The sequence below is a fragment of the Carassius auratus genome, unplaced genomic scaffold (assembly GCF_003368295.1).
Source record: "Carassius auratus strain Wakin unplaced genomic scaffold, ASM336829v1 scaf_tig00018967, whole genome shotgun sequence".
Lineage (NCBI taxonomy): Eukaryota > Metazoa > Chordata > Actinopteri > Cypriniformes > Cyprinidae > Carassius > Carassius auratus.
Window position 1 is genome coordinate 1 of NW_020524915.1, and position 62,275 is coordinate 62,275.

The window sequence follows — 62,275 nt, forward strand, 5'->3', positions numbered from 1 at the left end:
AACAGAATCCACTGCATGAGATTAAAACAGATAAAAATGTGGTATTTCAGTGCATGTCATAAATATATTACACTGCGAACATTTTATTTGAATCTGGCTTGTTTGGAGCCAAAGCAGTTTTACTTTTATCAGTGCTTTATATAGCACAGAAGAATCTCTGGCTTATTTCAGTCTGTTCACAGCAGTCAAGGACATCAGGCTGTCACACTTTGAGAAGCTCTCTCCCATGAGAGTTAACTCCACAATGTTTTTCTATAGGGATAAATTACATTAATCATTTGAATAGAAATGTTCTTTTAAAAGGGGTTCCCATTTTTAAGATTATATTTATAATTTCTCTTTAATTTATCCATACACACATATAGGATTCACTGGAATGTTGAGTGTAAGCAGAAAAAGACAAGGATTTGAAGCTGTTTTGGATGTATGTGTTAATGTTATTGTCAGGCATGTATCTAAATCCTTCACGGTAATTCAGGGAGATTTTTAGCATCTTAAAATGGAGGGAAGGAGAAAGACAAGCAAAGTACATCATGCTGGAGAGGATGGTTGAGATTTGCAGTGCAGCCGGAGGAAATGATGTTATTCACTGCTTGATTGATGGCTCTTTCATGTGTCACTCAGATGCAGTTTTTATTTGCTGCTGTATCTCGTGGAATAAACTGCTAACCCACTAAACGACTGAAATGCATGCAAATTGGATGATACGCAGTTCATAATGGAACACGGATGTAGCATGTGATCACAGTGTTTGGCCTATAATTTGATCACTTCTATGTGTTTCACAGAATCTGATGTCACAATAGTCCATCCTCTCATTGTCTCGCTTGACTGAAACCTTTTCTGCCTTTTGAACTTCAAGGGTTTTTCCTGTTTGACAGAATTCATTGTTTCCATGCCATAAACCTGCCGGACCGGTTTATTAGCCTCCTCACATGATCCGGGTCATGTAAGAGCTGTGCGTGCTGCACCTGTTCCTCCTCCATCTACCTGCTCCTGCTGCATCTGTAGCTAGAGCTCTCCAGTGACACCTTCAGATTTAATGAAGGAGTTTTGCTTCCATCTAGTGGTGGCCGGTTCACTCTGTCCTAGCCAGGGTGAATAGTGTCATGTCTGCTGGAAATGTTTGTTTACCAGAATTTGTCTGTTTTCAGGAATAACATAATTTGGCATTCTGGTGGCCAAGTAACTTATTAATAATTTTTTACATCCTTCTGATTTTTTCAATCAGATGTGATGACTAATGAAAATGATGCATGGTGCAGCGCTGGGCTCATTTTTTTTGTGGAACAGAATCTCATGCACATTGGGTTGTTTGGTGCAGATCCACCTCTGGGTAACTATTTTTAATAGTTGTAGTAGTTCGTAGTAAAGCACCAGGCAATTTAAAGCTCCACAATGTACCATTTGGCCTCTAGTGGTCAAAAAACTGCATGCATCTTACAGAGGAAAATAGTTTTGTTTGTGCCTCAACCTTGTTTCTCTGCATGGTTGATTATGGTTCGCTCAACAAAGATCAACACACTGAAATATGAAAATGATGCAGGTGCTATATCTTCAGGTTTTAAGTTTTATTTTTAATATATAAATGTCAATTATAAAACAATAGTTAACCCAAAACACAATGATTGCTAGTTAAGGTTAAATGATATAATTTATTATGAACTTTACTGTTAGTGTAAAGTTCTTTAAAATATCTTAGCTGCTTAGAAAAAAGCGACCTGTCTCAGTCCCTTGATCATTAATTATTATTATTATAACTATCACAAATTTTTAGCTTCAGTTTGTTTACAGATATGCAACTTCCAGTGAAATTCATCCCTACCACTGTAATGTAATATATATATATATATATATATATATATTATATATATATATAATATATATATATATATATATATATATATATTATATATAATATATATTAAAATATTTATCAAAAAAAAAAATATATATATATAAATAATAATATTAAAGGTTTATCAAATATATATACAAGAAAAAATATATATATACACACACACTATATTATTATTAAAGGTTTATCAAATTGTATTTTGGTAAAGACAAGACTCAGTTTTAAAGATTATTTTTGCACGTAACATTTTTATTTTGTTTAGTTAAAAAATGTTAGTGTAGCGTTAAAATGTATCCGCATGTGTGCTGATGTGTTACAGATACTTTTGTTTTTGTTCCACGTTTCAGAGAATTTATTCTTAAAAATTCAATTGATTTTATAAAAAATATGCTTTAATAAAGGTTTCTGACATTTTCATGTTTTATGTACACAAATAGGGGTATGCTGATATCAAATTTATTTTTTTTGTAATGGTTTTATGACGCATGTATACGGTATTATCACAGTTGAAATGTATTGGCCATAATACAGTATAACAGATTTAATAACTTTTAACAAAAATAACTGAATATTTAGATTCAATAAGGCAATACAGAAAAATATCTAAAGTTAAACGTTTTACATAGATTAAAGTGCAAAAGAACTATAAAGACCAACAGGTACTTTACAATAAGTTAACATTAGTTAACCTTAGTTAATGTATTAACGTTCACAATGAGCATTAGATAAATTTGTTCCCAAAGTTATAAATCTTTGTTAAAAAATACAAGTGTTAATCTATGTTGGCTCATTAAATAACACAGCTGCAACTTTAGATTTTAACAACATGTTATTAAATATCGAAATACCTAAGATTTATGAACGTTCAGAAGAATTTTTCATTGACAGTTAATGTTAACTAATGAATTAACTAATGTTGAGTGAATTAATTAATGAAGCCCTAATGGAAAGTGTGAACAAAAACTTTCAAACATATCTAAGGGCGTGCTGTAGTTCAGATTATGATGTAAAAAAAAAAAAAAGTTTGAAAATGAATAACCAATCAAGTCTAAATATTTAAGTATTTAGTGTTGTGATGAACACCATAGCAAATCCACAAATCTGAATGGCTTTTTAAATTATTGAAATATGTTGCTGCTTCATTTATGGGGTTTCCAGGGTAGAGGCTGCATTTCCTTCAGTTTAGCACCATCCTCTGTCAGAGAGTGAAAGTGCTTTCATTCAGCGCGTCTCTCAGTGTTCCTCCATGTGCTTCTCATGCATGCTTGCTTGTTTTACATCAGAGAGCACACACGTCTTTCAAGCAGCATAAAGCGTGTTGTGCATTTTGAGCAGCTGATATTCTTAAAATGCATCCCAAATTCGGAATAATTTTATAAATGTATAATTATTCATGGTATTAGAAGTGCCACTGTAAACAATATCATTCATATTCATTACGTGATATATCGTATTCTATATTCAGATACCAACACGATTAAGACAATTGACTACTCTGATTAAGAATCTAGAATGTAAACATTGTTGTTGTTTTTGATTACCTTAATCCGGCTTAAAGTCATACTCGAAGTAAACAACAAATCGCAATTAAGGCAGTTGGAGTATTCCTGTTTTAGTCGCATTATTGAAGTGCAGTTTAGACATGTACACATCTTAAAGTGCCCCTATTATGGATTTTTGAAAATGACCTTTCATGCAGTGTGTAACACAGCTCTAAGTGCAGAAAAAACCTCTTGCAAAGTCTAAAATTGAACTGTGTGTACAGTTATTGTCTTTCAAAAGAAAGTCGACTCCAAGTGATGAAAACGAGTCGTTTTTTTCAAACAAAATTTTGAACTCTTTCAAGTTTGACGTCAACATGAAACATGGCATATTTATGCCCAACCAGACATGGGGGTGAGTAAATTATCAGGACATTTTTATTTTGAAAGTGGAGTAATTCTTTAAAAAACTGTTGCTGTCATGTACTCTGTACTGTAGCATGCAAAATACGTATTTAGTTGTGCGTGTTGTGTCAAAGTCTCTTTAAGACAAGTCATGTAACTCAGCGGTCATCTTTGTATGGGGAAACATCAGATTCTCCAAAACAGTCAACTAAGCTTAAGATTAAACTTCATATTTGAAATCACCAAAGAAATCTGATAACAACTGTGTCATAACTGTTGTTTCTCTTGCTCAAATAGCGTTATAAAAAGCTTATTTTTTCAGGCTAGATCAACCAGTGCACATGCAGCCTCTGCACCTCTGACGGCAGATGCAGTGACGTGCTGACTTAGCTAGCGGCCATATTGAGGGTTGCATTTTTCCCCATTCAGAACTATACGAGTGACATTGTCTTGGGTATTCTATATTCTTTGGTTGTGCTCAGCGCAGCATGTAGGTTTCCGTCTTACTGGCTAACAGCAGTATCTGTTCGCTCGCAATTGTCTAATTGGGTGTTTACCACCTAGCTGTGGACTAAGTAATGGTGATGGACATTCTGGTTACTGACGTGCGCTGCACACACACACAGCAGTGGTCAACCACTTGACAGCTAACAAAACAGACTTCAAGCAAGAAGGCTCATTTTTAACTTGAAAATTTTAGCTTTTATAAAACTAAAAATGAAACACCCAAAACTGTATAGTACCGAAGACAAACTGTATGCTTATACGTGAAATTCTGGTGGGAACGTCGGATGGCATGACATGGGAACGTAATTATGTGTGCCATTAATCTATGTACTGTAAAAAGGGGAACATGAAAGGAATATTCTAAAAGCAACACAATGTAAATACCTTAATCATAATAACTGTCTTATTCAGAATAAGGTAAATAATTTGATTATTATTGCTGATGGTCCATGTAACGTACCGTATACTGTATCTCAGGTCTTTCCTTTTAAGTTTGCATGAGTCGAAAGTTGGAATAGAATATTAAACTCTTTCCCTGCCAGTCGAGGTCAGTGATTTTCTGTTTTATTCTAGCTTAATGCATTCTTTTTTTTTTTTTTTTTAATCAACACTTGAATAAAGGTTAGTTTCATAAAAATGCTTAATTTTGAGCAAAAAAGCTGAGAAAATTGCATTTTTGCCAAAAACTATATCTGGATAATACCCTATTATCAAAGCATAAATCCAGTAAATCGCTTCCATCAACACCTCCAAAGCTTGCACAAACATATACTGCTGCTGATGATTGCATCATTTTTATTATGCATCCGTTTACCTAAGAGATCACTAGTTTTTTTCCACTAGTGTTTTTCAGAAGATGTGTAATAGCGCCCCCAAGTGTATAACAGTGAAATCACAAAAAGCTGTAAAAACTCGTCAGTGGCGGGGAAAGAGATAAACAGAAGGATGGGTTTTTATTTTTAGTGTACTTCCTCTCTCACTCGTAGCAAACTATGGTTCGAGTGGTTAAAAATATTCTGCCCATGCTATCAGACTGCATCACACTGACGTAATCGGAGAAGGAACTTTGTTCCAAAGTGGAAGTACATTTTCAGATTTTGATTAAGGAATACAAAGACAATTTTTATTAAATTAAATTGCACGGATTAGTTTTACCAGAAGACTAGCAATGTGCGCAAACAAAGTGCATAGCATCAATTTTGATTTCATGTGAACATGTGAAGTCACTCTTTGAGATTATTTTTAACCATTTAATCATTCTCCAGACAAATTACGACTAATCCTAAACACAAGCAATAATACTACTGCTTGATCTACGTGCTGCTAACAGACTTGGCTAATGGGGATTTTTTTCTGATGGGAATTACTGACAAAAACTTTAGGACATGATTAGTTCACATTTTTTAATAACATGGCACAATTTACATAACACAAGTTTAACTGAGGAGCATGCTGTCGCCTCACCCTTTTTTGTACATGATCTAGAAAGGACTTAATTTTTTACGTACATGATAAACAGCAAAAAAGTTTCTTACAATCTCTTTGCAATACATATTGACTACCCACTACTGCTTCAGTGGACATTTGAATGATTGATAAAAAAAGAGAGTAAATTAAATGAAAAAAATAAAATAACACTGCACAACAGCTGATTTTCACAGAGTTTAAAAGCGCACAACTATCCCTCCAATGGACTACTAAAATAGATCTCTGCTCAATAAAAACAAACAGTTCATAGCTTACAACTTACGTTATCAGTGTGTAGATACACAATGTGTAGATAACACTTTAGTACACAGTTAGACCAATAGAGAATTGTCCTGCTTTCGTTTCTCGTGACATGATGGGATGTGTTGTAATTTTGCAATCTTTTTAAAATTGCCAGAATTTTCATTTAGAGGTAATTAATTCAGAGAATTTTGTTTTGTTAGCTTCTTGGAACACTGGTGTATTTGTAAGGATTGTCAACACAGATCTTTATAGCTTGAATAACAAAAGCATGTTTCTGGATTAAAAGTTAGGGAACATGTTTGTCAGATGTGCGAGTAAAACTCTTGTGTAATGTTTCTCATTTGTGAGCATGTACTGTTATAGAATGAGAGGGTTCAGTAGAGACTGGTTGTACTATAGAGGAGAGAAAAGTGATACAGAGAGAAAACCCACGCATGAGTTGCATAGTTGAAAGAAGGGATGTGGTCTCTTGGACAATATGATCTTTCCAAACTATTAATATGCAGCATTAAACTAAAACCAGAGACTGTGCACTCGCTCTCATTTTGATCACTGCCCACTATGTACAGAATTTCAAAGTAAAGCTTTCATAATACCCATTTGCATATTTGTACCTTATTTTTTTTTTCCTCAAGGAGAGAAACACACCGACTTTCCACATATCTACAAGTTCTGCCTTTTTGCAATGTATTGAGGTACCTGTACATTCCAAGACCATTTTCCCATGTTGGAGATCTAGCGCTTGTCCAATTGTTTAAGATCAGTGGACTGTACATTTAAGAATAAACAGCAATGAACAGGATAAAAGAGCATGAAAAATCTCAGTCTTTTGTACGAAAGCAAAACGCAAAAAAACTAAAACAATCAATAATGCACAATCTATACACAGATATGATACAGCCTCAAGTGCTTGCTTTTGAGATCCATTTCAGTCCATCAGGGGTCTCACCGTGCCTCGATGTCTTTGTGTGTGTGTGAAGGGGGTCTGTCTCTAATGTCAGTGCCGAGTGGGGTAGTCCGTCTGGGAGACGTGGAACGCGCTCCTAGGGTTGGGATAAGAGGGGGTGGGGCACTGAGTGATGCGGTGGGAGGGGTTTTGTTGAGGATTCCGTTCTGGGCAGCTATGGCAGAGGAGGGGCTAACACGGGGGTAGTGCATGCTGGGAAGTCCAGGGGCCATGAGACCTGGGTGAGGGAGGTGTCCGTCTAAAGCAGGGTGATGCATCGGGTGCAGACGCCCCTGCTCGTAGTCTTCTCGGAGCAAGTGCAGACGTTCCCGCTCCTCTATGTGCGCCCGCTCTTGTTCCCGTCGCTGTTCCAAGGTCAGTCCGTGAGGGAGGTCTCGGTTAAAGTCATGTGGCTCACGGTCCCGATACAAGCGCTCCGCTTCATAAAGGCGCGACGCTGTTAACCGGTGCAGGGGGTCATTCCGCAGTAGCAAATCTCGAGCTAACGGATCCCTCCGGTGGATATCCAGTCCCCGGTAAGGGTCCCTCATGGGATCCCAATGAAAGGCAGGATAGGGGAACCTCTCTACCCCTGGGATGGGACTGATACCCATGAAGGGGGCCACCATACGAGTCCTCTCCAGACTACTGATACTGTTTATGGGATGCATACTGGGCATGCCCATGGGTACAGGCATTGAAGATGGAGGGTGGAGAGCAGCAGGAGGTGGTGCTTGTGGTGTGGATCTCTGCTCCGGGGATCTCCTTATGGGACCATCCTGCTCCTCTTTCCTCTCTTCTTTCACCTTCACTTCACTGTTTTTCTTTTCATAGGTGATATCTGACTTTTTCTCCAGAACATCTCGAGTCAGCCCACCGTTCACCCGATCTATGGTGCCTGACCGCATGTAGGGTGACGCTGTAACCCGATTTGCCAGCTTGTCTTCAGAAACCCGTCCGTCGTGGATGATGGGAGTGTCTTTGTCACTGTGGTGATTCTCCTTCATCTTGTGCTCATCTGTGTTGGAGTCTTTCCAGTCCGAGTGCTCTCGCTCTCTCTCACGATCTTTGGGCTTTTCTTTATCCCGAGATTCACTAGTGGGGATGTGGTTCCGGGAGGGCTCAGATGATCGGGTGTGACTCATCAGAGTGAGGGGGTTGACAGGAATCGGGGATGGGTGATTCTGGTGTCTCTTTTCTGCAGTTTCCCTAGAGATGAAACAGATCATTACTATGAGGCAAATTATTTTGCAATGATCAGCCAACAGTTCAGTAATAATACATGCTACCAATACTTATATATATCACTGACAAATGATATCATGTGACTGGTTAGTATCATCCATACAGCTCTACGCACCGCTCCTTATCATCTTTGTTGACTGATGAATCCCTTTTGTCCAGGTCACGTTCTCTCTCTCGGTCCCTTTCTCGTTCCCGTTCTCGTTCTCTCTCATGGGAGCTGACCGACACGCTGCGTTCAGTGTCTCCAGGTTTGAGCCAGGGAGGTGGGGTGGGGAAGGATGGCGGAGTGCGGTGGAGTCTGTTCCATGGCTCGTGGGGTCCGCTGAAGTGCTGTTGTGCGCTGGGTACATCTTTGTGGCCAAATACAGAGTTGGATGCTGGGAGACGTAAAAAAAAAAAACTACATGGTGAGATTTTATTTATCTCTATCTTTTCTATTTCATGCATGAGTAGGCTTACTCGTTGATGTCAGAATATTAAAGAGCCACACAGATGGGAAATCAAAAATTACCTGTATTACAGTGTATGATGTAGCTGTCCATCAGTGTAAACAATGTGAAAAGTAATTAAACCAAAAAGTACACAATAGAAAGTAATTAAAGATAAAGTTATTGGCTTCTAAAGGAGTCGACTCTGAATCGCTGAAACGCGTCGTTATAGATTTCAAATCTTTTGCCCATCTCTTTGTACGTAACGAGAACACTTTGCATAATAATCTCCGCCTACTACTTAGCAGTTGGTGTGATAGCATCATGTCGAGGAGACAGTGTGTTTTTAATTGTAAAGGCAAGTTTGTTTTATTTTCACTGCCAAAGAATGAAAATCAGAAGAACCAATGGCTAAAATTCATTTTGACCACAATACCAGAGCAGTACAACAAATCCCTTTTGTTGTGTTCACAACATTTCACTGATGACTGCTTTTCTAATCTCGGTGAGTACAAGGCTGGATTTTCAAAACGTTTGGCCATAAAAAAGGGTTACCAACTTTATTTGGACCAACAAGCATCTCCGAATCACAACCTGTAAGTATGATTATGAAGTTATGTGTTTGTTTTCTCCCAAGCGTCTTATAGTGCTAGCGTGACATACTGATATGTTAATGCTAACGCATTGTTTACAGTGAAGTTGTAAAAAAAAAGTGCCTCTGCATCCTAACTCAAGCTATTATCAAATGAGCATTTCTAAGAGAAAAAAAGTAATAATATTGTTAATATAATCAGGCAACCCAATCCTGTTTCTTGATTTGAAACAATTTTACTTATTAGAAAATGCAGAAACTAAAATAATTTTTTCTATTTATATATTTATTTTGTTAGGAAAATGAATGGTCTGATTTCTACAACTTTCACTTCGGGGTCAAAAATCTGGCTTTAAAAAAATAAGATTTTACATTTATTCTGATAACTATCGATATCGATGGATATAAAAAAATTATCGTGATTTTTTTTTTTTTTTTTTGCCCATATTGTCCAGCCCTAACATAACAATTGACTAACTGGCACTCACCGAGTGCTGGGTTTCCCAGTCCACCAAAGGCTGCAGTGCTTAATGAGGCCAGACCTCCAAATGAAGACGGTCTGTTGAAGGGCTCTGTCAGTCAAAACGGGAACAAAGTATCAGTCAATGAAATTATTGTGTGAATCACCAATGAATTACAGCTTTCTTCATCGCAGAATGTTATGATTTAAAATGCCCCCCCCCCCCCCCACTGAATCCTTAGTTAAAAAATTTACTGATATATTAACATTTTAGCAATATATATATATATACTAACTAGGGATGCCACAATTTTAAATATAATATTGAACCGTTAATTTCCATGCATTTTATTTATTTTTAGTTTTGACTTGGCAAGTCTCTGACATTGTGATCATTTCCCAAAATTGTATTTGTTTGGACATATTAAGAGGTCTGTAAATGACTGTTAAAAGAGGGCAGAGACGCTGAGGATAGATGCAATGATGAGAAGACTGTAACAGGCAGAGCAAGCTCACTGTTCAATATGTGTAAAATATTGGAAGAAAATACTAAATTTTGAATTGGAGGTTCACATAAATGTATTTCTGAGGTGAACTGACTGTCTTCAGAAAAGTTAGGAGGTATTTTCTTTTCATCTTACCTCCATAAAATGCATTTTAAAGTAGTGTTTATAAGTGCCTCAGCTGCTTTGTAGGAGTAACCAAGGAAACGATGTTGCTGCTGTTGCATAAGTGCCACCTGCTGTCGGAGAGTAAATTTGCATGCTCATTCAGTCTGCTGTTTTTGTTTCGTTCAGTTGTTATTTAGCATAGTTTCACAAAGCTGAAATCAGACCATTCTGTTTTTTTGCTTAAAATTTTGAAACTATTTAATCTAATTTAAATAAAAAAATTAATAAAAAAAAACTGCTTATGCTACGTGTGTAGCATCTTTGTTTGGATTAAATGGAATGGTTGCCTATTTTTACAGATAGCTTGTAACAGATCAAATAAGAATCTTGTTCATGTACGCCTATTTTCATTCTTTCTTGTCTCTTGCTTCAAAAAATGAAATCAATTAAAAAAGAGAGAAAAAAATAAAAATTGACATTTGGAATTGGTAGTGCAATTCTACAAGTCTATTTATATTATACACGATTGTCTGAAAGTAGACTTTTATAAAAGTATACAGGATTGTCTGAAAGTAGAATTTTATAAAAGAATGAATATTGCAATAAAAAAGTTTTTCTCAACCTCTTACTACTCCTGTCTCCTAAGCCTAGAAAGAAAGAAAAAACCCTGATGTGCCATGCCATCGAAACTGAACCGAACCAAAAACCTTGGTTAAAGAAACTGAGACGTGTATTGAACTGTGGGCTAATTGTATCGTTGCATCCCTAATATCCACTGACTTTCAAAGAAGTGTTCAGTAACCCTTAATCCAGGGATGTCCAATCCTTCTCCTGGAGGGCCGATATCCAGTAGAGTTTAGCTCCATTCCTAATTAATAGGTGTGCTCCGATTGATCTGCAGTCTCTATAAAGGCTGATCTCAAAAAACCGATCTCAAGCTGATGACGTGCATGCCGTCAGAGGTTTGGCATGACATGCAGCGGCACCGTCTCAGTCTTTGTCCGGCACAGGTGAAAAACTGTAATGCTGAAGGTGAGGTACAGTTCATATTTATTCATTAAATAACGTTTAAAGTACCTAATTTGAAAAACTTTCTATGAGACATAATTTCACAAACAGCATGAGTGAATCACTGTGTGTGCTCTCTTTCTCTCAAAATGCGCAATTGGCTTCAACTCAAATCGCATCTGCACTATAAGTGAGCTGCATGCACGATGAACTATTAACACAGGAACGGTCACTTACACAACCGAGGCAGTGTTGCATCGTCACTAAAGTTTATAAATTGCATTTATTTCAAATTCTTGCCAGTGTTTAAGCCATTCAGTGCTCACCCACTCTCCATGAGACTGTGAAAAAGCATTTTAAGTAACAATGTTTGGATTTGAAATCAAAATAATGAATAAATGTTGTGTTTGTAGTAAACCGCAATGGATGAGTTGCAGACTCCTGTGAAAAGTACAGTGAGCACCTGCTGCTTCTGCACCACTTACATACCACACATGGACTGCATGCGCACTGCAAACGCTAACCCTAACCCATACAGCTCAAAAAATCAGGCTTGCACTGTGTGCAAGCTATTGTGCAACAATTATTGTAAAAGAAAATGCAGTGCATTATCAAAATTTAAGTGAAAAATATATATTTTTGGAAAATGTCAAAAAAAAAAAAAATTCTCCACCTCTCAAATAAAAAAATCCCCTCTCACAAGAGTCACCTTAGAGGGAAATTAATTTTCAAAGATGATTTTCAGGGCCTTACTAAATAATTCCACATAATAAAAATAAATCTTTCAAAATATTGGAATCAGTGACTATCGGCAGTTACTGCTTTCTGTGATCGGCTTCAAAAATCCTGATCGGAACACCCCTACTAATTAAACACACTTAAACCAGCTAATCAAGGTCTGCAGGATTACTACAGACTTCCAGGCAAGTACATTGGGGCAAATTGGAGCTAAATTCTACAGGACATTGGCCTTCCCCCTGCCTTAGAATACACACACTTCAGTCAAGAATTAGCAGTTGTTGGTTGCACAGTGACACCTAATGGAGGAGTGTGAATGTGCATCTGTAAGTGTCTTGTCAACTTACCAAAGTGGGGTGCTGGGGTAAGAAAGTTGCTAGGATGATGTGAAGGGTGTCCAAAAGGTGCAGCTGAGGGATGTGTGGACCCTGAAACCAAGACAGATAATGATTACATTTCTTCCAATCTTATTAAAGCAAGTCTAAGGGTCTAGCTCAAAGGTTCCCAATTCCAGTCCTGGCGCCTCCCCACTCTGCGCACTTTGTATGCCTCTCTTATCTACATGCTCAGTTGAGGAGTGGGCTCCATTTGACTATATGGGAGTGGACTTCAAAGGGTTTTCTCCCTTCTTTAGGGATATTCCAATCCAAAGCAGGTGTGTTTGGTACAGTGGTGTTGGTGGTGGTGGTGGGGGGTGGGGGTGGAGGGGGGGGTTGTTGGGGTTGGCGTGTTATTGTTTTGGGAACTCCTGGTCTAACTGCAAAAACTGCCTGGACAGTACATAATACAGTACAAACAACATGATTACACTAAAATGTTTTTATCAACAAAGCAGCTTACTTACAGCATAGATTGCTAACTATAATGGAAGCATTTAAGTTTGTTACTTCACTCGCTTGCAGTATAGGTGGTGTGTAATGAGTATCAAGAAATGGGGACTAAAATTATTTAAGTAATACAATCTATTAAGAAACAAAAAATCACTAATATTAGTGCTGACTAACCCAAAGACATTGGAAGAACTGCTTTTGATCTGAGTAGTGACGGCGATCTCTCTCAACTCTGCTAAGATCTGGGACATCTACTCACCTGCTGCTGAGAAAAGCGATGCAGGTCGTGCCAAGTCATGAGGGTGATGGATAGCTCCAAAAAAGGTGGGACCTGGGGGTCGACTTAGGAACTCAGGTTTGAGGCCAAAGTCCAACTTGTGTGGGTCAACCTGCATCTGCTGCTGGAGAAGGCCAGGCACAAGAAATAATAAATGTGATACCCCTCTAAAATTACCTCAGAAATTAAAAAAGGCAGTATTCTATTCTGAAGATCAGAGTTAACAAAGAGGAGAAAAAAGAAAGCCACGAAGAGTATTTCTTTCCATATGTAATGCTGATCCTGATCTGAGGGTGCAGTAAAATTAAAATCTGATAATGTACGCAAATCTCACCTTTACTTTCTGTTGGTGGTGGTAAATTTGCCAGGCTATATGGACATGCATAGCACACCACTTTCCTGGTTTCTGTAGAGACAGAAAAGATATGAAAATATTATTTATAATTTAATGTAATATCATTGAACATTTTAATTAAAATTTAACTTGGAAAGTTAATATGAAGTTTCTTTGCATTTCCCCATGTTTTAGGCACAGTTGCAAATTAATTCAGGAAAATGTCATTACAAAGTGTCTTCATTGATAAGGGAGTCATATAGAGTCTTGTATAGACTCTGAGATGAGACCGTCGAGTCCCAGTGCACAGCTAATTAAAAAGACCGTGGAGCGGAAGGCAGGTGCTCGGTGGAAGGTGGGATTAAACTGTAATGAGCTTTTACTCTATTTCCTGCTGAGTCCTGTGGGGAAACAAACTGAATAACTGATAAAGCAGTCTTACCCTGAGAACCGGCCGGAACGGATCTGTCAGCTAGAGAGGAGAGGGGAAAAGAGAGCAAGAGTGAGAGAGATTAGGGACACAAAGCTGTCACTCAGGACTTTTAATTAGCATCCGAGCATCACTTCATCACTGACCAAATTAAAATGTTAAAATTTCCCTTTCTAATGAAGCATTTTGTGGAATAATTGGGCCAGAATTCAGAGTATTCCCCTTCCTATTACTGCCTGCATACCAATGTGGACACCAGTATAACGTGACTGACAAATCTAACACTTAGTTTGCCCATAGTGTCATTCAGTACTAGTTTAAAAATACCACAGGTTTGTTCAAGCATGTTTGTGGTCCGTACCCGAGGGTCTTTCTGAAGGAGTGTGTGTGGGACGGCTCCAGGCCTGGCTGCCACATCTAGAGGGTTTGAGGTCTGTAGTACAAAAAGACAGAACATAAGTATTTATTCAGCCAATCACATGGTAGCTAAACCATTCAGTATCATCTCTCACTTACTCTAGAATTACCGTTAGCTAACTGGGGTACATCACCAGACTACATCCCGAGAAAACATCTGAAATGTATTCTATAGTGCACAATTGGTAGGATATTGCACTATCAAGTGCAAGGTTGGGGGTTCGATTCCCCGGGAACACACAATAGACCCCTTTTGCGCGGACGTCACAGGTACGTCACGGCGCTAGCTGGAGGCAAAACAAACGGAAAACTGGAAGCGGCTAATACAAACCAAAACAGGGTCGGCTACTCAAGGAGCTTAAAATGTCGTCTTGTTGTGTTGTTGGTTGCCAGAATTGACGGAGAACATTTTATATACATTGTTGTGATTAATTGTGACTGGAATTTAAGAACATGGTAAGAAAGAATAAATACAGAAAGTTTATAATTATTTTCCAGTCTTCAGAATTTTAATTTCTAGAAAATATTTAACTTACATCTTAATAATAATTTTACTGTAATGTCACTCTTTATTTAATCTAAGTATTTATACACCCTCAGTTTCTCTTTACTATACACGCTCGGTTTCTCTATCAAGTAAGTGTAGATGTCAGGCCACTCAATCGGAGGTAATCCTGTCAGATCGTCCATCCAATGAGTGATTGTGTACGGGTCGACCAATCTGGTTCCGTCCGTTAAAGTTAACTTTTTCAAATAATTATCGCGGTCCGGGTTACCTTAAATATTCAGATAAAGCAGATATATTCAGATTTTCTCCAGCCATTGTTAAAAAAACAAGCTAAGAAAACTCGCTAGCTACCGTTTGTTCAAGTGTTGAGGGGAATCTTTCTGCCTCCAGCTAAGCCCCGCCCACGCAAATACGTCACCTTGTTTACCAACTGTAAAAGGGTCTATAGGTAAAAATTGATAGCCTGAATGCACTGTAAATCGCTTTGGATAAAAGCGTCTGCTAAATGCATAAATGTAGGCTAATTTTAATTTAATTTTTTTCTCTATTTATACTGTACCTTAACATAAAATTAAAGAAGAAAAAGACTCTGAGATCTGTTTATATTTAGCTAGATCTGTTCCATGTGTGCAGGAGCACATTTGGAACAGCACAGGAGGTTAGTTTTGGGCGTAGTCTTGACATTCCAACATAAAGCATTTGGTATTGTGATACCTTGGGCTGGAACGCTCCCTGCAGAGATCCGAAGGGCCCCGTTGGCGGGATGACGGGCGGAATGCCAGACACCGCTGGGGGGTAAGAGTGGAACAGCTGAGAAAAGAAAAAGGATACAAGACAGTGTCACTCGGCGAGGTTCTTATTTGATCGTGTCAGCTGTTTACAGTTCTACAGTGAGACCGGAGCCTGCAGGACCCTGTACAAACTACAAAACATCAGCTGCTGACATTTAAATGACCTTCTTCATTACATGCTGCATAATATGAAAATACACACCATGTGAAAATAATTCACAACAGTTTAAGCTCAGTTTTTCTCTGAAAGAATGAAAGAAAGAATGAGAGTACAAATCATCTATTCTGCTGCATATAATGATACAAACTTCATCTGTCCTGCAGTTGTTGTGACATTCAACAAAGATAAACGGTGAGATTAATTTACAATATGGGTCACCCTCTAAACCAACTCTGATAGCAATGACTGTTATCACAACGCACTGCATAATAAATGTAATTACTGCAGTGTGTGTTCATGGGTGGGTGTCACAAATGAATCATTTGCTAAATGGACTTCATAATTGAACTGCAGAGATCAAATAAATTAAAGTTGCATTAACCTGGTGGACAGGCAGATGAAATGAAATATTTTATCTCTTAACAAGATCCCCACAGTCAGCAGCGAGGCATTTCAATTAAAAAACTATCTTGCAGCCAATTTACTTAATAAAATAACGTTTTAATAAAAAAATTGCATACTTTATGTAGTAATGGTTTTTATAAAAATAATAAGGCACTTAAGGCCAATTGTAGATATAATTACAGCTGGATCCTAAAAAAGCTGTGACCTGCATGGCCCCTATTGCTTAAAACACCCATAATGCCAAACATGATGAAATTATATAATGGGAGCAAAAATAAAAAATGACAACAATCACTACACTAAGGAAGAAGAAAAAAGCCACAACAGCAAATGCTAAAAACAAGACAGGACTCACGCTGTGTCTGTAGAAGGGGTCAACTTTAGTGGGGTATTTGTCGAACTGTGGAGGAAAGGAGAAACAGTGCTTAGTACACAAAGGAGCCCTTCAGGCCTACAAACAACTTACTCAGGACAATTATGTTGTGGAGTCTCCACATGTGCTCTACATTAAAGTGTTTGGTTGACATTAAAATGGTCCCTGTACTGATTAATGAATGTTAACACAGAAAATAACCCTGCAGTATTTCTGCTGGCCCCATCCAGGCTGTCTTTTTGCGATTTACAGTGAATTATGACAAGGTCTTTCTCTTGTTACTGTGTATTACTCAGCAATTCTGTGAGTGGCCAAATAGAAGCCATTCGGCTGTCTAAAAATAGTATTTAACAGCTCATTTAACAGGGTTTGAGTGGTCTAATCTGGATCCAGACAGAATGTTTCCCACTCGCGAGTAAACAATGCGGCTTTCAAACTGTGCTGCACATTAGCTAACAGAGCGCCATTCTCAGAGGTCTTTGAATTTGGAATGGTTTAAAAGCATCTTTTAAGCCTCTGGTGGGCAGCGTGGTTACTCTTGAGCTGTGTGTGGGAGCGTCTGTATGAAGCCTCAACTCTCTAATCCGCTCTGCTGCCTGACAACCAAAAGCCCTCAGTCAAAACTCCATCAGACCAAAATGATGTCATTAAACTGGGAATGAATAAACTAGTATTAAGTTCTCAATGCTTGGCTGGAACAAAAACTTATCCCCAGTTGCTCTGACTGCCAATTGTAAAATCAGGCCAGATAAAAGAGAGTGGAGAAGCATGCCAGCAGTTTTTCAACAAAGAAAAGCCACACTGTGGCAAGAAAGAAACACATGGTAACAATTGAGAGAGCGAGCCACTGCCCTGACTTTCAGTGCTTACTGAATCAGCATACTGTACTGCACACGTTGATAATTCAGCAGTCATTGCAATACACACACGCACATATTTAGTAGTTACCTACAGTGTTCCCACAGTTTTTGACCATGGATTTTTTCCAGTTATCTCTGATGACTCACTAGGGCCTTTTACAAACCATGTTGATGGACTCCCTAATAAATCATCATTTATGGCCTGTATAATTCATTAAATAGACACATTATAGAAATGTCAATGACAATGGGAACCCTGTATCTTATATGCATGCATTTGATTTTAATGTGTATACATCTAATATATACATATAGTCATCTATCTAACCACTCAAGCATCTCCACCTTATTTTGCAATGCAGAAATAAGCTATGTGCGAGACTTCCGATCCATTAGCTTCTATAGGTAAATAACTTGAAGAATAATAAAAGCAGTAAACGTTAAAACTCTTTGCACTATAAACCAGTGTATTTATTATAATAAGGAATTAAAACAATATTATCACAAAAAACAGTTTGCAATATCAAGCAGCATAACAGACTGTTTCTTGTAAAGGTAAATACAGTAGCTAGAAGCAAATGACACCAGAAGCCTCCATCAACACAATGATTATTATTATTTATTTTTTAAAGAGTTGTGTTCCACTTATCCTCACATTTCTGCCTGGGGTACGCACCATGGGTGGTGCAGGCGTGGGCATGATGGCGTGGGGGAAAGGGGTGAAGGTGTGCTGGTGTGTGTGTTGGTGTGTGTGCTGGTGCTGATGCTGGTGCTGGTGCTGGTGGAATTCAGTCCGCAGGTATGGAGGTGGACCCAGTGATGCCCCGCGATCAGCACTCTGAGATGCCAAGAAACGAGTGTTTAATTCCTGCCGGAGAAGGTCTTGTTCTGGGAGAAGGAAAAGGGAGTGAGAGGAAAATAAACAAGAAATTAAAATATTTGAATAGGTACCCCTTTTCAGTAGTGTTTGTCTAAATGCATAGAGAACCATTTTGGTATTTGTGATAATTGCCTTTGTTTCAACAGCTTGCAATAATATCTGATCTTATTTATGTTATGCATTAAAGCATGCTGGATGAGAGATTGGTACCTGAGTAGGCACTCCCAGCTTGGTGTCCAGGGACCGGCAGAGTGTTTGAGGTGAGAGGAGGAGGTGGAGGTAGAGCAGCAGGCGATGCAAACATATTGGTGTGATGAGGATGAGTGGAGGGCGGCAGGGAGGGGGGAAGGTGTGTGGAGCCGTGGGGTTTGCCGGCAGGGGCAGGGGGAAGGAGGCTTCTGCCCCAGTGGGGGCAGGTTGGTGATGGTGCAGATGAGGGGCTGGAGCGGGGCCCGGGAGCTTCCCTGGAGTGCTGCTTCGACTGCTGCTTTGAAGAAAGATAGAAAAAATGATTGTAAAAACCTGCCTGTTTAAAAGGAAACGTATTTTCCAACCTATAATCATAAAACTCCTTTGTTAACTAAATTGCTTTAAGAGTGAAAGTGACTTCTATGAATTTAACAAAAGGATCCAGTTTCAGAAACCTGGAAAGTGTGGATACAGTGCTGAAGAAAGTGTTATTCCTGGAGGGATTTCCCAGCTACACACTCAAGTGTCTATCAGAGTTGTACACAATATAACAAAGAGCTGATTTACAGGCTAAGTAATCATTTAAATGATAATTATATTTATATTAAAAGCTGCACACATACAGAATAACACAAAGCATGATTATCATCAGCAGCCCAATGGCAAGATACTGCGCAGGGTGGACTACACAACAAATATAAAGGACGGTGGAGAAGCATGAAAGGAGGGAGGGGAAGATCTGCTTCTCTGTGGGATACTGGGGTATTTGTGTTGAACAGAGGAAATGTTATCTACAAGCCGCCGCCAGCCACAAGGCAGCAGCAGCATCGACGTGGGAGGGGAACGAATCAAACCGTCTAATCTCTCAGCTGGGGTTCTCTCTGCGGTGCTGTCAGGCGCACACACACTCACACACAAGTGTTTACTGGAGGATTGATACATATTAATACAGAAATCACACTATTATGCTAGAGTATTTAAGAGCTGGGGTTTAGAATAGCTGTTCAGTCAGTGTGTATAACACATCTGGAGGTTTTATATTTAAATCCATTACACCCATTTGCTACCCACTCACCTCAGGCCGTTGAGGGAAAGGCTGCTGCTGTAGGCCGAGATTTGGCGCGGATGGCAACGAGAGGGCGGTCTGTGCTGCACAGGTTGGGTGGGGTTCTGCTGGGCCGGTAGCGCTGAAGATGGGGGGTGATGATAGATTCCTGGAGTTCGAGATGGCCTTGGATGAGGTGGAGGCTCAGGTGGGTGATGAGGCTGGGCTGGGGGTGCCTGAGAGGGCTCTTGGCCCTGGGTTTGAGGCAGGGTGGTAGGGGGCGACAGCGGTCTAAGAGGATGGTCTGGACAAGGGTGCTGGGTTTGGACTGGGCTTGGGGTTAAGGGTATCCCCCGGTTAGAGGGGGGTGGCTGGATGTGAAGAGGGGTGGGGAGGGGAGGTTTGGGATGGGAAGTGGACACCAGTGAGGGGGTTGCCGAGGAGAGTTCACGGGACGACTCCTGGCTCTTCTCTTGACTGCGCTCTAGGCCTGACACCTTGGGAATGCCCAGGCATTGCAGCTCCTTGCAGGCATTGGTGGAGAGCTTGTCAATGCTAAAATCTGGAACTAAAGAGATGGAAAAATGTTCTTTTTTAATTAATGTTTCAGAAAGCAGACATACATATTATGGAGATACTTTCAATTGACTTAACAAACTCTGGCAACAAATTTAAACTCAGGAAACAGCAAGACAGAAAATAAAGCCTTGTGCCACGGAAAACAGATTACTTCATTTCTCAAAGGCAGGTCTTTATTGCTGCTTCAGTGTTTTTAAAATCGCAAAATTAATTCGCAATTCAGTTCTGCCAGGTCAAACGTGTCTTACTGATAACCAGATTCTGAGACCTAACATACAATCATAATGAAATTTGAGCCTAATAAGCCAACATTAAGTTCTTGTGAATGCCTTAACGTTTTTTTGTTTTTATTAGGGAAAGGTCATAAACTGTCCAAAGGAAAACCTGACCGGCACACCCAAAAGTGGATGTTACTGTTTCTTATTGTACAAATAAATTCACTCCATGATTGAGAAAGAAAGAGACTATTGACCAAGATTCACTGTATTCTCTGAGACCAAGGGCTCACAAGGGATCACAATGCATGCATAACTCCTTTCACTGTCTGCCTCAGCTGGAACCACACCCATCTGTCTTTTCCATCTCTTCACACCCAGCCAGGCCTCCCTATCGCCTGCAGCAAGGCATGCTGATTGAGCCTGAATCCCATGGGCTTTGGGGACCCTGCTGGAATAGAACCAACATAGATTGTTGATCTTTCTCTCACGGGCCTGGGGACCTACCAATGCAGTAGGCCATGGGGCCTAGTTTAGAGCATAAGGTCCTGGGGTCAAATGCACCAGCTGGACGTACTCCCGGTTGTAAGACTAGGCTGGACATAAAATGTGCTTTAAGTAGTGTGTAGAATTAAAACCTGTTGCACCATCTAGGCGTGCTACATCTGAGACTAAATCTTATGCCTAGACATAATTCGTTTTTAGGATTTATGTCTGTGAATTAATTATTACTGCAGATGTAAACTGTAATGTCTTTGTAAATATCACACATGATTTGGGATCATTAAAAGAAACTGTACCATTTGTCATCTTGCTTAAAGGGACAGTATAAATGCTTGGAAATATTTCATGTCTTTAAGTCCATTCATTATTTGCAGCATACCTGCCATTCAATAATCACAGTAAGTTTTATGCTTTGTTACTTTTAATCAGAAATAAAGCTTTCAAATTCTATAAATTTTATCACAAAATAAATAGGAAATAAATAAATAAAATAGTGGCTTTGACACTAATAATCACAAGTTCGCTGTTGCACCTCAGTTCAAGGGGCACATAAACTGATTTGTTCCTCTTTGCTACTAGCTATAGGAAAAATAAACATGAATTAACATCAGAAAAGTGTTGAAAGAAGGGGTGGGCAAAAATATTATATCAGGATTTTTTCCCATGAAAATCACAATTCACGACTTTATCATGATTCTTTGTCATGTGAGGTTTACTATTTTGCAAGTTGTTGGAGCAGTGCTGCCAAACTAATTTCCCTATTTTAAAGGTGTCATGAATTGAGAAATCAACTATTACTTGAGCTTTTGATATATAAAAGGCCATTGTTCTAAAAGAATATCCTGTAAGTTTCAGAGCTTACAGGAGCTTTAAGAGCTTCCACAGTAGAATATCAATGCATAATTCTGAAGCCCCACCCACTGCTTCACGCATGGCATAGTAGGGAAATTATATAAGTGGTACTAAACCAGATTGAGCAACCAAACAAACATGCCATTGAAGATCGCAAAATATTGTGCAGTGCCTGGTTGTGGAAGAATACAGTCGCTGCTAACCTTCCTTCGGATTCGGATATTAGGAATCTGTTTTCAGCTCATGTGAGTAAAACATTGAGCGTTTGTAAACAAGACATGTCGATGCTGGATTTGCAGAGAGACTGAGATTAAAAAGCAATGCTCGACCATTTAAATTGGATCCGAAAGGAATGGCACACTTATGTGAGTAAAAAAATAGTTGTACTATGTGTTACTATAGATTTGTTAGAGTTCGCTTGATATGTCCTGATTATGTTTGTGTGTCTAACCAAAAACACAGAACTATGAAGTTAGTTTGGAGGTAGTTTTCTATACAAAACTACTATCCTATCATAGCAGTGGGTGTTTACTTCCAAGTCTTCAATGTGGCACGCCCACGTCTACGTCTTTTTATGTCTACCTGGTGCAACCGAACCCTGGTGTGCAGTTGAGAGGTAATGTGTGTGATGCAGTCATTAAGGGTCAGTCTGACCTGTAGCACTCTACCAGATGAAGATCAATAATCTGGGAGTACAAGACACCCTTGGGGAATGTTTTTGTGTCAAACATCTGCCATGTGGCATGAGGGGAAGGCAAGACACACATATGCACAAACACTCATATGTATGCATATACATGCACGCAAAAGAACAATCTAAATGCGCACACACAAGACCGATGATGTATATGCGTATGCTGTAGGCTGAAACAATATACCCATTGAAGTGAGAGACATAGGCTACCTCATTTGACCCATGAAAGATCACAATTTTTACAAACAAGGGCAGTTCAGCCTCCCAGCTCAGAAACAAGCCATCCAGAGGGTGCAATAAGTCACCCTTTATCCTCTCTGAATAACTGGATTTAAGGCAGAGAGAGCTAACAACACTCAAAAAAGCCTTTCACACTTGTTTGTGTCAAAATGAGGGCTTTTATAAGTGAGTTCCCTTCAGATTATATAGCTCCAGTAGGCTGTCAACAACTGACATGACATGTAAGGACAGATGTGGTCTCTTTACTAGACACACAAACGCGTTGGTGCTCATCTCCCGTGCTCTCTATACTCTATACTGTGCTCTGTGGCCTTCCTGTAGAGACTCTTTATAAAAAATATCCAATGCTCTTCTAAAAGCCTGAACCACAGAGAGCTCTGCTGCTCCTCCCTGGAGCAACTCTCTCAATGTACTAACATGCCTAAAAAAACAAGACGGAGAGTGAAAACACTGCTTATTCTTCCTGTAATGAAGACTCCAGGGCCGGCCAGGGAGTGGAGGAGAAGTGTGTTTCTCCTCCCTGGGGAGTTAATTTGTCAAGTCTCCTTGATCCCTGGAAACAAATAAATGCAGCTTTCTCTCGCCTCGTCAAAAAAGAGTGAAGAGAGGTGATTTTTATTCCAAATGACAGCTGTGGAGGAGGATGTTTATTAAGATTGTTGAACAGACCGGGAGGTGGACTTTGCAAAGTTCTCATCTGATCACACAATGTTTATGTATGTGTGTTTGTTTTTGAGCAGGATTAAGGTCTACAGGGCTCCTGGAGCAGTCTGCTTGGGTGAAGTCTCGACGGACAGCAAAACACAGCTCATTATCCTGAGGTGAGTCCACTCTGAAAGAACACACCATATTCAGCTGCTAAAAACCACAGCAGAGTCCAGAGCTCTCATAAACAGAATAGAACAGATATTATGCACAATTTTCCAGATAAAATCTTATTTAGACACCAAGTCTGCATATTATCACTGCTATGGCTTCTAAGGCTTCTGATTTCATTATTCTAAAGCTAGGTGAAAGTGACAGCGATAAATAAAATAAAGGGAACAAATATATATTAGACAAATTAAGATGTATCAAGTCAAATCCTGTCTAGAAAGGAGCTAAACATGTCGTTCTGAGGTGAGGCCACAATGTTGACTTAAATCAAACATATTAATCCTGTTTAATAACATGGCAATTAAGTAAACGCACAAATCCAAGTCTTTTTTATTTTTATGTCAATTAAAGAAAAAGTGGACAAAAGGTGTCCAAACCAGTTTAAATTTCTCTCCTCCCTCTGCTTTTACACTGTATTACACTTAATCGATAGCAGATTTTGTTCACAGTATCTAAAATGTACCATGGTTCCCCTTTCAGATGGATTTGTGCTGAGTAGAGATGCACTGATCGATTGGCCAGGGATCAGAATAGGCCGATTTTCCTCATGAACGAGACTGATCAGTGACCAGCCAATCAGTCTCACTTCTTTTTCCGATTTGAGCCGTTCGTAGTCATTCATGTAGGTTTCACACTTAGACCTAAAGCGCGTGAACCACTACTGATCTATATTAGTGGAGCGCACAAGCCGTTCTCAGTCTCAAACAGCTTGTGAGCCACAAATACCAAAATGAGTGGCTAACTGCGCTAATACGTTCAAATACATTCAGAATTATGCCAAAATGCCCATCTTAGCGAGTATCCAGTTAAACACAGTCAGTTTTGGAACGTTAAATAGTTGAGAAAGAGAAAGTTTGTTGTGTAACAGTATATTGGGTCCGTGGATAAACTCTTAAAGGGACCGCAGTCCAGTATTCCTGCTGCTGTCTGTCATGTTAACCAAAGAACAAAAGAAAAAGAAAACCTCTTTCTGCTCTCAATTAATACATTTTATAACTTTAATGGTAAGCATTTATTTGTATATAATTTTTTACAATGAAGACTACATAAATGACCTTTGATAAAAACGTACATTTAATTACTTTAATTTCTGTAGTATTTCTTACCTGAATAAAAACTTACTAAACCTGAAAAACTCTCTTTATGCTATTGCATTTATTTGTGCTTTTGTTTGGAATTTTTTTATTTGTTCTTATTGTATTATTGACTTTTTACTTGGTTTTAATCTTTTTTTTTTTTATGAAAGTTGAAAAAAAGTAGATTTTTTTTTTTGGTATGCTGTCAATGAAATTTCTTAGGAAAACAATTCGGAATCGGAATCTGCAAAATCGGTATTCGCAGATCAACAAAAAATCGGAAATTGGAATAGGCTAAGAAGATTGCAATCTGTGCATATCTAGTCCTAAGTTCTAAAGTCATCTTTCAACTATCCAAACTATCCAAACTTTGTGGTCAACTGAACCCAGGTCTGCACCAAAATACAACCATGAAAGTTCTCCAAGTTAAAGCAGTTTTTTCACTATTGGCTATCCATACAGTTTATCTCTAACAAATTTACCCAGGCACAGTTTAAATTCAAAAAGCCTTATTAGTGAACTTATGTACATGACAACCCAATCACTATTCACACTATTTGATATTTGTCTGACTACTTGATGCAGTTCTGCGCAAATAACACCAACAACACTGAAGTGACTGAAGTGTGAAAGATGTGTGCTTTGAGTTCTGCCTCTCTAAATAAGTTTGTGCACCATCATTTGTAAGTGTACTTATACAAGGATAATTACTGGGCCTCCCTGGGTGGTATGTGCCGATAACCAATCGTTCTGGCAAATGCCAGTAATGCGGTTACACTGGGCTTCAGGCATCCTGACACTTCAACAGCCCTTCTGCCCTGAAATAGCCCACATACTCCTGTCATGCTAGAGATGAGCTCTGGGGTCATGGGGCCTTCCTTCAGTGCCCCCAGGCTGGTGTTAAACTCTTCCCTTCATTGTAACTGACAGCCCTGCATGTCTTCTCCGCCTGGCTGCCGTTTTACTGTCAAATCAGTTGAGCTGAGACTTCAGCTTGCAGGTAACAGTTTAGACATGGCTATTTGTGATCACTCAGAAAGATGATGTAAGGACAATAGAGGGCAGCTCAAAGCCATGGCTGAAACAATGCAGCAGCAACAAGCATTCAGCTTCACATCCCCATTTTTTAAATACAACCACAACACAGATTAACAACTTTAACCAGCTCAGACCTGATGATGACAGCAGCAGTGGGCTATTCTTAACTACACGGAACGTGTGCGATAAAAGGTATCTTTTCCATGTTAAAGTTTTTGTCCTAACTAGACACGAAGGCAACACTTGAAATTTCATATATAGAAACAGTTTCTATTCCCGTGACAAAGCAGCTGTAACAACAACATTCAAACTATATGACAGTAGATAATCTCAGGTGATTATGTGATTTATTCAAAGTTAAATGTCTCCAATATCTAAAAACTAATGCTAGACACCCCTAAAATCCCCCCCTTAAAATCACTGCAGTAAGAAGCTGCTGAACTCAACAGCTGAATAACTTATACTACAGCAACGGTGCACCTGTGCTAGGTGTTCAGAACAGGTGTTTGGAAAAAAGCAAACTTGCTAATAAGACCATTTAAAAGAACATCACTTGTTGTAATCAATGATAAAATGTGATTTGAGTGATGTAATGTGATGTAATAAAAAGAAATCGCCAACTCACACAGAAACACACATATTTTCAGCAGAAGGAAATCTGATATACTATGGCTTTAAATATGAACTGAGAGTAGGGAGAGAGAATGATTGAGGTATTGACAGACTAATCCCAGCTGACAGTGGACACATCTGTGGTGTACACATGCAAGATCACAACACAAACAAAGGCAAGCTGTCACAATATCCCTATACCAATTAGACACACAATTCAGAGAACCGCTGATATTTGCACAACTAGGCCTGGGTAAGAGAAAGAGAAAAAATAATGTCAAATACAAAACAAAAATACAGAAAAATTTGTTAATTTGTCAAAGTTAGATGTTGGCCCTTGTTGGCCCTGTCTTACATTCTTATGATTGTGGTTAACAGTATAACAGCAACTACATCTCCCAAATATTGCAGAGGCAATATTTATTTACACTTTAGTGGAAGGAGATCACTCCTGGTCCCTAATCGAGCCAAGCTCACAGCCATAATCAATCAGTGTAATGACAGACAGGCCAATCCACCTCTTAACCTTTGGGCTGAAATAAAACACTCAGACAGGCGGCTGACCCAGGAGTCTTCATTACGCATTCAATATCAGAGTGAGCTAATGCTACAAATGCCATCCTAACAGCATTAAATGGGGTTGTCATTGGTTATTTTTTCCAAAAAACCTTTTTAAATCAGCAACCGGCATAGCCAGAGAATGGTCGTATAATGACAGGTACATGCCCGAGTAATGGACCAATTAGAGTACGTTAATAAATTAAAGAGTCTCATATTTATCATGTGAGATTATGAATATTTCATCATGTCAGCGATAATTTAAAAGAGGAAATCAACTGACAAGAGACAAACAAACTAAACCCATCATGCCATTCTGAGCATACATTTTTGAGAAAACTGTTCAAACACGGCAGCAGATGTCTGGGTGTTTATATTGGCCGCCCATTTAGTGTCACATTTCACTCTTTTCTCAACACCTTGTGCTGTTTGTTGCTTTTATGGATGTGTGTAAATCTGTGTGATTGTTCAGTTCAGTGAATGTGTGAGGGTTCATATCCCACAGGCTACGGTGGTAAATGCTGCTGCCGCTGTTTAGAGCTGGTCAATCTGCTGTAATTACTGTAATTAACACAGAGATGTTTTTCTAAGCACTTGTGACAGACACACTGCTCCCCGGGGCCCTGAGAACACACACACACACACACACACACACTACTAACCATCCCACCCTCACAAACACATTACTGTCAGCTCATTCTCACACATACCTCATTCATTCTGTCACATGTCGCTTTTCACTCTCTCTGCTCCAAGCTGTCAAGCCTATGCTGTTGTTCCTACATTTGCTTTCTGTCTCTTTTGAACACTTGCTTTTTAGCATCCCTGTGAATGACTGTGAGATATCACATCTCAATGTATCAGATTTAAGTCTAGTCAGTCTGAGCATGCCTACTGATGCCCAAAAATCTAGGAAATCAAGTCAACAGGATTTGAAACACATCCTCTGTGTCTTTTCTCTCTGATCATGAGGCAAATGGCAGATCTACATTTCAAAATGTTAAGGAGTCTATGTGTGTGTAGACTGGGTAATCTCTGGCAGAATGATAGATTTCTTCCGTGGTGAGGACAGGGTTGATCCCTCTGAGAACAAATCTTTATATATCCCTGAGAACTGAGATCATGTGCACACCAGAGAATGCTCTGACAGCAACTGGGAATGTGTTACACACAAGCACGCACACACACACTCACTAGGGATGTTCATTTTAACCAGTTAACCGACCATTGCTGCATTTTTAAAATAGGCTATGCTACACATATCATTTTTTTGTGTTTTTATAGAGAGAAAGCCTAAGTCGCATTTTATTATTTCATTCGGAAATAGGCCTAATGCCGACGCAAAATGTCAACAAACATTATATTAAACGTTGCAAACATAGCTATGCTATTTTAGTTCCCCGCACTCCACAACAAATCTTTTCAATTAACAGTAGCCTATTTAAAATAAGAACAAGAATAAAAATGTCCTATAAGAAGTTATAGCAACATCAAATGTTTCCATATTCACAGTTTATTTAATTGCCAAATTATTATTTATTATAGCCTACATCACTTGCATTCCAATATCCACATAAAACAAAATGTTTTGCATAAAATCATGGTGGTTTGTTGATAGCACTTTACAGCACACATTTTATTAAAAATTTTAACTGAGCAGTGTGTTTTTTTTTTCATATTTATGACTGAGGAATCTGACTGGGAATTGTTAGATTTTTTATGATCCAATCTATTCCTGATGGATATTTTGTTGTTGAATAGGCTATCCTGTGTCACTTAGATATACATCACATTATGGAAGTAAAATGGGTTGCAAATGGCAGTTCACATTCACTTCAAAGTAATATGTAATTTCCACAATGTTTTCCAGTACTTTTTTCCCCCATTTTAAAATTTGTAGAAAGACTCATTTTCAGTGTTGAACAAATGATACACAGGTACATATGAGAATGATTTATTGAGTGGACTTTACGTCTGTCCATTATAAAATCTTTCATTTAAATCAACCATTTACTCTGACAAGTCTAGCACAACAAGTATAGTCTATAAATGAGAGTTTACAAAATTATAGCCGTAATTTTTGATTGAAGGGAAATTGTTACATCTGACTTGGAAATGGAGATGATTCAGCTGTTCAAAAAGCAGCTGCAGTGATAGTGAATACTGATGTAAACATGCCTGAACATAGACAAAACAGCAGCAGCAGTGAGCCTCTGAGAAGACTTATACACACAGAGGACAAAAAGAGACAAAGAGGTGATGATGGAGTCAAAGTGCTGTCTATCAACACTACACCTTCCTGTTTTGGCTGCACGTTTTCTGTCAGTGAGCACAACATTTATATTTTAATATCTAGACCAAGGATAGGAAATGCCCGGTTTTGCCAGACACAAAATAATTTCCATTTCAAATATTTGTCAAACTATTCATCCTTTAAAATAATTAGGAAGTTCACACTATCTTTGACCTTGAAGGTGTATCTAAAGGCGGTCACACATCGGATGAGAAGCGCTACGTTGCATCATGCCATGTCTTTAAAATTTGAATACATTATTTTATATGAACGTACACCCACCGAGGTGCGATTCGGCGTCTGTCCGCACCACCCAGCAATGGTGTGTTGTATTTCTTGTACAAATTTTTCTAGACGCAACGCTTCTCGTCCAGTGTTCACAGGCAAAAAACAACAACAACAAAAAAACCTTATTCATCTGCTAGTGGATGTTAATTTCACCCTTTCTATAACTTTTTACAGGTATTCTCTGTTTAACCCTCTGGAGTCTGAGGGTATTTTTGGGGCCTAGAAAAGTTTTGTCATGCCCTGACATTTGTACTTTTTTCAGTTGCTTATAAACATCTAAATGGCTAAAGTCTAATCTCACTGTAATCAGCACAAACTGGGCTATAATAATATGTGAGCAGTATGTATGTACACAATTGTGTTTTTGAGAAAAAAAAATTATGCGTGATCAGTGAAAAACTAAAAATGTTAAATCACTTGAATAAGGCAATAAAGCACATACAGAACATTGGTACCTGGGACTTTTGAGAACTAGAGCTTGTAGCCTAGAGTTTTTCTTTCTAATTATGTGAAAATCATCTTGTTTACTCACCTACAGAAAACAATATATTGATTTAAATTTTCTAAGACACTTTTTGTTGGTAAAAGTCATATGTGAGTTGGAGTCAACTATCATGAATATCATTGTGATTTACACCTGAGAAGACAAAGGCCTGCATAATGAGCTGCATAATGAGCCTTTAAGTCAGCTTGTGTCACTGAGTGGGAAGAGTTACAAGAAAGAATGTGAGGACAAAATAAATGTATAGATTTTATGTTTGTAATTTATTTAGAATATATTTAACTATCCCACAACATAATTTAATATTCACTTGCGAGTGGCTTACTTTGAATGAAGGACATAAGTCACCTCAAGTAAAGGGACTTAAGTCATTCTTAGCATGGAGCTTTTTTTCTTTTCTGTTTTTTTTACCTTGGTCTGTAAGCAACTACCACCAAAAACTGCATATTGACTGCATAGTATTGTACTTGTGACTGTGAGTTCTGCACAGAAAAATTTAAGAAAAAAACCCCATATATTTTCATATTTAAATTATGTGTTTTGCTGTGTGTAATAACAGATAAAATGGAATATTGGTTTGCCTATTTTTTATAAACAAATATTTATTATTTTCTGCTTCCATTATAAATGTAATCCAAATTTCAATTACTTATTTGTAATAAAAAAGTATGTATTATAAATATATTATATTTAAAAAAATATAAATGTTTTGTTTATATATATATATATATATATATATATATATATATATATATATATATATATATATATATATATATATATATATGTTAATAATGACCTCTTTGAGTATGGTTGCTAATGTTTTGGCATACCTACTGCTAATTGGTTTAAAGTGTGTATTTGTGTGTATTCATAAGTGAGTGGCTGCAGTCTCTACAATATTAATCCTTGACACCAGCTGAATTCGGCATCTTTAGATCACCATTAGTGGTGTGTCCCTCAGGGAACTTCAATTAGTCCTGCAGTTTTTTCCTCTCTCACTCAGATTTCACAGCTGAATGTTTTTAATCCATTCAAACAGGGCAGAAATTGCACTCCATGCCTCTCTATCTCTCTGAATGTGTGACACGGGGGACATAATGCTGCCCTTCACCGAGATTTCTGGAAACATAAGCCCTCCAACAGCCCACCAGAACTGGCACTTACCAGCTCATACAGCCTGTGTGTGTATAAAGCTCTCTCATTACCCAAGGCTCATGTTTCAGTAAGTTGAGGATTATAGACACACATGATGTTTGTGTGTGTATGTAAAGGGGTGTTAGGACTGAGCCACCTGGAAATTCAGTCTTCCTAGGGCACGGCTGTAAACCAATCCTTTGGCTCAACTTGTTGCCAAAGAAAGAGGCTCTTCCTTTTCCTTCATTCCCATGTCTCCCTCCCATCCTGCTATACTTTAACAAGTACATTATTTAAAAATCAAACTAAATTGGTGATTTTTGTGTTGATCAAAGGAAACCGGGGCTGAAATGTGTGACGCAAGACTGGTGAAGCATTCTGCCTGTGTGTCCTTCATTCGTTTATCAGAAGTGCTAAGGAAAGCCGAAACAGCCAGCTGCCCCGAGAGTCTCTCAACACACTCTTCAGTACGACAGAGGTTGGGGGAGTCATTGGGAAACACAGGACCCCCCTCAGACCCTGCAAAAACTTAGGTTGGGTTACTATCAGAACAAAGACGGCTCTATGCAGGGCGGCACTCTCAGAGGAGGCCGTGGTTCAGACAACACACATTGATACACACATACTTGTTAAGGGATGTAAGAATCATATATCATGTCTGAGGTGGAGGGAAAGTAGAGTCTCCCGTGTGTGTGAGAGTCTCTCGAGTGCATGTTGGTAGGTACTAGTGGTCAGAGTTCAATGCATTTGCGTGTGTGTTTTTGTTGTACCTAATCTAAACAGCAGCCCTCAGCAGGCCGGGATGTTTGCTTTTCTAGTGTCCCTTAAGCCCAAGCACTGAGACTGAAATGCCTGGTTTAGGATGTCACTGTTTGAATAAAACTTGACACACGGGATAAAGAGCATCTTCTCAGAGCAATGTAATCTGGAACAGATGGTGAAAATCATGCAATGGGACAGCTCTTCATAGAGCTTATGAAACCGTGGTCCGAATGTGCAATCTTTATGGAACCAATGGTGATAAAATGGGACGTTTCACACTTCATTAGTGCTTATTTATATGAAAGCACACACTGGATTTTCCCTTCAGCAAAGAATTTTCTGGAGCAACCACAAGTTGGCCTGAATTGAGCAAGGCCTCCAGGCAACCAGATTTTGCTCTGTTCTGTAGGCCTACTGCATATTGCCATACATTTTGGAAATGGTGAAAAATACTAAAGCTTGACCTTCAACCTAAGTGACCTCTGACACTGAGGCCAGAGGTGTCGACGTATCAAAGTTTAAAATGGTCAGGAGAGTGTGTTGCAGTATTTGTGCTTTCTTGATCCCATGATTATGCACCTCTCTGTCTCTCTTCAGCTGAGTACTGGCCATCCAGAGGCCTAAATTACTGCTTCTCTGAGGTTCTGGGTTGAAATATACAGGTGCTTCTCAATAAATTTGAATGTTGTGAAAAAGTTAATTTATTTCAGTTTTCCAACTAAAATTGTGAAACTCTGGCATTAAAAAAATTCACACACATACTGAAGTAGTTTAAGTCTTTGGTTCTTTTAATTGTGATGATTTGGCTCACATTTAACCAAAACCCACTAATTCACTATCTCAACAAATTAGAATATGGTGACATGCCAATCAACTAATCAATTCAAAACACCTGCAAAGGTTTCCTGGGCCTTCAAAATGGTCTCTCAGTTTGGTTCACTACACAATCATGGGGAAGACTGCTGATCTGACAGTTGTCCAGAAGACAATCATTGACACCCTTCACAAGGAGCCACAAACATTCATTGCCAAAGAAGCTTGCTGTTCACAGAGTGCTGTATCTGAGCATGTTAACGGAAAGTTGAGTGGAAGGAAAAAGTGTGAAAAAAAAGATGCACAACCAACCGAGAGAACCATAGCCTTGAGGTTTGACAAGCAAAGTTGATTCAAGAATTTGAGTGAACTTCACAAGGAATGAACTGAGGCTGGAGTTAAGGCATCAAGAGCCACAACTCACAAACATGTCAAGCAATTTGGATACAATTGTCGTATTCCCCTTGTTAAGCCACTCCTGTGGCGTCTTACATGGGCTAAGGAGAAGAAGAACTGGACTGTTGCACAGTGGTCCAAAGTCCTCTTTTCAGATGAGGGCAAGTTTTGTATTTCACTTGGAAACCAAAGTCATAGAGTCTGGAGAAGCTCATAGTCTAATTTGCTTGAAGTCCAGTGTTAAGTTTCCACAGTCTATGATAATTTGGGGTGCAATGTCATCTGCTGGTGTTTTTTGGAAACCAAAGTCACTGCACCCATTTACCAAGAAATTTTGGAGCACTTCATACTTCTTTCTGCTGACCAGCTTTTTGTAGATGCTGATTTCATTTTCCAGTAGGATTTGGCACCTCCCCACAGTGCCAAAAGCACCAAAAGTTGGTTGAATGACCATGGTGTTGATGTGATTGACTGGCCAGCAAACCCACCAGACCTGAACCCCAGAGAGAATCTATAGGCTATTGACAAGAGGAAAATGAGAAACAAGAGACCAAACAATGCAGATGAGCTGAAGACCACTGTCAAAGAAACCTGGGCTTCAATACCACCTCAGCAGTGCCACAAACTGATCACCTCCATACCACGCCGAATTGAGGCAGTAATTAAAGCAAAAGGAGCACCCAACCAAATATTGAGTACATGTACAGTAAATAAACATACTTACCAGAAGAAATGAAGTATTATGAAGTTTTCTAATTTCTTGCGATAGTGAATTGGTGGGTTTTTGTTAAATGTGAGGCAAAATCATCACAATGAAAAGAACCAAACACTTAGTTTACTTCAGTCTGTGTGCTTTGAAATTATTGAATACATGAGTTTCACAATTTGAGTTGTATTAACTTTTTCACAACATTCATTCATTCATTGAGAAGCACTTGTACTTAAGCACAGACACAGTTGGTTGAGATCTCTACACACTAATCCCTCTGTTACCACAGCGACCTCAAACTGCCATAAATGCATAATTGGACAAAAACAGACCTGGGAATTGACAGACCTGGGAAAAAATGAAAAAGGGGAGCTGAATGGAAAGAAAGATGGGAGAAGAAATCAAATAAATGCGTATCTTTTCTAAACAGAGGAAACAGGAGCTATAGGTGATGTCATCACATCTGTAAGGCAGGGTTTCAACCACAGGGAACCTTTTCACTTCTGCTTTCAGTTTCTGTCACTCATTCATGTCAGTCAACCATGGTAAGACTATCAGATATTTTACAGACACATACTTTTCAGATTAAGAACAGACAAAGGAAACATACAGGTCCAGTTCAAATTCCCAATGCATTGTGAAATTTGTTCTGAACAGCTTGTAAATACACACAAACACACTAACGTTCAAAATTTTGACGTCAGATCACCAGTACTGCATTTATTTGATCAAAGATACAGTAATAACAACAATACTGCAAAATGTTAATTTATAACAAGTTTTCCAAATATATTTTGAAAGGCATTTTATTCCTAATTACTTTTATTCCAGTGATCGCAAAACTGAGTCAATAAATATTTCTTATTATTGTTAACGTTGAAAACACTTGCTTAATGTTTGTGTTAATTTCTATAAAATAAACTTTTATCTTTCTGACCTTAAACTTTTAAATGGTAGTATATACTAAAAAAAGATCTCAGAGTGGCTTTTATGTTAACATACTCTATCATTAAACAGCATTACAACACTTTGAGGTCTTTTTGAGACTGTCTCTTACACTGTATGCTCTTCAACATGGCTAAACTCACCATGCCATCAGAGCCATTTCAACAAGGTCTCTTGTCTCCCTGGCCTCTCTTTCTTCCACTCTCTCGGCACCCTCCACTAGTCACCAAGATGGATAAATTTACTTTAGTCCTTCAACCTCTGGGGTTTGGGAACAACCTTGTAATAACCTCTTTGAGAGAGAGGGACAGATGGAAAGAGTGTTTGAGTGCAGTTTGGGGCTGTGTTATGACTACAGACAGGAAAGACCGAGATAATGTATAGCGTTAAACGAATGTCTGACTTCCAATTCCTCAACAGTTCCATGGCATCTCAACCTCTTATCCCAGTACCGTTAGTGTGTGGCTCTAGTTAAAGCTGTGTTTTAAAACACAATCTTGTTCCCCGTGCCAGGAAAACCACTTATAGAAAGCCTACTGGAAAAGCAATAATCATATGGTTATACAAAAAAGCTTAATCATATGTGAGGACACCAACATACACACACATGAACATGCATGCATCACTGGGCAGACTGTGAGAGTGGGTGGCGCTACTGTTTGCTGGTCTTGGGGAGTAAATCAGGATGTTGCCCATGGTGTGTTAACCGCTGTGGGTTTGTGTGTCAGGGGATGAGACATCACTGCAGACTGTGAACTGCAGCCAAACTCTCACCACACACACTCACACAGAGCCAGAAATTACAGCTTGTCACTACAAACTATAAAGACATGACCACAGATATACGCCAGGTAAAGATGCTTATAGTTCAGTATGAGGAATGCTAGCTAAGCTGACTGAGAACAAATAATCAGTTACCTCACCTGCCCAAAAACAGACAGACTTTGTTCATTGATCTTCAAAGAAAAAAGAAAGAAAACAGGAAGCTTTGACCTCATCAATCAATCATTCCAATCGGTTACTCAACATAAAACAAGAACACATAAATAAACAACCTGAGAGATTGCATATATTATTGACTAAGGGGAAGTCATGGCCTAGTGGTTAGGGAGTTTGACTCCTTACCCTAAGGTTGTGGGTTCGAGTCTCAGGCCGGCAATACCATGACCCTTGAGCAAGGCACCGAATCCCCAACTGCTCCCCAGGCACCGCAGCATAAATGGCTGCCCACTGCTCCGTGTGTGTGTGTTCACTTATGTGTGTGTGCACTTTGGATGGGTTAAATGCAGAGCGCGAATTCTGAGTATGGGTCACCATACTTGGCTGTATGTCACGTCACGTCACTGACCAAAGATGAAATGTTAAAGTAATAAGCAATGATAATGGCTTTTACTAGACTAGCAGTGCAAACAGATCTGTCGATTATCATACTTTTGTTTGTTACACTGTGAAAAGACGCACATTTGTTAGCGTAATTTCATGCTGTTGCCAAGCAACGAAATGACCCAAGATCATTAAATCACTTTCCAAATTAATAAAAAATGTATCATACCCTGTTTATTGCCCTGTTTACAAATGGCTTTAAATGTGCCTCATCCAATTAGATTTTAGAGCTACAAACATCTGTTTTATCCACCTTATTTTCACTGTAAGAGAAGACAAGACATTTTTAACTTCAATATGCAAGGCTTCCTGTGTCGCTACCAATTATTTTCAATGACTAAAACAATCCATTATGATGCTTGATGTGGCAAACTGGTGTTTGCAATCAAGTTATTTTTATTTATTATCATAAACAAACACTGGTTTGTAGTGCAAATAGTTTTACAGTGTACTGCACGTTGTCATTCTTTTAGTTATTTACATAGTTATTTGCAAAATAAGGTGTATCCTATAGCATGCATGAAATGCAAAAATAAAAAAAATAAGAAGCCTTTCAAGCCAGTGTCAAGCACACAGAATCTTGTATGCAAGCATTCATGCGAACACACACATACACTCCTGAAGCTTCAGACATTTGTGAGACTACAGCACTCCGCGAGTGCTCCGCTATCTCAAGAGCTCTTAAAATCCATCCATCCAGCTCTTAACAACTCTCATCTGCCTCAAACTTCATCTTTCTGCCTCTCCTATCCTTCTCTTCATCCTCTCTCCTCTTCTTTTTCAATCTCTAGACAATGTCATCGTCAGTGAAATTATACCTTCCACACAGGGCCTCACCCGAGTCCTGCTCTTCAGACGAGCGCTCTGCTGCTAACATGTTTGCGTGTGCTGTCAACTGAGTCTGAGCTGTACATAGTATTTATTCATTCAATATCATGCAAGACAGTTCATCAGCTTCTGTGATTTTTATATATAAGCAACCAAGCTATGTACTAAACATACATAAATATTTCATTAGGCATTAGACGTTCACCACAGCAGACACTGTGTGACTGGCGGCAGTAACTAGATTTTATTCAATGCATGCCCAGACATAAATAAAACACAGCACTCACAAAACGGCTACCTTCTGTTTTATGAATGATGCTAGAAACTAAAACAAATTCTATTACTGGGAATTACTGCCAAACAAATAAAAACCAATCTGTTAAGTGGTCCGGGTGCTCCTAAGTGGGACACTGACAGCATACTGAGAGAGAGACAGAGAGAGAGAATGAGGTATCTGGAGTCAAGTCTGTAGTAACAGCTTTGTCTTATTGTCCAAGTCCAAAAGTGGCCAACACAATGTCAGACTCAATTTATACTCTGCAACAAACAAGATATCAGACATTTAAAGTGTAAAAGCATTTAATTCATGAAGAACATTTTGTTCAAAACCATATTGGACTGGACAGCCCTTCAAGCATATCTCAAAGAAAATTTCTGAAGATATTTTTGTCAAGATAAATTAGCACATATATCTCAAGTTCATAACAACACCAAACTGGAAGCCCATTGAAGCCAAATATTTGTCTTTTTTTTGTCATTTTCTCAAGATCCTGAGATAACGACAGAAAAATAACTGAATGCTGTGTGTTTGCAAACAGTTTGGTCTCACCTTGAACATGTTGGGAGGGACAACATAATTACAAAACACATCTTATTAACAAACAAATACAAAGATTGAGTCAAATGCTACAGAGTCTCAGAATCACAGATAAAACAGTTAGATATCTCACTAGTTGAGTCGTCACAGTTCCTGTTGTTCTCACACTTGCTTGCTCTGAAATCGAGCAAAAGGCTTCCTAGATGCACAAGATGCAGGAGATGAATACACTAATTGAAGCAGGCTGGTTGGCAGCCACCTGCAGGCTGTGTGAGAGACAGTAATTAAGTCAAACATTTAATGATTCTGCTTAATAGGAGTGAGAGACAGCACAACGAGGAGAGAAAAAAGAAAACAAGCAACAATTACACAAAACATCAGGAGGGAGACAAAGAGAGAAGAAAATAGAAGAGGCGAGGAGAGGGTCTTAAGGCCTTTCCACACTGAGCGGGAAAAAGCTAAAAGAATATCGGACGCAATGACATGCTGGGATAAAACAACAGATTTCTATGGATGGTTCCACATAGACCATGAACATTCAGGCACAGAAAATGCAAATGTTTTTTTTCGAACCAGTCCGACAAATCTTTTCAGTTTTGCAAAGCGAAAACACAGGCCATCCAAAAACATTTTAGCTAGAATCACATGATCAGAGCAGCTGCTGTTGCACGAAAAGGCAAGAGTGATGGCACTGATTCAAAAACCAGTGTAGACAAACATCGAAGAAGAGTATCCCGGATAAGAGAGAGTAAAGACACACATTTAAATGGAGATGGAAAGCTCTACCTGTTTGACCATAATCAAGTTTAGATTTTACCATCCATAGAACAAGATTAAATATCTAAAAGGCCTGTGACCTAGAGGTTAGCACTCTTCTGAGTCTTGAATAGACTGACAATGACTAATTTCTTGATCTTTTTTCCTACTAAAACAAAAAATTTAATAAAAGTTTAGTATTTAAATTAGGCCAGGTCACTTTTATTTATATAGTGCTTTATACAATAGAATTCGAATCAAAGCAGCTTTACAGTGTCTAACAGAAAAATAGGTTGTCATAATGCTGGAGGACAATAACAAGCAGTCCATTTTTCAGTTATGGTCAGTTCATTGATGATTCAGTGAGGTCATCATCCAGTACAGATCTCTTCCAATAGTTTCTGTGTAATCAAGTCAACAATACTGCCAGAAATTAAGCATATCAAAGGCAACAATAACAAGGAACCAAAAATCCATCGGTGACAGAAATGGAGAGGGACAGTTATCTTTGTCTTTTTAACAAATTATGAGACAAAATTGACAGTGACATCTTGTTTATCCATTCTTCTCTTCCCTCTCCACCTCTCAAAACAACCTACAGCCCAATAAATGATCTAAGATCTGTTTTCTTCTGCTCTTTTGGAGTTTGATCTATATTTTCCCCTCAGAGGTGCCTCTTCCATCTCATCACGCTGTTGAATGTGAGGCATTTTTTGAGTGTCAACCATTTGAGTGTGGAAAACATGCAAGCCTCTCGTTCTAGGCTCCAGGCAAATATTGACATCTTTTCTGTTGCCCGTCTCTCAGCTCTTCAGTTCTACGTTCTCTTTCTTCTTTTGTTCTTAAGGGTTAAGAATCTGAGCGACTGGTAATCTTCTGTAACAGAGAGCAGTGTCCTGTATACACCCGCTGTCTTTCATCTTCCTAAAATCCTCCAATAAAAATACCACAGCGCCTAAGTTCATTTGCACCTGTGTTTTGGAGGACGATACTCTTTTCTCCATCTCTTCTGCCAGTGGAAAGATTAGCATATGGCAAATCGAGAAGGGGACAAGGGGAATGTGAAGGAGAGAGGGAAAAGACAGAGAGAGAAGACACACATTTAAATGGAAATAGAGTCTGAAGGGAGATGAAGTGGCCTGGCAGTCAGTGAGAAGAGAAAGCATATTTGTGTACTGTTTCCCAAGTGCCAGCTTTTCAGAAGCAGAGGAGGCGGGCATGTGTTAGTTTAAGGCGCACAAAGGGAGTTTTAATCCTTTCTGAGGGGTCGTGATGGCCACGGTGAGATGTCTCCAGGAGGGAAAGCCTTTCCAAAAAAGTCCCTCTGAACCTAACAAATCAAACCTCTAAAGAGCAGAATGTGGGAAATGTGTTTGGGGTCCCGAGGGAGTGAAGCAAGGGGGAAAAGGAGGAACAAGGGGCTTGTCGGCATCAATCAGTCCCTCTCTCTCACCTCCTTCCTGGGGTCAGATGTCTTTCCAGCCTCCTTCACCCCTCCCCACCCCACCCATCATGCTCTCCACCCTGGTAACGCACCATTACAGAAGAATGTGGATTCACAAGGCTGGGCTCCATTATGTTGGCCTGCCCAGGGTTTGTAAAATGGGGGAGCTCAAATTGCAAAGGCTTTAAGAGCAAATTAGCGGTGTGCTGATGGGCTCCTGCTGTCTAAAGACACTGAGGTTTTAAAAGCAACTCAACTGTCTCCCTGGATCCTTTGACTCACGCGTTCTTACTGCAGACTCCACATGAACCAACTTCCTATGTGTATGGTGGGACGTTTACATGCACACAGAGAACAGACGGTGAGGGCATCGCAGCTCCTCACTGTACAAACACAAAGCATGCTTTTAAAATAGACACGGCAAACAATATCACACACGCAGAGTATCAAACCAGCAGGGCAGAATAGCTTCTTCCACTACCGTCTGTGCCGCAGATCCACCACCTTTATTTAGCATTTCACAACTAATCAATTTCCATAACAGAAGCCAGACGCCGCTGCACATGGGACCCAGTGTGTGGCGTTTACACATGCTGCGCGCCTGAAATGGATTTTCTCATTCATCACTCAGCAGCACATTGGGATCTGTTTAACAGAGTGGCTCAGATGGATTTCTCATACGCTGTGAGTAAGCAAGAATACAACACACTGTGCCTGTCAATGGAATCGTAGTCAGCCTTGAGGAAATGCATTATTTCCCATGCCACCCCGGAAAGCAAAACACATTAGACGTAATCTGAATGCAATATTGGTAAATAAGGTTGTCTAGAATAATATGACGGATTCTAGTTTATGACTTGTGGGGCATCGAAGACTGCATGCTTCACTGTTATATATATATGATACCTACAATATATAACAGTATTTATATAGACTAGGATTATCCTCACAAATGGCGATAATGATATTAATTTTTAGATCATAACACTATGATTACAGCTTTAACATTTTATTTTACAGAAAACAAAAACCATAACAATTTAGAGTATGTGCCTCTATATGAACAGAAAATCTGTCAACAACTAGACAACTGTGATTTACACGAGCAATAAGCACATGAGCAGAATGGAATGAAGAAAGTCCACCACATACCTTTAAATGCAGCTGTGCTGAATAATTTCTCTGAGCCGGCATCGGAGCCCTGAGAGAGAGCGAGAAAGACAGAGTCAGTACATCTGCTTCAGATCTAAGCAGGTGGGCTTCATCATCAAAGGTAGCGCAGCATTAATGAGCGCAAAAATAAAGTCACTTTCCAAGGCGGCCACTGGATGGCACTGTGGCTCCATGAGCAAAACGACGCGCTGCACTTGAGACCGGGTTGAACGCATTAACATTGCTGTTATTGTGCAAACATCCAGCGTTGCAATTTACACAGCATTTAGGTAATGAAAGCTCATTTAAGTGACAATGTGGTGTCAAAGGGACATCGGCTAATTCAATTGACTTAACAGCAACAAAGATAGAACCATTACAGCCCATCCATTAGCGTCTAACCTGACTCATTCGTGAGGAAAATAATACACAAACAGAACAGCTTTTGAGTGAATGTAAACTTGCAATGGGACATTTTTACGTCTTTCTGTGGATACATTACTAAGAATATATTCTCAGAAAAACAGCTCATTGGAAAGCAATTATTCTGACAGGTTTGGCAACACTATATCCATCTCCTGCTCGAGGCAAAAACGACACTGACAAGTCTAAAATTAGCACGTATATAAAACGTTAAGTCCATTTTCACAGCTGAAAGCTGAATAATAATTGTTATAATAATGTGATATTCGTTCATTAACATGACGTCAAGAGAAATAGTTTCCACACGACAACGCGTTCGCGCGACTGCTTTATTTAAACCACAAGCGAAAAACATCTGGCAACATTCACTGCAGATGTCAACTACAATGATCCACAACCAAAGACAAGAAAACAGCGCTCCAAATCCTCCAGCCATCGAGTAATCCACTGAAACGGCTTTTAATAATTCCCCTAAAACGTCGAATGACATTGAGGTCGTCGAGATATGAACTAAAAGAAAATCCATTTTTGAAAGATATGAAGATGAGGTGTACCTTCTGATGTGGTGAGGTTGGCACGGAGGAAAATAAACCAAGAAATCACTTTAAGGTTTAGTAATAAATACGCCGTTTCACATTCTGCTTGTCAAACAATTTAATCCACAAACAGGCGGCGAATTCCTCTCGTTCGCTCAGAGTGAATGACAGCCATGCAAAAATAAGAAGCCTTTCCCAGGGAAGAAGAGGAAGAAGAAAAACATCCAGAGCTCAAAGCGAGAGAGGCTCTCAGACAAAGGCAGCCATGTGCCTGGTACCCAAGAGCGCAGAGATGTGGAGAAATCCTTCAGTTCGTCCTCTTCCCGCAAATTGGCCGTTTGAAATCCTCGCCAACCGTCGCAGACTTCTGCGCTTTTGTGTAAGAGGCGCGCTCAGTGACAAACCATCCGCGCGTTCCTGTCTCCCGTGCGCTCGTGCAGAGCAATAAAATCCAACAAAGCGTACAGTATTTCCCTCCTATAGACAGAATGGGTGGAGTAAAGCCGCAGTAAAACCCCGACGCCGCTTCTTTTCCTCGAAATCGTCGCTGGTTTCAAGCTCGGTTTCTGGTTTCTGGTTCCTGGTTCCTGGTTCCTGGCTCCTGGCTCCCGTTCCTCGCGCGAGTGCTGCCTGTACCCCCACAAACTCTCTCTCAATCACCTACGGCGCGACCGGTTCCTCCCACTTCCTGATTCTAACCTAACTTCATTCAGCTTCTACCCCCTGCTTGTTTCTGCCTCACACACACGGAACGTGCTTCCTCCGCTCAGCTTCACCGGGCAGACGGTGCGTGTGCGCGTGTACGATGCTCAATGAGCGCTACTGGCAGAGGAGTCCTGAAAGAATGCAAACAGGAGACAGAGCGACCAGCAGGAAGAGAGAGAGAGAGAGAGAGAAGGAGGGAACTGGGATAGTATGATATTCTTTCACTCTCTTGCTGCTAATAAATTTAGGGTGCAGCTACTGTGAAGGTGTTGGAGACAGGGGCTCTCTTCATGAGCAACACACACCTCTCTGGTTCTGTCCTTCACAGTATTCCTTCACTGGGGTTAGAATCACCCAGGCTGACCCAGAGCAGCACAGTTTGCTCTGCTGAATAATTATTGTTAATAGTGTAGTGATGTATGAAAACCACTCATGCCGAAGTCACATGAAAAACAACCTGATGCAAAATCTCTGTGGGGAAATCAAGGAGCCTTTGGGTGAACTGCTTTTGGAAATACTGCAAAAAGTTTGCCAAGCAACGGTAAATGTGACTTCATCTTTTTTTTTTTTTTTTACAAGCGGGTGAGAGCTGTGCTGTGTATTGCTGGGACATGGTGATATTTAACACCAGGAAAACATATTTAAGACTAAACTGCTCAACCACATCTGCAGCGATCATACATGAAGACTGGCCTTAATTGTGTTTCTAAACCAAGGTGTAATATTAACCTCCTTCCTCCAGGGTTTGAGGAAACGCTTGAAGATCTAATTCCACTAACCTCAGCCCATGGACACTCAAACCCAAACAATCCACCAATCTTAAAATAAAGCCGGACATTCCTGGAAAATCTCCTTAATCTGACTGATTTGGGGTCCCTTGGTTTAGCAAACCAGTATTAACCCTCTGCACCATGGGTCAATGGATTAACAAGGCACTTGCATTCTCTTGACCTCTGACCTTGACTGCCCCCAGAAGAGTAAGAGAATGAGTTATCTTATCGCTGGATGTTTATCTTTCCTTCGCTAAGTCTTTCAACCCTTCTCCTTTGAGCCGGGGGGAAAAAGGAGCTGGACGCACCATCAACATGAGCCCACACTCAACTTCTAAGATCTGCCTCAACCAAACACCAGACATAAGTTTATCTGTGAATTAAAACCGTTTTCCTGCAAGTTCAACACATATAATCTATAAGAGTATTTTATTATTTTCATATATTACAACTGAACTTTGAATCTCAGAATTGCAAAATAAAAAAAGAAAATATTTAGAATATTATTTAAAATAATTTTTTATTAAAATAGATTATCTCAGGAATTCAATTTAATGAAAATAGCCCCTATATAAAAATGATAATTTAAAATGGCATCTACATACAATATAGAAAACTACTTGTATTAAAAATGTTATACTTCTATTTCTAAGTAAAATATTATTATACTACTATAACATTATTATGCTACTTATTAAGAGTTTACATAAAAGTGTTTTTTTTTTTTCTTCACATTTATTCAGATTCATATAGATGAAATGATCATAAAAAGAAATGAAATCCAGTAAACCATCTTGGTAAGAGAACCCTGAGATAGCGGACAGGCTCTTAACACAAAACAGAGAAGTTGTTGCCATTCAAGGGAGAGGAGGGTGTGGACTTTTAAAATACATTAAAATTTAAAATGCATACTAATATTTGTGTCAAAACAGGCTTTAAGAATCCAGGGACAGGTGAAGTTTATTAGGCCTATGAGATTCTAAGTGTAGGCTGTGGCAGACAGGTTAAGCACTGCTTAGAGAGCCCCCTACTATGGGTCCCAGATCACGTGTTCAGTAGGACCACTATCAAACACCCTTTGAGAGTTTCAAGGAAACAACATTGTTAACTACCCATAAGTAATAGACACTTATATGAGCAATGCGTTCTAATGACCCTTTTAATCGCAATTACAACAGTCTGCATTCCAAATAACAGGACAAAATCGTAAAAGAAAAAATAATAATTCAAGTTTAAAACAGATCGATTTGTGATATAATTATTATTTTTTAACATTTGTACACATTTACTATATAATATATTATGTTTGTCACCCCCCTCCCACCAAAACCGCATAGTATATTTGAATTTGGATGTACTGTAGAATAACCGTGGCAAAACTGGTTTGGCTATAAAAAAATGTCCCTTTTTCATCTATATTTGATTAAATAGATATGATTACATTATGATTACATATATGGAGCATATCAGGGTTTGGATGAGGTGCACCAAAGCAGACTTCGTTCCCGAAATCAGAGCTCGCTCTCCTAAATGTCTATCATCAGATTTGAGCGAAACCTCAAGCCTGTGATTACTGCTCTCTGCTCCACAATCAACGTCCAGATCTCTCAGCGCAGATTATTTTTAATTCAAATGAAAAGCTGACAGACTACAGAAAGCAGGCAGAGAAAGAGAGAGGGAAAAAAAAAGAAATGGAAGGAAATGCAGCAAGAGAACATGTCATAGAGCTGCCAAGAAACTAATTTAAAGTGGCAGTGGGGTGTGGAAAAGCACTTGGTGAAGCTTGCCAGAAAAGTGGAATAGGAGATCAAACATTAATATCCAGAGTTATGCTATGTGTGCCAGTAATTGCTGTTTGTGCCTGTAAAATTCCACCTATAGACCATAAGCCTGTACTGCTATTGTTTTGTCATATTTTATTCCTTTTCTGGCCTGGATCCTCTGCTTCAAAGTTACCAGAGCCGCATTTTGCCTTTCTCCGTTTATTCCTCCCTCCCATTCACTTCTCTGCCTTCTGTCCCATTCAAAACGCATGGTTTAATTTCACAGGAACTCTGCTAGATTGCAATCACAGGAGATCTGCGCTGTGTTATGGTCGCTCTATGGCTATTACAGAAGCAATCTCTCATTCTCATTCTCCCTCACTCTCTTTTAAAATATTGCTGTGCATAAATGTAACCTGAGGGGACTGGATATAATTCGTTAAATAGGGTAGCTCTGACTGGCCCTTGTCTGTAATCTCCTCTCTTGTGTTCTCTCTGTGCTCTTTTCAGCTGGGGCCTTTGAGAGACACTCAAAAGAAAGGTCCAGTTCTAGTGACACTTAAAACTTCACCAGTCAGGAGGGAACATTGACCAGCTCATCTGGGAGGCCTTTGGGATGGTATTAGTGGTGTGTGTGGGAGAGAGTTTTCACGAGACAAAAGAGCTGCGAACATAGATGCAAAGATGGAGCGATCTTGTTTCCTCTGCTCTTTTCCACAAACAGATCCCGTCTGCAATCTGCTATGCGCAGGATTTGCACAGCACTGTTCACAAAAGGAAATAATAGGAATATATATGTATGTGTTTGCACGTTGAAGCCGAGGCCTTGCAGTTACACACATGCTAAGTAAGCTGTAGCCACTATAGACATTAAAGGGGACCTATTATGCAAAGCTTGGACATAAATGTGCGTTGACAGTGTGTGTACACAACCACCCTATAATGATAAAAATCCACCCGTGGAGTCATTTTGTTTTTGAAGATGATGCTCCCTCAACTCTACCGAATTTCGTTTATGTCTGCGTGAATCATTTTCACCAGACTGCTTTGTGAATGAGGGTCAGTACAAAGCAGTTTTTGCACAAAAGTTTCTCCTGAAGGACTGAGCAGTGCCAACTGTTCGTGATTCAGCTACACCTCCAGAAGAAGTAATTATCATATGTTATTTTTCCAAATTGCCTTTCTGAAAGACCTTCTTGTCACTTTGTAAGGCTAATGTTGCTAAAGCTACCATTGTCTGTCTGTTTTAACTGACGCTGACTTCACGTGCTACCAGAATGATCGTGAATAGGAAAGTGGGAGTTCAAATTGCATGTAAAAGCAATGTGAAGTCGACCACTGAATTAGTCGAGCTAAGTGGGGATTATAAAGTTTGTAATGAGATACGATGGCACAATGAGTAATTTTTTATTGCCCCCTGCTCCCTTCTGTGTAATTCATAAAGTGGATTTTTTTATGCACAGTACAATCAGATGTATGACTTTTAAACCGAGTGCATTTTCTGTAAAGCTAAAACTTCACATTCACACTCTGGGGATGTCAGAGACGTATTCTACATCTTGTGAAAAGGGGCATAATAGGTCCCTTTCAAGCCCTGACCATTATAGACATGACCTGCCTTTAAAATATTTCTTGTAAATATTTTATGTTATATTATTACCAAACGTTGGATTCAATATTTTTGTCGAACTGTTTTCTTTCAATTAGCCCACATTTGGTTTTTGGAACTGAGTGGTCATAGGCCTCATTGATTCTGAGCTTATGCACCTTACTTTTGAAATGAAAAAAGAAAAACTGTGGCCAATTTTGGCAACAGGTGCAAATGCTCAGACCAATCAGTTTCAAAAGGAGAAATACAAAACCTGTGCTAACTGAAAGAAAACAAGCTGATAAAAAATAAGTACAATATTTAGTAATAATATAGCATCATGACATTTATAAGCAATATTTTGTAGGCTGGTTATTTTTGACTGGAACCACTACAGGTGCAACAATTGGGAAGTTGTTGGACTCTGTGCGAGCAAAGACATGATGTTTTAGTCCAATGTTACAACGTTCATTTGTGACATGACAGAGAGTAAACAATGGCAACATTTCAACTATCCTACATAATTTGAATTATCTGAATTAGATTTGAATTATCCTGAATTAGCTCAGACTGTGTGTGGGCGATACAACTTTTGAGTCTAGCCTGCAATATTTCCTGACGTGGAAAAAGAGACATAAACTAAATTGATTTACTTGTAGATGTATTACCGTGCATTTATTAAATAGTCAAAGACGTGAACACTTTGAAATGAAACAGTCAACAAACCACGGCGAACCTTGAGAACCTTGAATGGCGCATACACAAAACTCCAGATAATCTTCCATCTCTCGCTCCCTGTTTTCAGGCAGCGGTACAACACTTTTTAGCTGCTGAGACTTATCTGTGTGAGACGCTCAAAGCAGCCTATGACAGCTCCTCTAATCTCCCTCCTCCCCAAACACAGCACGCTGACAGCCGCTCTCTCTTCCTTCCTCAGATTGCCTACCATACATATATTAATCTGTCGTTCACACAGCACATAACAGCAGGGGGAAGATGTACACATACACAGCCTGCAGTAACACACACAAATATGTGACGTGCAACACGAATTCACACACTGATAATATGTGTAAACTTTCAACACACTCTTTCACTGATGTTTTAAAAATATACTGACAATTGGACGTGTGATAAAAATGGAGAAGGTTAGGTAACACGTAAATGAGGGTGAGACGGGATTGCGAGACATCCATCAGATCCACCGAGACATTAGGAATTTTAAAAGCAGCCTATTCAGACTAAATGATCTACGGCTTCCGCGCTTTGCGATATGAACCTCACATCGTGTATAATTTCACACAGGTCCAGGAAACACATGCACTCAGCTTATTCAGTGGAAAAAAGAGAGGGCGAGTGTGTAACCGAAGTATTATCAGTGTATCTAGATACTATCTCTCTCAGTCAAATGCTGGTTTAGAGCAGGAAAATGGTATACACATTACAATGTTCAACATTATCTCCATCTGGAAGCCCATAATGACACGGGCCAGAGTCGAGCCAGTTGGCTGATAAGCCCCAGTGAAGGTCTAGCCGCTCTCTCGCTCTCTTAAAAACAAACTGCACAGGAAAATTGGTTTATCCCTCCTGTCTCAAATGCTCTGGTTACGCCCTTAATATGTTTCCGTCTGTCGTTCGCTCTACATATTTTCAGTGGGAAGGAAAGGAGAGAAAAGCAGAGGGCCCTTTTGGTCCAAATTACAGGCATGACTGAGAGCACGGGTCACCGTGCCAAGAGTCATTTCAGAGCAGTCAGTCATTCTGTTTGCTGTAGTCTCAACAAAAGAGCCGTAAAAATCAGCAGAAACACCAATACATGCATAAATGCAAAGAAAATAGTGATTAAACATTCAGGATTCATTCATTCAAATAAACCTGTGCCATATGGATATTATTTAGGTAGCTATAGCTTGAAAGTAATAACGCACATGGAAACACACATAAGCGTCTTTATGAGAACATTATATCATAATGTGCACTATGTTAAAAAATCAAATTCTTTCTCAGTAACAGTAAGGTGTAATTTTATGAATATCCCTTATTAATACCTTTGCCTAATAAGGGCTCATTGTGGCTAGTAAAAATTTCAGGAAATTATGCTTCAAGCTGTAAAAGATTGCTACAGTTCAATTAGCTACCACTTTGCTGCATGCCAGTTAATTGGTGTGGTATTGTTTTATCAAAGAATCCTGAAAAATGTGTCAGTTTTAACCAGCTGTTTGATCATAAGAAATGTTTCTTAAGCGCCAAATCAGTATACTAGAATGATTTCTGAAGGCTCATGTGACACTGAAGACTGGACTAATCACTGTGGAAAATTCAGCTTTGCAATCACAGGAAACGATAACATTTTAAAACATTAAAATTAGCTTTCTCTTCACCATCTACTTGTCATCCTATGAATCTGTCATTCAGAAACATGACTTTTCGCATCACTTCTTTGCTGAGGACATACAACTCTACTTCTCATTCCAACCAGATGATCTGACTGTAGCTGTTTGCATTGCAGCCTGTCTGACATTTATGACTAGATGAAGAACCATCACCTTGAACTCAACCTTGCTAAGACAGAACTGCTCGTGGTTTCAACAAACCCAGTACTTCACCACAACTTCTCTATACAGCTAAGTTCGTCAACCATAACTCCTTCTAGAACAGCCTGGAACCTTGCAGTTGTGATTGATGATCAGTTAAGCTTTATAGACCATATTGCTTCAATGGCAGGTCCTACAGATTTGCCTCATACAACATTAGGAAGATTAGACCCTTCCTATCAGAGCAGGCCACACAACTCCAGACTGGACTACTGTAATGCTCTTTTGGCAGGCCTTCTGGCATGTACTATCAAGCATCACTAGTTCAGATATATGCACCCTCCAGAAGTGTGTGTCCCGCAAGTGAACGATGCCTCATGGTGCCATCCCAAAAAGGCACACAATCTCTCTCACTGACCTTTTCCGGGACTGTTTCTTTAACCATTTTCAAAATACGTCTAAAGACATCTTTTCCATCAGCACCTGACCACTTAATACTAGCACTTACATATTCTATTTGTTTTTTCTAATGTATTAAAAAAATGCTATGTGTACTGTGCTAGACTAACAGAGGCTTGTCACAGCACTTGTATACCGTTGCTCTCTTGTTGGTCTGATTGCTTCTATTGTTCTCCTTGTGTAAGTCACTTTGGACAAAAGTGTCTGCTAAATTATTAAATATATATGAAAAATTTTAAGTTGTAATAATTTTCAGAATATAATTTTTTGCAATTTTTTTATTGCTTTTGTTCATTAGTAGGCTGAGGTTTGCCTATATTACACCCATTCCTGAATGGGAGAAACAGACGTGCAGGCGCAGGACAGAGAAAGATAGAGAGAGAAAGAAAGAGAAAGCAGAATAAAGGGATTATGAGAGACGTCAGACAGACACAGAGGGAGGGCGTGCGAGACAAAGAAATATCCTGCTGTGACTTTAAGGTGAATCATGGCAGGAAATAGCCGGGAAATGCTGCATCAAAATCTGTCTGACCTGCCACAGATCGCTGGGGCCCAGAGCGCTCTGAATAGAAGCAGACACTAGGCCTCTCAAACACTCTGTCAGGACCTCTCTGTCAGTCCCAGCACGCAGGAAGATGACGCCGCCCTCCCTCGGCCCGCCTTGGCAGACTACCTCCAGGCTTCATTGGGCTGAAATGCTACAAAGTGGGCATCTGATGACCGGCTCTCTGGGGATCAGAGATGGCCTTGAGACTTCAAACGCCAGGAGGCTGACAGGCAACAAGGGAGGTCTCTCTGTCTCTCTCGACCCCACTTCCTCCTCTCCATCTCTCTAACTGCATCTCACCCCACCGACCCTGGAGGGCTTTCTAATTGCATTTCACAGGGAGAGCTGAGCTAAATAAGGTACTTGTTCTCTCTTTAGCTGCCACCCTGCTGGGGGGCAGAAAGACGGCGAGATGGAGAGAAAGATGGAAGGAGGTGTGCCTCCCCTGTGTGACAGAAAGCTTTAACATGTCAGAAATCTTGTGGGAGAGAAGGACAGAGAGCTTAGATTTCCCTGCAGGTAACAGACGAACACAGCAGAATGAACGAGAGAAAAGACGGGGGAGACTGAACAAAGAGGGTGTGACGGGAAGAATGGAATTGTCTATAAAGTGCTCTTAACCCTTTAACTGACGGATGGCAGATGAAAGTGAAAGCTATGATCTACTTTGAAGCTGTTTTGGCTTTAAATATTTCATGCTCGCCTATGGCCCATCCCCCCCGAGAGCTACTGCCATGTTTGTGGCGACTATGGCCTTTCATTATCTCCCCTTCAGAGTGGGCCAGTGGTGGCAAATCACAGTCTTCACCCGCAATCTACGCTAGCCTTATCAGTGACAGCATCTCATTAACCACACATGGCAATTAAAACAATTACTGATAAGAGAGGTGTTTCAGAGCCCACAAACACACAACTGATACAAGATGTCTGTGCCGATTAACACGTGTCATTATCGGGAAGCATACTAATCTCTGTCTTATCTCGAGTGTGCTAAGCTGCCTACAAAAGTAGAGACTGACAATGTAACACAACACATCATCATCTATTAGGAAAGGTGGATTTACTCATTATACAGACAGCTAAAGTTTGAGATAACGTCCAGTGAGTTAAGACTGCTTATCTCAGCATCTTAAACATTAGATTTTCTGCTTTAGGTCATATGTTCCCTATTTTAATGTATGTTAAAATGTAATTTATCAATTTGATGTCAAAGCTGAATATTACATTCATACATTTCTATACGTTTTCTTTTGATGAATTTGCTGAATAAGTATGTTATTATTTTCGAAAAAAAGTAACAAGTATTAGAAATGTTTTTTTTTTCTACATATATATTACATATATGTACACTGCTGTTCTAAAGTTCGGGATCAGTAAGACTTGTTTATAACATGTTTTTTAAGGAGTCTCTTATGCTCATCAAGGTTGCATTTATTTAAACAAAAATGCAGGAAAAAACAGTAATCTTGCAAAATGTTATTACAAAATAAAATTATGGTTTCTATTTGAATATCCTTTAAAATGTAATTTATTTCTGTGATGCAAAGCTGAATTTCCATCAGCCTTTAGGTGTCACATCCTTTAGAAATCATTCTAATATGCTGATTTCCTATTAGAATTATCAATGTTGCCATTTCTTTTTTTTCTTTTTTTTGAAACTGCAATAACTTTTATTCCGGATTTTTTGATGAATAAAAAGTTGAAAAGAACAGCATTTATTCAAAATATAAACTATATAAATCTTTGCAACAATTTAACACATCCTTGCTGAATAAAAGTTTTAATTTCTTTCAAAAAAGAAAAGTTGTTAGAAAAGATTTCTATTTTAAATAAAGGCTCTTCTTTTTTAACTTTTTATTCATCAAAGAATCCTGAAAAAAAGTATCACAGGATCCAAATTATTTTTTATTAAGCAACACAACAGTTTCCAGCGCTGATCATAAACCAGCATATCATAATGATTTCCAAAGGATCGTGTGACACTGAAGACTGGAGTAATGGCTGATGGAAATTCAGCTTTGCATCACAGGACTGAATTAGATTTTAATGTATATTAATATAGAAAATTTTTATTTTATGTCATTACACCTGTGTTTGTGATCAATTAAATGCAGCCTTGATGAGCATAAGAAACTCCTCTAAAAACATTAAAAATCGTTTTGATTTCAAACTTTTGACTGGTAGTGTATAATTACTGCATATTTATATTTACCTAGTGAAAATTGTGTATGGTAGTGTTTACACACACAAACTAGCACACTGTGCAATTTGCTTTCCATAAATCATCATCGGCCATTAAAAAAACTAAATGTTCAACCGCTATTATGGTGTTGAATGTGGCTCATCCAATCAGATTTAGAACCGGAACCGTTTTATAAAGTTGTGTTTAAAAGCATTACAGCCACCATATCATGTTAAATCTCTTCTGAAGGATCTCATTCAGAGTGTGTTTGCATATTTACGCTCAATCTCCTGTGTGGCTTGGCCAAACTGATTCATAGAGTAGATTTCCAGGTGGTTGCAACGCATATCTGTGTTTGTTGTGTTATAAGGGCTGCCTGCCTGACTGTAATAGAGATGCCTTTGAGAGGGCCTGCACTGAACCCGCGTCGAGTCGGCGGAGGAATTCCTCTCATTCTCGGCACACTTATATGCCTTTGACGAGGTAAATGTGCACTTTGTGAGGCCTGTGCCCCAAGACGAGAGAAGCAGACATTCACAGTACAGTGGAGTTATTCCACTGCACAACACATGCATGCATGCAGAATGTGCACACGGTACAAAGTGAGACTAGGGGTGTTGATTTGTTTTTAGATTTGCACAGCTTTGAATGAGTGAGAAAGTGTGTGGGTGTGCATGATGATGTGAGAAGAGTGTTATTATATGTGCACGATGAGTGTGTGTAATTGGTATGTATGTGTGTGTAGAAACGTGTGAGTAGGTGAGTTTCATGTCAGGTTGATCTGTGTGTGAATGTGTGAAAGCTGGCTTTGTGAAGGTAACACTGCTCAACAGTACAGACTTATTCTGTTGGTTCAGTCGGACCATTAGTTCAGATCATTACATGCCCTTCCAATACCTTAACTGGCACGGACACAAAAAAAAATTATATACATATATTTTTTGCTACAGTTATGTACTGCAAATGTGCCAGAAAATGTTGGTTAGATTGGTGACTCCTGTCAGACCGGCTTAGCTTGACCTCTGTATAACAACACAAGAATGAAAAACACTGTAAGAGGATTTACCTTTGAACACATTATCTACACACACTGACTTCCTAAAGTCTCACAACACACTGATCTAACTGGAGTGAGGGAAGGATAATCTCTAGAAGAACACTGTAAACACAGACTAATACACAAACAAGATACTATGCCGGATTTCCCGGAATATATATGCATCTTGAAGCATATATAAATAAATAAATAAAGCATGAACACATGGACCGGCAATTATAACCTTAATGTCTGACTGCTACTACAAGCCCTTCTAACAGCACATACAGCCATCAGGAGCCAGATGGTGGCTGAGAAAGCAAACATAATCTGTGCCAAAATAAAGCTCTACTTTTCCAGGTGCTGAGAGCGATCTCTACTGAGACTTACAACCAAATGGCACCTCAAAACATGGGTCCTGAGGATATTAAAAAACAGGAGTGACATTCACACTTTGTGAGGTCTCAAAGAGTGAGTCTGTTACATCAAAATACAGAGAATTCTACACTCGTGCATTTCTATTCCTTTAATTAATGGTGTTTGCTACGGCAAATACTTGAGAGGAGATGGGAATGGTATAAAAAAAAAAAAGTGATTTTGAAGAAAAAATTTTCATTTGCCAAAAAATTTAATAAAAAAGTAATTTGTTCGGGAATCGAAGTACACTGGCTGCTTTGTAGCAAAAACAAAAAACTTAAAAACTATTTACTCTTGATCAAACTTTGAATTAAATATGATTATAAGAGTCAAAAGACCTCTTCTTTCTAATAATAATATTAATAATAAAAAACAGATTATTCACACATATGTATTCCGTATGAAATTGACAGGGAGAATGTGATACATTATAAATATTTTTAAATACATAATATATTAGTATACAAAAATCCCCTTTTAATAGCCACAAAAAATATTATAAATCATCCATTCGGGAATCATTGGGACTTTATTGCTTGTTTTCTGTTATTGATTTAGTAAATTAAATTTTAAAAGAACATTTGAAATCAAAAGTAACTGAATAATCATTTTTAAATTTGAATAGATTTCTGCTGCCTATAACTCTCTAGCGCGAGCACACACATGCACACACACACACTTTTCTCTCTCTTGCACACTCAGAGCCACTGTCTGTTGTTCCCCAGCAGCACCACTGTGTATCCTCTCGGGCCCTGCGGTGGGAACTGTGGTGTCAAAACAACATTGTCACTTTTTTTCTCACTTTTCCATTTTGTTGCTTTGTTCAGTTGGCCGTGGCTGATTCCCCCTGCTCCCATTCTGATGCATTTTTCATAAGTTACGTGGCAAACATTGTGTTCCAACGCATCAAAAAGACTATTTAGAGCCCCCAGGATTAACAGCTCTTGTTAAATCGAAGGTTACACTTGGCACAGCCATAAAAAATTGAGCAGCTAACTATATTAACCAGGCTAAGTAGCATGAACTGCATTTAAAAGATAACATGGTTCCTTTTAGCATTACTAATTCATCCACAAGGCCTGCTGGTGAAACACAAAAACGCTGGGATACAGAAAATCAAATGAGTGAAGACATGAATTGAACATGCTCTCTTCATGTCTGTCTCACCCCCAGCCCCAAAACATAGATTTCTCCTCATAGTGTCGATATGTCTTCACTCACAAAACACTCAAAACAAACTCTCCTACCACAGAGAGAAATTACTCAATCGCTGCCTCTGAAGCCGAACAAGTGTCTCAGGATGTCAGGATCCACCTTTGCCGGGTTGCATTTGCACACAAAGTAAACATGTGCATCAGGTCTGAGTGCTTCAGGAAATAACATCATTTACATCACAAGATCACAACATCACAGCAACTCAGTGCATCCCCTTCAAACTATTATTACTTACTTATTGCCTTGATGTTACTTAAATGGATCTTACACACAAAAGAGAAAATTCTGTCATCATTCAATCATCCTCATGTTACTCATAACTTCCAAACTTGCATGACTTTTTTTTTTCTTTCATCATGGTACATAAAAGGTTGAGAAATAAAACAACAATATTTTGAAAAACACATACACATACATATAGTACAGACCAAATTTTGGACACACCTTGTCATTCAGTTTTCTTTATTTTCATGACTATGAAAATTATAGATTCAGACTGAAGGCATCAAGGGCTATTTGATCAAGAAGGAGAGTGATGGGGTGCTGCGCCAGATGACCTGGCCTCCACAGTCACCGGACCTGAACCCAATCGAGATGGTTTAGGGGTAAGCTGGACCGCAGACAGAAGGCAAAAGGGCCAACAAGTGCTAAGCATCTCTCGGGGGAATTCCTTCAAGACTGTTGGAAGACCATTTCAGGTGACTACCTCTTGAAGCTCATCAAGAGAAAGCCAAGAGTGTGCAAAGCAGTAATCAAAGCAAAAGGTGGCTACTTTGAAGAACCTAGAATATGATATATTTTCAGTTGTTTCACACTTTTTTGTTATGTATATAATTCCATATATAATTCCACATGTGTTAATTCATAGTTTTGATGCCTTCAGTGTGAATCTACAATTTTCATAGTCATGAAAATAAAGAAAACTCTTTGAATGAGAAGTTGTGTCCAAACTTTTGGTCTGTACTGTACATACACATAAATAAAAAAATTACCAGTGCAATCATAGACAGCATACAGGTGCCTCTCAATAAATTAGAATGTTGAGGAAAAGTTCATTTATTTCAGTAATTCAACTCAAATTGTGTAAAATAAATTCAATGCATGAATTGGTGGGTTTTTGTTAAATGTGAGCCAAATCATCACAATTAAAAGAACCAAAGAATTAGACTACTTCAGTCTGTGTGCATTGCATTTATTTAATACATGAGTCTCACAATTTGAGCTGAATTACTGAAATAAATGAACTTTTCCTCGACATTCTAATTTATTGAGAAGCACCTGTATATATATATATATATATATATATATATAATATATATATATATATTATATATATATATATATATATATATATATATTATATATACACACACTCACAGGTAATTTACGGTTTGCAGTGTACCGTACCTGTTTATTTATTTATTTATTTTTGCTATTTATTTGTTTTTATGCTATTTAAAAAAAGGGAAAAAATTATACTTGAAATAAAACTCCACACTTGTGTATAGGGCTGGGCAATCTGAGGAAAAATTCATATCTCTCTATTTTTTGTTTTATTTGCGATATAAGGTAGTCTATATCTTGGTATTTTGGATTTGGATTAAACAAATAAAGTGAATGTAAGCATATAGGCATATATTAGGGTTAAAATATCATTACATTGTAACATAACATTGCAATTATATATATATATATATATATATATATATATATATATATATATATATATATATATATATATATATATACATACATATATGCAGAAGTTAAAGTTAAAAATTAAAATTATTAAAAAGGCTATTTTGATTACCCCATTACACTTTACAGTTAGTGCTATCATACAAATAAATTTAATTATAGGTTTAAAATTCTACATGCCACATTTAATGTCCAACTATAAATATTTCAGCAAAATGTATACATTAGAATTATTCCGCTCCTGTTCCATTGAGCTCATCTGTCTGGCGCGCATGCGCGGCTGCGCTCGACTAGCGGAGAATCGCTGAAGCAAAAGCTCATGCACTTCTGACAGCAAATGGAAATATTTCAATTGGTTTTTTAACATTTACAGATGGCGAATATACCTGTGCAATGTAAGTTATGCATTAAGGAAAACAGCACATCTCAAACACGTCTCTCAGTCTCTGTCAGCCTCACATGCAGCCTTTCTTTCAGAGCTTCTAACGGAAGACAGTCTGGTTTGAAATGACATGAGGCTGAATAAATGATGACAGACTTTTTCTGTGAATTATCCTGTAAAAATATCCAGTAAACAAGTCAATGTTGCTTAAAAAGAAAAAAAATCATATGATAATTAGAATGTATAGTCTAACCTACAAAATCTAACACACACACACATTCATCAACCACCTGATATAGTAGCCAAGTGGGTACACTGACAAAGTGAACGCATCTTAAAACTGTTCTCTTTAACAAACGATCATGCACGCAGGCCTGTGTTCCAGTCTATTAACTGTTTTGTAGTTTTTCTTACATTTTAGGCTGGAGATGGTGAGCTGTTCAGAGGTGACAGTCAGACATCCTTGCGACCCCTTGTGAAGCAGGCCATGTCATGGACAAACAGACAGACAGAGGGATGCACTCACACTCAAAGATGCTTGATCAATTCCATCATACAACTGTTCCCTGATTACTCAAAGCATTCCAGCAAATGGCTGATTACACAATCAGAGGCCTTTGAAGCAGAATGATTCTCCTTTGGCCTCTGTAATGGAGGCAAAATGAAACCTGTCCACTTGCCTTAGAAGAGCCGTCTGATGAGACGTTCATTTGGGAAAACGAGAGCAAGAGAGGAAAAGAGAGATGGAGGGAGAGAGGCATGGGGGAAATACCCTACTAACACAGCACATCAATCACTGCACCCATGGGGAGAGAAAGAGAAAGAGATGTGTTCCCTCTCTCCAGTCCTCTCCCCTCTCTGTGGTCTTATTATTTCTGTAGAGCGTCTGGTTGAGGTGCTCAGGGAAATGAGAAGGTGACTGTGGTACCAGACCAATGATTGATAGAGCTGAAACAATCAATCCATCTCTCCATCAGTCTATTCACTTACTGTTTCAACACTTTGAGTAATTATCCACTAGGGATTTTTTGCAATTGTCCACCTTGGTGAGACAGATTTTTTATTTATTTATTACTACTACTACTACTACTACTAATATAAATTTAAATATAAAGACTTTTATTTAATAATGTATCAATTAAATAACATTTAGTCCAGTGTTATTTAAGTATAATTGTGATGCTATTATAGTTTTTATGAATATTTTGTATTATTTTTATGTTGTTATTTATTTAGGTTGTATATTATACTGCTTCTGTTCATTGAGATGTAAAAATTTTAGTAATACTGTTGTGTGTTTTTGTCTGTTTTAAAATGTCTAAAGGTTTTTATAATTTTTTCAGTTTAGTTTTGAAATCAAGGTAAACTAAATTAAAAAAGAAAAACATTGCCTTGGCAACTAGTTGAAATAAAATAGTTTTTAAATATATATATTTTTGAGTTAAAGTTTTTTTTATAAAGTTTAAGTTAACTATAATGACCCCAATTTAGTTCCGAAGCATGCATTTATTACTTAATATTATAACGAATGTTAATGTTGAGGTATAGTATAACAATCATTAAGTTTCGATTATGCATGCTACAAAAAAGCCAATCAAACGTGTGATGTCATTCTCTACAGACGGCTCATTAATATTTATCTGGTTGGTGGTCCGTGGGCAGAATGTAAATGTGTAACGCTTACTGATTTCTTATCCACCAAGTTTATGCACAAGACAGAGCACTTGCCGGCCTCGAGAGTGAATTAATGTCACTCTTGTAGGGCGTTCAGAGGAAGTGAAAGGCATTGTGATGGGTCACCATGTACAAAACACATAGACACCTATAAATACACAACAAAACAAACAGCAGGTGCACAGAAGCAAGCAAGATGCTAAAGCAAGCATCACTGTTATCTTGAGCAAAACCCAACATATACAACCTTTGTAAATTGTGGGACTTGACTTATCATAGAGACACCTTTTTTAATACCTTTGTTTTGCAAGGGCGAACATCAGTTGTATTGTCTTCAGAAAATGAAATAAAATCCAGTTTCTGTGCTCATCTGTTTTGTTCTGCAATATCTACTCCTGCTCCTATCTGTCTTTCCACCCCCACCTCTTTCCCCCTTTACTGCTCCTCTGGCTGTCGGGAGGATCGATGCCAGGTCGCACTGTCAGGGCCAATAGATGTAGAGTTCTCATTTAACACCTGACAAAGAAGAACACACCAGAGAGACGAGCACAGGGCAGGGGTCAGAGGTCAACCAGCAGTCTTGTCAGTGCTAAGCATCAGGCTTCAGGCCAGTACAAGTGAAGCAGAGAGACAGTAAAACACAGGGAGTTTAGAACCTGACTCGGCCCTGACTCGATCAAACCATAGCACCCCCAAAGCTTGCCACAGTCCTATACCACTTCCTGGGTCGACATTTCATTCGGTAACGTTACGCAGTTTTAGATTCATATGGGGTTAAATGCTTGGTTATTGTACATATGCATCTGTTTACATATGCGATCGCTTTTGATTTGCTGTGTTTTGATTCAGGTATTCAGCACTCTTTCAAAAGATGTGTAATAGCGCCTTCTTCCATATAGCGTATTTTTTCGGACTATAAGTCGTACCTGAGTATAAGTCGCATCAGTCCAAAAATACGTCATGATGAGGGAAAAAAAACATATATAAGTCGCACTGGACTATAAGTCGCATTTATTTAGAACCAAGATTAAAACATTACCGTCTACAGCCACGAGAGGGCGCTCTGTTTTCAGTGTAGACTACAGGAGCACTGAGCAGCATAGAGCGCCCTCTCGCGGATGTAGACAGTAATGTTTTCTATTGGTTTAATTCTCTAGTTCATTTCTCTCGGTTCATGACAAAATTAATTTGATAAATAAGTCGCACCTGACTATAAGTCGCAGGACCAGCCAAACTATGAAAAAAAGTGCGACTTATAGTCCGGAAAATACAGGTAACAGCGAAAACATGGAAAGCTGGAAAATTTGGTCAATGGCACGGAAGCATTATCTCATTAAATGACTGAGAATTCTGTCAATGGTGTGGAAAGATTTAATAAAATGGAAATTAAATATTAATTTAGGTTCAATTCAAAATATGAATTTAAATAATACCTTATAATACTTGTGTTATACTATAATAGAGATTAATATTCAAATTTATTATAGTTAACTAAAATTAAAACCATAAAAAATATCTGTTATTTGAAATAAAATAAAAATGAAATGAAATACAAAATACAAAATACCAAAAAAGCCTGTTTTATTTCACTAGTTACAGGGCAACATTTCTCATTTTCATTTATATTAAATAGGAGTTCTAAAATAAATAAACGGATATAAAAATAAATAAAAACTATACACATTAAAAATATGTTAAATATTAACAAAACCTATAATTGCATCTCAAATGATACTAAAATAACACTGATTCCTGGTTAAGCCACTAAGGAACTAGAGTACAGTCTTTAAATAAAGTGCCTCCAAAACCACAGCAGTCACAATAAGCATGACATAAAGAAAATTGGTAATTTTTCTACTACAATTTATGGCACAGTGTGGGTATTTCAAAAATGGCATCTGTTCTAGATGTTAAAAGAACTTGGTCAAGGGAAGTCAATACATCATCCTTCCTTTAAGAGAGAGTGAGAGCGAGTGAGAGGGCTGTGTGTTCCTATGGTCAAGTGAGGTGTGTAATTCAACAGGCAACACTCGAGGACCATCATGCACACTTCACTTCAGCTCACTTAAGGGGCCAAGTGCATTAAGCACCCCACTGGTGAGCTCCACCAACAGAGGAGAAAAGAACTGGGGGGCAGGAGAAAGAGGAAATGAATGAAACAATCGAAGCTAAATGCCATGACTTCTGAGAAAATGCATTTTCATTTAGATCACAGAGGAAGCAAGGCTACTGCAGCTGAAGCCAATGGTCAGAATCAAAGCAAAATGGTTGCTTTATCTATTTTTCTGCACGTGTTGGTTATACTATTATATTATATTATATTATTCATATGCAGTATCTAGATTTGTTTTGTTTTGTTATATCAGCCAGTCTTATTTGGGATTATATTTCTAATACAAGAAAGAGAGACCAGCATACGGACAGAGAGAGGAAAAGAGCAAGCCAGACTCTTTCTCTAATAAACAAATGTTTGGTGACAACATGTGAAAGAACAAAACAGCTGTGTGTCCTGTGATTTGAGGAAGTGGTTTGTAAGGTGTGAATATGAGTTGTCAAGGAGTAGAGTTGTACATTATTACGATTTTAAATAACGGTGTGGAATTGCTTAGCAGAAATGATTTGATAAGCATGCTGGGCTCTTTAAAAGAGCTGGAAGTGAACCAAATGAGTGCAGAGAGATAAAGTGAGAGCGAAAGCGAGAGAAGGTGCGATAAGACCCTTAATTGCTGTAACTGCACCTAGAGACTTGATCATCTGTGACATCTTCTTCTCCGCCATGTGCAAACTCTGCTAACAGTTAATTAAGTGTTGCAGGGATGTTGGGGAGAAATTGCTCGGCACTGGCGCACTCCTGGATCAGAGAGAATTGTTCTCTGGAGAATACACTGACTGCGTTATGAGGCAAGGTGTCAGCCTGCTTCACGAAGACTTGGAGACTGTTGAGACCCAGAACGCTTTCTGCAACCTCTGTCAAGACTGGAGGCTGCTGTACTCATATTCTGCTAAAATCAAATGACATCATTTACTTTATACCAATATATCTAGCGTTCATTCGGAGTAGAAATTTTTATTTTCAAAGCAAAAAAGACAGCTTACTAAAATAAAATCATGTCACGCATGGTTTGTTTGATTTAGTTTTTAGTTATTTAAGTACTTCAACTTTAAACAAGGTTTATTACAGTTACAAAAACTTAACTTACTTTGGTAAATGGGTAAATTAAAAGGGGTTCCCTCAGGTGATCAGTATTTCTGAGGCCCTCCAGTGAGGGACACAACATACAACCTGAGTCTCAGAAAATATCAGGCGACAGAGCCATCAAATATCACAAGCTGTCAACCTGTCTCCCATAGTCAGAATAACAAAGCAG

General features: G+C 38.8%; 1 protein-coding gene and 1 long non-coding RNA gene across 2 annotated transcripts; both read right to left on the reverse strand.

Moving 5' to 3' along the window:
* Positions 1-5,640: 5,640 nt before the first annotated feature.
* LOC113076123 (autism susceptibility gene 2 protein homolog) lies at positions 5,641-18,621 on the reverse strand. The gene is made up of 12 exons (XM_026248798.1): positions 18,486-18,621; positions 18,051-18,283; positions 16,518-16,562; positions 15,521-15,616; positions 14,243-14,314; positions 13,894-13,923; positions 13,452-13,523; positions 13,100-13,241; positions 12,358-12,438; positions 9,682-9,765; positions 8,289-8,550; positions 5,641-8,137 (listed from the first exon to the last, which is right to left on the reverse strand). Exons 1-12 carry the CDS (start codon positions 18,577-18,579, stop codon positions 6,928-6,930), a joined length of 2,421 nt encoding a protein of 806 aa, XP_026104583.1. The 5' UTR covers positions 18,580-18,621; the 3' UTR covers positions 5,641-6,927.
* Positions 18,622-20,036: 1,415 nt separating this feature from the next.
* Positions 20,037-43,562, reverse strand: LOC113076124 (uncharacterized). The gene is made up of 3 exons (XR_003281115.1): positions 41,956-43,562; positions 40,979-41,027; positions 20,037-20,077 (listed from the first exon to the last, which is right to left on the reverse strand). It is a non-coding gene; the product is annotated as an uncharacterized LOC113076124 (long non-coding RNA).
* Between the last annotated feature and the right edge of the window lie 18,713 nt (positions 43,563-62,275).

Excerpts from the sequence above, each read along its gene's own strand:
- LOC113076123 (XM_026248798.1), bottom strand. The coding sequence starts at position 18,579 with ATGTTTGCATCGCCTGCTGCTCTACCTCCACCTCCTCCTCTCACCTCA. Across the intron at positions 13,924-14,242 it reads TCCTTCAGAAAGACCCTCGG|CTGACAGATCCGTTCCGGCC; the intron begins GTACGGACCACA and ends TCTCCTCTCTAG. Across the intron at positions 8,138-8,288 it reads AACAAAGATGATAAGGAGCG|GGAAACTGCAGAAAAGAGAC; the intron begins GTGCGTAGAGCT and ends TTTCATCTCTAG.